Consider the following 72,089-nt stretch of genomic DNA (forward strand, 5'->3'; position numbering starts at 1 on the left):
CTTTCGAGGCTGTCCTGGAACTCACTTTATAGACCAGGCTGGTCTCAAACTCACAGAGATCCGCCTGCCTCTGCATCCCGAGTGCTGGGATTAAAGGCGTGCGCCACCAACGCCCGGCCTTCTCTTTGGGAACGAAACCATATTTTTATCTTTTATTCACTAACACTTAAAGGCTTGGTACTGAGTAATTTACTAGATGCTCAATGAGGGACATATGAAGAGAGAACAGGTTTCCCAAACAACCGGCTTAAGTCTGCGTTTGTGATCTATCTATCATCTGTCTGTCTGTCTGTCTATGTATCTATCCATCCACCTATACATCTATCTACCCACCACCCACCCACCCACCCACCCACCCATCTATCTATCTATCTATCTATCTATCTATCTATCTATCTATCTACCTACCTACCTATCTCCTACTGAAGTCATTTGTTCATTCCTGTGTACCACTTGACATGGTGGTTAAGAGTGACCATTCTAGGGTGGGAAAATGGCTCAGTGGGTAAGAAAACTTAATGTGTAAGCATGGAGACCTGATTTTCAATTCCTAGCGCCCGGGGGAAAGTTGTGCGTAGTTCCCCAGGACTGTATCCCCAGCAGTGGAGGGTAGGGACAGGCAGATCCTAGGAACTTGTTGGCTAGCCAGCCAAGCTGAAATGACTTGGTTCAGTGAGAGACCATGGCTCATAAAATAAGGTGGGAAGCCAGAGTGGAAGACTATCTGACACCCTTCTCGGCCTCCTGCGTGCACATTCACAGACACGCACACTACCCACCTCCCATAAACACAGTCTCCCCCACCCCAACAGGAATGAAGCTTCTAGAGTTGGATAGTCTAGTTGGCACAGCTGTCATTCCTCTTACTAGGATGAGACTGGGGACGACGTCTAACCTCTGAGTGCCTCCACTTTGTCACTTGGAAAGGGAGAAAGGATATAGGAAGTTAAACAGAGAATTACTGCGCACTCAAGCGTTAGCCATAAACACTGATCTTGTCACTAGTTAAGTGATTTAATGCGCACCTTTGGCATTCCAGGCATTGTTCTAGCCCGTGGACATGTGAGGAAGAATGTGGTCTCTGCTCTCGGGAAGCCTATAAACTAGTGACGAAGACAAGGCTGTGTGTAGGGAGAGCCTGGCAGAGGAAAGGACTCAATTTGTGGGTGGGAACAGTGAGAGGAAGAGGCGGGGAAGGAAGGTTTTCCAAGAAATGGAAAGCTTGAGCTGGGCATTTGTGCACTGACAGTTCTAGGATATTGATGTGTAGTAAATATCAAAATCCCCCTTGTGGTTCATCAAAAATGGGTTTTATATCAAATTTCTCCCATCAAATTTCTTTAACAAGACCAGTTAACTATAGTCCCCGTAGCACAAAAAGTAAAAGACCCAGAGACAGATATTGGGGTTCAAACTTCAAGCTGAAGATCAGAAAAGCAAAGCAGCCAAAAACTAGTTCTTACCTCTAGCTCAGGTCCAAAGGGCTGGTCCAGCTGCCTCTCCTCAGCATGGCTGGAGAATCCTGAGACTGAATGTCTTCCTGTCCTCAGTATGTCTGGAGAATGAATGCCAGCTCTGAGACTCTGTCCCTGTCTTAAATACCTCTCATGAGTTTTGGGACTAAAGGCATGTGATCCCAAGTGCTGAGACCATCTTTGTGTGAGCTGTTTCTCTTTAGGACTGGATCAATTTCATGTAACTTAGTGTGGCCTGGAACTAACGGAGATGCTTCTGCCTCTTAATCTTGAGTTCTGGGATTAAACGTGTGTGCCTGGCTTCTATGGCTTGTGGATGGCTTTCCTTTCTGAAATCTAGGGCAAGCTTTAATAAATCGTGAATAATATATCACCCAGCCTCCATTCTATATTTTGAAAGCCAGAATAGTTGCAGGCCAATATCTCACAGTTAGGTCCTCACAAGTGTAGTAAACATAATTTGAACATTTTTCCTTAGGAAATTCCACCTCCCCTTTGTGGTTAAGCCAAAGGACCCCCCAAAGGTATCTTACCTTGTTCTCTTCCTCCCTCCAAATACACATTTTCTGAAAAGCCTGGAACTTCCATTTTTCCTATGCAGCACCTGGGAAGTAGAGAGTGACATTATTTTCTCAGAAATGTCCATGGCTGGGGATTTAGTTCAGTGAAAGCTTGCCTAGCATGTACAAGGTCCTGTATTCAAACTCTAGTAACAAACACACACACACACACACACAGAGAGTGAGAGAGAGAGAGACAGACATACATACAGACAGACACACACACACACACACACACAGTCATACACAGACACACAAAACAACAACAATTAAGGCTGGACCTTTTTCCTAGCTCACTCAACTCTGTATTTAAATTCTTGAGATGAAGGGCAGGGTGTGGGTGAAGGGAAGCCTTTAGTCCTCTGGCTCTCAGAAAACCAGTGAAGCCATTGAAGCTTGTCTGCTTTCCCCCAAGTAGTTAAAAAGAACAATAGACTAGAGAGTTCCTGGTGTTCTCTGTAGCTGATTTTGGCAGATGATAAGCAGCTTGTAAAAGGGCTTATTATTTGAGTAGAGCTTTGGCTGCCTGACTTTTAAGGTTGATTATTTATTTTTCATGTTGTATAACAGGAGCATTGGGCAATGCTCAGAAGAGGCCTTCTGGGTCAGCGATGTAAGGGCTTCTGCCGTCTCCTCCCAGCAGAACTGGCTTCTAGCCACAGAGTAAGGGAACCAGGCTGTGGCCCTCGTCTAGCCTCTGTCCACCAGACAGCCTTTCTCACTGGTTTCCTTAGATGTTGAAAACATCAACATTTCCCTGTAGTCCCTATCCCAAGAAAAACATTTCTCTGTGTGGATAATTTCACAGACCTTCTCTGGTAGCGTGGCCTGCTTTGGAAAGAGCTTGGTCATTTGCAATAAGCAGCCATTATGGGGCCTCTGCATCTCCAGCTCAGTGACTAGAAGCTTTCAGACTGGGTAGAGCGAAAAACAGGCAAGAAGTCTTCTGTCTACTGAGGGGACAAAGCCAAAGTTGTCACTGGCCCTTTTGTTTGATGCAGTAAAGCATTGTACCTCCTCTCTGACTTGACTCTTTAGCTTACTAAGAGATTCAGAGCTAACTTTAGACATTTCAGTGAAAGAAAGGTCTTTTTTCCCCCACGCTAAACTTTTAAAATGAGTTGGGACTCAACCCACAAGCAGTTGAAATGGTTTCAATAGTGGGAAACTTACCTTTCTCCCTCTTTCTCCTTTTCTGTTTTTCTTTTGTCTGGTTTTTTACAGGAACCTGAATTTGGAGGCAGTTCTGTATATAGAGGCTGAAAATCAGCATTTCCATTAGGGCTGTCAGTGACATGGGAATGAGCAGTAGGAGGTGACAGGACCCACGAAGAGATTGTGTGAGTTACTCAATGAATTTTGCATGCTGTCTGATAATAGGAAGGCGTGTGTCTTTGAGAGAGGTGGCCTTCCCCTTGGAGTAGTAACTTCAATTTCAGTAACTCCAAATTCAGTAATTTCCATTTCGGGAAGGTCCTCCTCCTTTCAGAGACAGTATTTTATCGAAGGGAGTCTTGAAGATGTCAAAGGCAATCATTCAGGTAGAATTTACTTCTGTAAAAGAAACTGATCTTAAGCATATGATTAGCTTAATTTCTTACACTCAAGTTTCTCACATTTGAGTCTGATTACTATTTTGGCTCCTGTATTAGCCAAGAGAGGTTAGAGTCAGATACAGAAATGAACAACACAGGTTTATGTGTTCTGTACATAAATTTTGATGCAAACCAGTTGTCCCCCTTCTATCACATATCAATCCATCTGGGACACATGACCTCTGAGAACACCATTGTAAAGAAGACAGCTGTAAAGAAGTGCACATGATTTAATTGCTTACAGGTGACACACATGACTTCTGCATACATTTCATTGGACAGGAACTAGTCCCTTCCCTTCCGTCTAACATCAAAGGATGTGAGCTATGAAGAGGTATACCTGGTAGATTTGCTATTGGTCGCTTGCTGCATTCTCTGGGTACCGACTCACTGATTTCACACCCCACTTACAGAGAGTGCATGAGTGAGGCTGACTTTCTAGTTTGGAAGGAGACAGGACTGAGCACACCAAACCACCTGTTCAGTCCCACAGACAGTGCTGGCTTCACTTCCGGAGAGGAGACAGAAGAGGGGTCGCCCACCTATTTGTCGGAGTCCATTTCCTTTTTCCCCCCTCATTACTCCCCATCCCACTTGCTTGTCCCCTGCTCCTTCTCTTCCAAGAATCACACTAAGAATCTAAGAATTGCCCCAGGTCAAACGCTTTTGTCACGGTAGTGCCAAGCCCCTGGTCTGACTCCAGCAATGGGAGTGTTTGATAAGGTGTTTCTTTCTGAGGTCACTATCACATGGCTGGCACAGGCCATGCCCCATTATCTCTAGGGGCCCCAATGCCTCAGGCTTGTTTCACTGACAGTTTGTCCCTCTGACAAGTTAGGTGAGCAGAATTCTTCTTTGACTTTAAGCACAAAAGAGAGAGGGAGAGTTAATTAATTCTCCTAGGAGAGGAATATCCAGTGGAGAGTTTTCCACAGTTCTCTCTAGAAGTAAAGAAGATCACATCCTAGAAAGAACATAAAAGATAAAAGATGGTAGGATGTAAATATGTGCATACACATACACATTAGTATGTGCCTATGTGCACACACTAGTATGTATATATGTACAGACATTAGTATGTATATATGAACAAAAGGTATTTATATATGCACACATATTAGTATGTATGTATGTAATAAACACTAGTATGTATACAAGTACATACACTGTAGAATGTATATATACATACACTAGTATGTATATGTACACACACTAGTATATACATATATATGTACACATTAGTATGTATATATGTATACACACATACATTTGTATATATGAATACACATTAGTATGTACATAGGCACACATACACTAGTATGTATATATGCACATGCATTAGTATGTATATATGTACATACATATGTGTATATGAACACACATTAGTATGTATATATGTACACACATGCACACATGTGTATATATGAATCCACAGTCATATGTATACATAGGCACACACACTAGTATGTATATATGTACACACACGCATGCACACATGCAATCCTTGGGTACTTGTTGACTTTGGTTGCCTATGCTTGCAACAGTTTTTGTTCTTTTTGTTTTGATTCCCAGAGATGAACTAAGTAAAGTTTTTTTCCTGATGCCTTTAGTGCCTTCCACAGAAAGGGGTTGGCTGGTGCCTGCATAGATCAAACTCCAAAGAACCAACCTGCTGAAATTGCAGCTGGGTTCCTTATGCTCCTGGAGTATATACTTTTCTCAAGGGCAGTCTCTTAAACCAGGTGCTCCTAAGTTGTTTGCTCTGTGGATAAAAGGTCGGCTGATTAGCTGGGTGGTTTGAGGCCGGGGCAGAGGGGCAGAACTGTAAGGAGGTGGAGAGAAGAGCTGTGTCTTAAACAGGGCCACTGATTAGTTCACAGTTCCCTTCTTTGAGCTTCCATACTATGTTCTATATGGCACTTGATGTTGCAAATCTCTATGAGACAAATTCAATTAGTCAGTTCCTGAACATAAATCATATCCTCTTAGAGAATCAATGCCAGTCTTAATTTGTGTGTGCGTGCATGCCTGAATATGTGTGTGTGTGTGTGTGTGTGTGTCTATGTGTCGTGAGTACATGCATCATGCATGAGAGGCTAGAGGTCAACATTGGCTGTGATTCTTCTGGAGCCATTCACTTTGTTTTTCAAACCAGGATCTCTCATTGGCTCCGTATTAGGTGAGCTGGATGGTTATTCAGCCCCAGGGATCCCCCTATTTCTGCCTCTTCAATGCTGGGGTTATAAATGCACATTACCATGCCTGACTTTTTTATGTAGCTGCTGGGATTCGAACTTGGGTTCTCATATTTGTGTGGCAAGCTCTTTACTGACTCAGCTGTCTCCCCAGTCCCTGGTTAAAAGAATTTTAGGATCAAATGCATTATTCACTTTGGTTGTTGTTTACAACTTACATTTCTTTCATGTATGTATCATGCTATATATAATGCACTTTGATTGTTTCTCAGTTTTTCCAGATTGAACAGTTTTAAAGATTTCTTTATCAAATTGGGAAAATACCACATGACTATTATGTTTATATGTTTTCCCTTCTTTCCCAGTAGTCACGTCTCCATATCCCATGTTCGTGTCTGTCCTCTCCTCTTTTACAGTCCTGCTTGGGATTCTCAGTCACCTCGCTAAATGTCTTTAACAGCTTTGTCACCAAATCTTAAGTTTTCCATCTTTTTGTATCTTTGATTTTTAGTAAACCTATAAATATGTGAAGATATTTTCCATTGAGCCATTTGAAATTTCTCAGATCTACATGATATTTCTGAGAAATTACAAGTATACTTTCTTCACCTTGAACATGAAACTACTTTATTGTACTTCACTCATTCTCTCCAAATACCTGAAAACAAGAACAAAGTAGAGAGCATGCTTGCCTTTTGTGACTTGTTCATTTATGAATGACAAGGAATTCCTATGCAATCCTGGCTGGCCTCAAATGTGTGAACTTCCGCTTTCATCTCTACAATGCTACAGCTTCTACCATGTACCATTACCCCTAGCTAGTTCCTAATTTAAGAGACGCAACATATATAATAATGAAAGAAACAAGCTAAGCATCATTTGTACTTAACAATATTTTTTTCTGTCAAAAAATAAAATTTGGACCCAGAGAGCTGACTCAGTGCATAGGAGTGTGTACTGGTCTTCTAGAGGATCCAAACTCAGGTTCCAGCACCCAAAATAAGCCACTTATTGCATTCTGTAACTACAGTTTGGCAGGTCTGACACCCTTTTCTAGCCCCTGCATACATATAAATAAAAATAGAATAAATCCCCTTTAAAAAGAATTCAAACAAGTAGACAAATCGAGGTTCAGAAATGAAGACTGACATTTCCACCACCAGCTTTTGATGACCTGTGAATTCTGCATTATAACCACTTTCCTGGCTAAAAGTGATAGGTGACAGGCTGATGGCAACTGCTATGCATTGTATATAAGTAAATGACCTCACAGAGGCAGAACTCTGTTAGAGGTCTCTCAAGGGCAGGGATTCTGGTATGCAGGCAACTTCCTTTTATATCCTGTGATGGCTAGATTTGAGGTCTGGCCCAGCTCTCCCGGTGGAATCCTGCAGAGGATGTGGACCTGGTGGCCATTTAGCTAGCAAGATGGCACAGACACTAGGAATACAGTTTTCAAATGTTGCATCTTAATATAGTGATTGATGTCTGAGGATAGGAGGAAGGATGGTTTTCTGTATAGATTGTCAGATGGGTCAAGTAGTTTTGAAAGTACTTCTAACTTGTGACAGCATGGAAAATATGAAGGGTACTGCATTGGCATGGCAAATTGCATATGTTGCCTTCCCCTTCAAAGATCCCCTCCACGTCAGGATTTTAAGGATGACCTCTTGATAGCCGAAATACAGTTGTTGAAAATTCCCCTAACTTAGCTTACTTCTGATGAGTCTTTTTTTTGTCATTAGATTTTGCTCAGGGTCTGCATAAACTCAAACTGCCTTTCTAATCCCATCAGTATGTATAATTCTCCTGGGAGCAACCTTGAGAAGCTCTTTGTGGGCTATTGCTCTGACTTTGTCAGCACTTAAGCATTTTCTCAAAGAAAAATCTGGCCTGGTCTCAGGTTTATTCTCGATGGTTCTTTCCAGCTTTCCATCACTCAGAGATCTGAGCCAGGGAGCTGGGTGGAAAGGGTCTGAAGACACAACCTGATGTCAGGCAGACATTCGGTAGCAAAGAAAGCACTTAGCCCCAGGCCAGGCTTCTGGCACACTCTTGCTCTGAAAATGTGATCCCAACTTGGAAAGAAAAAGAAAAGACTTGCAGTCACCTTCCCCCCCCCCCCCACCCAATATCACTGAAGCTGCAAACTTTCTTCTCCGGATCTTTTCTTGATGACTTATTTATAACAGCTCCAAACAGAAGTTTGTGATTGCGTTTCCCAGCAGTGAGGATTAGAAGCAACAGGAAGAGACGCTGCGGGTGAGGGAAGGAGGGAAGGGACTCAGACCAACTAATGGCGGATGTTTCCATTGGAAGCCTGGTAACATGGGAAGAAACAGGGAAATAGCATAATATAACATAAAAGAGGGTGTGATTGTGGTTCCCTGGAGTCCAAAGGGGGAAAGAAATCCCTGCTTTGTAATCTTGAGAGGTGGAGGCAGGGGAATTGTGAGTTTGAGGAGAGTCTTGGTACACCACAAGACCCTGACTCAAAAAACTAAAACAAATGAACCTAAAAATTGAACAGAAAAGAACCATGGAAGGCAAGCAATATAAATATGCACATTTGTGTATTATCAAAATGCTGCTGAAATTTTCACGCTTTTAGTGTTTGGCTGGGATAGTGGCTCAGTGGTAGAGTGCATTCATGGAGACGTGGGTTTTACTATTAACGTGCCTGCCCCAAGAGTGTTCAAAACGTTCTCACTCAGCCAAAACCCAAGCATTTCTAAGTCTCGTACAGCTCATCTGTGCTTGAATTTTTAGAGTTTACTGTGGTGAGAATATGGTGCTTTTTATTGTAAGGATGGGAAGTCTGAGGGTGGTGAGAGTGATTAAGATACTGCATTAGACATGATCTGCACGCGAGATTCATTCACTCTCTGATTTGCCATCAATAGAGGGGCTACATTTTGGATTTTGTCATGGACCCCATCACCCACCCACAGGCTTTTCCTCATATCCCTCCATTGGCCCCAGGAGCTACCTTTGTGGAAGCCTGAGCTATGGGGAGGGGCAGTTCAGACTTGGCGGCCCCTGACAGGAAGTGACGGCAGTCTTCACACAGGTCCCTGCAGGGTTGTTGCAGTGTTTACCTGTCCTGATGAACTGGTCTAGCCCATTTGTCAGTGCATCTGAGTCAGGAACCTAGGCAGGGCACACACACTGCTGCTCAGAATCTGCTCTTGTATCCTGGTCTATTCACATGGCCACGAGCTCTGTTGCCAGTTTCCGTGAACTGGCTGGCCCTGGGTGCGAGACAAACGCTGCTTAGACGAGAACTTTGCTGCTGCTGCCACATGCATTTGCAATTCCCTTATTTCATTTGCTGCCCGATTAACAGTCTGGCCACGTTACGGCTGCCAGCAAGGTCTGCTTTCTTCACTGTGCTCACTGGCCTCCTACCTCTACCTCGTGACAAAGGGGATGACTGACTTGGCTCAAGGCGAAGAAGCATTGAGGCTGCAGAGCCCATAAAGCAGCCAGAACCATGTCTCACTCGGCCCATGCCATTGTCATTCCTTTGCTCAGCCTTCTGCTATGCCCCCCTTTTCTAGCTCTGACCACTCACCACCGTATCTGACATTGTTTAAGGATGCTGCTTAAAGAGGTAGAACTATTATGTACAGTAATAAAATACCATGGAGACCTGGGTTCTGCTCCTGGATCAGATGAGCACTGCCGTGTGATCTTGGACGATCTCTTACTCATCTGCCTCAGAGTGTCCTCTGAGGTCTAAGCATTAAGCCTTCCATTTCTGCTCATCTGTTTTCTAGAATCTACTCTTTTTTGTCTGTATCTCTTTTCATCTGAACCTCTGTCTTCCAGAAAAAGTTACTTACCTATTTTGTTTGTAAGCTGCTCTGGAATATAGTAAGATTTGGAATCTTAAGAGAGATCTGTGAGTTTTTATTTTGGAGTTGACATATGGAATTTGGGCTTAGTAAAGTTACTGTAGTCCCATCTGGAATTTTAAACACCAAGTCACAGGGAGTACGTCCAAGTTAACCATCGGCAGTGCAGTCAGACTGGCAACCAGACATTTCCATTTATTCTTTTGCAAGTGTCCTGGCGGGGAGCAGGGAATGTGCTGTCCCTCCATCAGCACTGTCCTGGAAAAGCAAGGGAGAGATAGAAAAGGATGGGCCATTGAACTTGGACAAACCTACTGGGTTGTGGCAGACCAACAAATGTCTACTGTGTGGCAAAAGGAGTCAGCCATTGTGGAGCAGGGAGACTCAGAGGACAGTGCTCTACAAGCAAACCCTGCCCGTTCCTGCATTTCAGCCTATATCGACTTGTTTGTTTTAGTTGGCAAGCCTTCTTTCTCCTCTGATTCACAATCCTCCCACTCTGGTTAGCTCCACCTCTTCTGCTAAGTTCAGAAAGCAAGCAAAACCACCACCATCTCCTCTATCTCCTCTTCGCCCTCCTTTTTTTTTTTTTTTGAGGACCACTCAGTTACCCAGCTCTCTTTTAGGTATGCAAAAGGAATGCTTATTCAGTGCCTGTATTATGTTGTCTCAGCTACTCCATTTTGCTTCTCTCCTTTCTTCAGCTATGGGTAAAGTTCTTAGACTGGAGGAGCTGTTTTCTGGGCCCTCCAATCACTACAAGTAGAATGATTCACTAAGACACATGATACTTGGAGCTGGAGAGATGGCCCAGCAGTTAGGAGCACTGACTGCTCTTCCAGAGGACCTGGGTTCAATTCTCAGCACCCACATGGTAGCTCACAACTGTCTGTGACTCCAGTTCCGGGAGAATCTGACAGCTTCACACTAACACACCTAAAATGAATTTAAATAAATTATTAAAAAGAAAAGAAAGAAATTGCAAGCTATTAAAAATAAAGACACATTGTTTAAGAACAGACTTTGCTCACACTAAAGTCTGTAAGAGCACAGGATTCAGGACAATGGCAGCAGGAAAATATACATGCTGGATAGGAACAGGATTCCAAGTCTTATCCAGGGCCACACAAGGACAAGTATGTTATTAGGACACTTCCTCAAAAAAGTCTGGCTGTTTGCCAGTTTCTGAGCCTTTTCCAGACCGAACCTCAGGACCCCAACCTGAAAGTCAGCAACTTATGAACCTTGCTAAACAACCCCAGGAAGCCCTGATAAGCTAGCATACTATGGTTGCTCTGTATCAAACATCAAGATGGCAACAATTACTGGAATGAAGGTTATTCAGTAGGCTTGATTCCCAAGGGTTAAGCTTACAGCACTCATAATTCTGCAGCTCTCGTTCACGAAGGACTGACCAACCAGAGTTGTATTAACCCTTCCAACAAAACCCTAAGAATACTTCACTTCCCAGAGTCCTTAGTGTGGGATAGCATAAGACCTTGACCTGTGCTCCAATGTTCAAGACACACTTATCTTACAGTTCGCTTTCCCTGTCCAGTCTTTGTGAACATTTTGACAACTTGGCATGTTCTAATCTAACGTTGTGTCATCACCCTCCACCTTACCTTCCTCTTCTGTCTCAGTCATGGCAAGCAGCACTCATTCTGCTGCTCAAGTTGAGACCTGGCTGTTGCCATTTGTCGTTCTTTTCTCCTTACATCTTACAGTCATCAGGCATTCCGATGGATTTGGATCCAGAGGCACGAATCAGGCATGCTCATCTCACACACACACACCCCACCTCCACCATCTTTCATCCTCTCTACTTGCTCCTCAGGGTTCTGTTTCTCTTCCACACTTGTCATCTGGAAGGATCCTTCACATGTATGAGATTCTGACACTTGTGGATGTTCCTCACCTGAGCATACTTGTTTAGTATTTCTTCTTCCAGGAAAGCATAAAGTGTGCAGATTATTTCCCTGCTCGTGAGCACTATTTCCTCTGCTGACTCCTCATAGATATGTTTGTTGTTGTTGTTTTTGATCACCCCACCTAAGCATATCCCTGCCCTTGTCTTTGCTTAAAGCCATGGTTATTGACTTACACTTTCTTTTGTCACTGTGATGACTAGAGTTTAAGTTCATAAAGACCATTGTCTGTCTTGATCACAGTGATGTCCCCAGTTCCTTCTTACTATGCCACATTTAAAGTAGCCATTCAATAAGTGTTTGCTAACAAACTCCTGTAGATAATCAATAATTCATTTGATTACTTAAAGGAAGTGGCCTGGTCTCTGCCCCCAAAGGTTTATTTACACTCCTTGCTGAAGAAGTTGAGAAAGACCAAAACAAGCAAGCAAACAAGCAAATGACCAGAAAATGATTTTGGCTTTCCAGTATGCAGCAAAGGACATGTCAACATGCTAGATAGCAACAACTACCAGGAAACAGAAGTGCCACCTGCAGCAGGAAGAATTTCGATAGCCGGTTTTTGCTTTGGCAATGGTTGCCAGGGATGATATGAGGGAGAATGTTAGAAGGGGCATCCTAGAAATTTGGAAACTCCAACTGGAAGGCAAGAATTATGGAAAGCTGATGTCTTCTCCAGAGGAATGACAGAACCCAGGGTTTACCCACAGAATATTTGTGCCTTTTCTGGCCTCTTTGGAGCCTGCAGGTTTAAAGGAGTTTTGCTGTTTTTCTTTTCTTCTTTCTCTTTTTGTTTTCTTTCTTTGTGTCAAGCTGACATAACTTGGAGTCATCTGAGAAGGAGCCTCAGCTGAGGAATTGTCTCCATCAGATTGACCTACAGGAAAGTATGCGGGAACATTTTCTTAATTAGTGATTGATATGGGAGGGACCAGCTTGTTGGAACTCAGACATTATGCTGACCCCACCCCCTGACAATAGGTGGGGCACGCACAGTGGCGTGGTCACGTCATCGCTATATCACTTGTTAGGGGGCTGCTTCAGGACTCAGTACACATGCCAATACCCATGCGCGAGCTTCCCCCTTTAAGTGAACACCTGCACGTGGTCTCCCTTCTTTCTTACTCTCTTCTTTCTTGACTCTTTCGTGTCTGTGCCCCCCCCCACCCGGCACCCTGCTCTCCTGCGCTGTAATAAACTACGGTTAATGTACTCTCTGGTCCCGGTTCCATCTCGGGGCCTTTCTCATTTTAAACTTAAACAAAAGAACAACACAGTCCATCCCTGGTGGTGTCACCCCGGGAAGGTGGTCCTGGGCTTATAACAAATCAGACTAAGCAAGCCAGTAAGCAGCATTCTTCCATGGTCTCTACTCCAGGTTCCTGTCCTAAGTTCCTGCTCTGAGTTCCATGGATGATGGACTATGTACTATAAAATGAAATAAACGCTTTCGTCCCTCAAGTCCTTTTTTTGTCGTGGTCTTTATTCCAGCAATAGAAAGCAAACTACAACAGGACTCTATAGATTACGGTGTGTCTAATACTGTCCCTCAATTGTTTCCTACTTAAACTAGTCAGAGTGGATTCTGTGGTTTACAATCAAACTCTGATCTATCCAGTAGACAGAAAAAAAGGGTTACAATTCAAAATTCAGACTTCTCCATTTGTTTGACTCTGGGCATGGCATTGAACTTTGGATGGCAAGGATCATTCTACTGAGCTTGGAGGCATTGTTTCACCATTATCTTTGGTGAATTGTTTTGTTGCTATTTTCTTGCAACAGAAATTTTCTGTGTATCTTAGCTGGCCTTGATTTTGCTGTGTAGTCCAGTATAGCCTTGAACTTACAGTGCTCTTACTTCAGCCTCCCAAGTGCTGGGATTCCAGGAAAGTGCCAATATGCCTGGCTGGAACAGTCTTTAAAAATGGAACGGATACATATAACAAGCCAAAGTAGCATGACAAGTTTTAGGTAGAGTTGCTTCCTCCAATACATGGGAAACACTGTGTGAATGTATTTTTTGTTCATATTTAAAAATGAGCGTTTGAAGGCATTTCCTTCTTTGGTTATGCTCTTGCAGCATAGGCATTCTTCTTATTGATCCTTTCCTTCCATCCCTCCCTTGTTCCTCTCCCCTTCCCTTTGCTTCCCCCTTCTTGCCCACAATAGTCCCTCTTCTGGTTTCATGTCCCATGTATTGTTACTGTCTCTACTCCTCTCCTCATCCCTACCTTAAAGTCTTCTCTTCTGCTGTGTATGGTGGTGTACAGCTTTAATCCCAACACTTGGGAAGCAGTCTGTGAGTTCAAGGACAGCCAGGACAACATACTGAGTTTGAAGCCAGCTAGGACTACACAGTGGGACAATAAAAGCAAAACAATCCCCTCTCCCTACAAAACTCAAAAGCAAACACCAACAGCACCTCTTCTTCTCTCGTGGTCCCCATTTCCCCCTTTTAACTTCATATCTTCACATATTATTTCTTGACTGAGATGTTAACTAAAAGTTATTTATAATTCTCAGTTAAGTTACATAGATTTTTATAGGTTATGTTCTATGGTCAAAATTGGCAAAAAGAACTATATTAGCTATTCAGATAGAAATTCTTATGGAAATGCCTCCTGTCTGTTTTCACTTCAGAATTCTTGAAGGCTTCATTTTGGATCTGGCCAAACATGGACTTCCTGATAAGTTTAGCTGTAGATGTTTAGCATCCTCTGCAAACAGGGTCATGCAAAGGTGATCGAGACACCATTTTTGTCCTTCACCTTGGCAGACACTTTTTAAAATTCCATTATGATTTTATTACGTGTGTGTGTGTGTGTGTGTGTGTGTGTGTGTGTAAGCTTGTATCCATGCTACAGTGGCCATGTGAAGGTCAAAGAAAAACTTATGAAAGCCAGTTATTTCTCTCTACCATGTGAGTCCTGGGGATAGAACTCAGGTCATCAGGCTTGCAGCACTTGCCTTTACCATGTGAGCCATGGCACCAGACCCTGAACAAAACATTTTAAAAGTATTATTATTCTCTTTCTGTGAAAGTCTGGAGGAATCAGTATTTAATGCCCTACGAGCAGAAATTTAAGGACATACAAGCTTTTTGTATGTGTGTATGCATGTGGATGCTCATATGTGTAAGGATGCACATGTATGCACATGCATGTGGAGGCCCACAGTCAACCTTTTATATCATTTCTAAGGAGCTATCCACTGTGAGTGTGTGTGTGTGTGTGTGTGTATGCATACATGGATGTGCAGGCACCCATGCAAAATGTAGAGCCTGATGATCTGCTCTATCTCGATCCACCTTATTCCCTTGAGACACTGGACCTTCAGCTGCATTGGCAGCCAGCCAGCCCCAGTGCTTCTCCTGTCTTCAGCCCCCTCCCCTGCACTGGGGTTACAGGTGGGTAGGCAACAATCTCTGGCTTTTTCTGAGAGTTCTTAGGATTTGGACTCAAGTCCTGTTACTAGAGGATCAAGTGCTCTTCCCAACTGAGACATCTCCCAGCCCTCATTCTTAAATCACATCATAAGGTAAATACTATGCTTTTTTGTTTTGCTTTAACTTTTGAAAATTCTTTGAGAGTTTCGTACAATGTGATTTGGCTATACTCACACTCCTTCCTCCAAGTCCTCCAAATCCATACTTTTCCCTTCCCATACGACTTTGTAACCTGTTTCCCTCATCAAGGCCAATTTGTGCTGCATAAATATTCGTGAATACGTGGCCTTCTACTGAAACATGGTTGATTTATCAGGACCTACTTCTTAGAGAAAGCAGATTCTTCCTCTCCCGACAGCTAAGAATTGCCCACCGCTCATCTCCGTGTTAGGATTTGCTGTGTTTCGGGATCACACAGGTCTTGGGCATGCTGCCACACTGCTATGTATGTGCAGCTGCCTCTCTGTGTCTTGAAAATGCTATTTCTTTGTAGTCATCCACATTCTTTCGGAGTTCTGCTCCTCACTGATCCCTGAGCCTTGAGAGGCGCAGGTGCAGTTATGAGTTCCATTTAGGGCTGAGCATTCTGCAGTCTCTTAGTCTCTGCACGATGGTCAGTTGAGAGTCTCAGTTGTTTTATATTTTCATGTAAGAAAACTAAAGCCCAGAAAGGTTGGCTTGACCAGTGTCACACTGGGAGTAAGTCACAGTGCCAGGCCGGAACACTATTCTGGCAATTGTAGTGATCTTTAGGTGATGGGGGCTATAGGGACTTATTGTTTACTTTATATTTTTCTTTATGCTCTTGATTTTATACAATAACCACATAATTTATACTCAGAACATAAAGCTAGTAGCTCCTCTCTTATTTTGGCCACAGCAAAATACCCTGACTTGTGGGAGAAATGTGCGGGGGTGAGAACAAGCTCAAAGATCTTGCAGCAAGAAAAGTAAAATACATTCCTTGGGCTTAGTCTCCCCTACAGAGAGGGTAGTTCATTTGTGTCCTAAGAGTACTGAGTCTTAACTGCAGACTTGAAAAGTGCCTACCTTGTTTTTGATCTTCACTTCTCAGAAAATAAAAGCTGGCAGAGTCAGGGACTAGTGGCCAAGGGCAAGAATCAGCTACTCTTTGAATCTCCCACTAAAATCCTGTATCCCCCACTGCCTGACACACAGCCATGTGTTATGAATCAGGAGTTCTGACTGATGGCCTGTCAGTGACCTCTCAGCCACCTCTGCCTGGACACTAGGGATCAGGGGGCCTCCTTTTTGCTTTGGCTAGGTAGCCACCCGACTAATCCAGGACGGCTCCTGGCCCTCAGTGGATCTTCAGTTTCAGACTGGTCTTTGAAAGTTAGCTACTCCAACCTCTGCCACTTGTAGACAGTCTTTCCTCAAACTTATATTTTTTGAGGAAAGATGAGACAAGGAAATGGAGCAGAGTCTATGGCGACCGTAAATAGGCTTGGAGAACCGTACTCGGTATTCTTGGTGCCTTTGTTACTACGAGTAAATTAGTATGGGGAGTAAAGACACCCAGCGAGTTTGTTAGAAGGTGAACTCAGGTACCCAGAAGAGAACTCAGGAAAGCAACCTAGCTCCCTAGCCTTCTACACCCCCCATCCCGTGCTGTCCATATTCAGTCACGCTGCCCCTCCTAGCCTTGTCCACTTCTTCTGAAAGCCTAATTAGGCAGTTTTCTCAGAAACAGTTCTGTTCTTGCTGGCTCATACAAACTAACTATTCAGATACTGATTTTGAAACATTGAGCCTCCCCTTGTACCCACTCCCTAGGGACTTCAGGAGATGTACACTGGGGAACCAGCAGCCTACATTTTCCCGAGGCTTCATGACCTTAGCCAACGGCCCTGAAATGAGAAGCGTATCTCTTCCTGTTTCATTTCTGCAGGGTTCAGTGAACGACTCCCTCTCAGAGGTAAGCTCCTAGTCACAGTTCTTTAAGAAAGTTGACCTACTTTATTTTCTCTTCTTAGAGGAAAAAAACCAGAAACGAATAACTTCTCCAAATACAAAATACAAATACAAAAAAACGCGTGTGTGTGTGCATGCGTGTGTGTGTGTGTGTGTGTGTGTGTGTGTGTGTGTAGATATGATGTGGAGTATATGCAGGCGAGTATGCATGTGCATGCCAGAAAAGAACAGCAGAGATCTTACTCTACCATTCTCCATTTTTTTGACAGGACCTTTCACACTAAATCCGTTTGGTATTTCAGTTAGGATGACTGGCTGAATAGCAAGCTTCTGAGATTTGCCTCTCTCTCTCTCTCTCTCTCTCTCTCTCTCTCTCTCTCTCTCTCTCTCTCTCTCTCTCTCTCTCTCTCTCTCTCTCTCTCTCTCTCTCATTCTCCAGTATTAGGGTTACAAGCGCTAGCTGCCATTGCTCATCTTTTCTGTGGGTGCTGGGAATTTAAACTCAGGTCTGAGTGCTTTCACAATAGGCGTGCTTACCCACTGATCCATCTTCCCAGCTCCCAAGTACTGTTCGTTTCTGAAGCATTGACACCCATCTTCTGGCCCATTAGTTCTGCATTACTCTGTTCTCACACTGCTAGGAACCCCTTCAAGTGTGACCAAACCAGAATGCTGCTGTTTACTGCCCCATCACAATGTGGTGTTTTGGGAGCTGTCATGGCTCAAATATCACAGAGATGGGGCAGAGCCCTTTCCAGATTTCCCTTTCCTGCTATATCTCACTGCCAAGTGATACACTGCACTCAACTTACTCCTGAAGAAGCCTGTTTCGGGAATAAACACAGTGTTTCTGATCTGGGTCACATAGTACCATATGGCTGACAGCATTAGGAACTAAGAGACAGCTGGAAACCCTTGAGTTGATATCATATACTTCTCCGATGTGAGTGTCCAAGAAGAGCAAGAAGATTTTTAGGCAGTTCCACTCTTAAGCGCCCTAACAGGAAGAATCCTTTGGAGAGCCTGTACAAATAACTCCAAGATGCCTAGGCTTGAGAGGCTCAGTGGGCTAGTAATTATGTTAGGTGCCATTAACCTTTCCAGTCTGAACACTATTGCTCACTTCCTTTTGATATATCTGGATGAAGCTTGGAAAATATTTTTCATTTAATATTAGTCTGAGACTAGATCATTAGAGGAATAAATCTGCCAGGATCAGAAGTCAGATGTGGGAGCATCTTCTGGAGTGCCTTTTGGATTATTTAGTGGCTCAATAATCTGCACATATCTTTGTGACCAGGATAAATGGGTATATATATCCTGTCTCTGTGCCTTGTATCCTTTCTGTCCTGCTTGCCCCTGTGTGTTGAGAATATTATGTGTCAATTTCTAGAGTCCTATGGAATTTCATCACTGTTGGAGGTACTTTTATGGAATGCAGGAAACCTTCCACGTCATTATTTTTTCCTACCTCTGAAGTTCTGTAGACGTTGGAGTTGCTACAAGATGCTACAACTCATCAGTTGTTTCTGCTCAACTAGTGGGCCAGGGTAAGAGTGGATTGCCTTTGTAGAGATAAGCAAGCATTTAGAGGTAAAATAGGGCGTGGCAGCAGGCAACAGCCAGGGATCTCTAATTCTAGGAGACCTTTTGTACTTGAGGCTGCACAGTGTTCTCTGAGTTGGCAGAAACATGCAAATGAGTGGCACCCCATCCCTGAATTCATAGAACTGAAGAGAGAGCATGGCGGATGAATTGCAACTGGAGCAAAAGTGAGGGATCAGAGTGGTGAGATAATGGGTTTCATTGTTGAGGGATTGATGGAGGAGCAAATATTAAACTTCTTATAGTTATGACTGCCTCAAAATTTCCCTGACACTCTAAAGTGAGAAGAGGCAGACTAGCAGAGGGGAAAGGAGTCTTTAGCACCCTGAAGAAGCTAACAGCCAAGCATGTCCTAGAGTGTGCACTCTAGTGCCATATTTTCCTAGAAGTCATCTGGTGAAGATGTAAATATTCTGTCTGCACTCCATAGTGTGGAAGACACCAACTTCTCCCCCCCCCCCATTTTTAGTTAGCGCTTTAAGAATTTTGCACAGCACATTTTTGATCATATTCACCTTTCCCCAACTCCTCTCACATCCACCCTATCAACCCTTCCCTACCCAATCAACTTTGTATAGTCTTTTAAAATATTATTTATTATTATTTTAGTTTTTAGAGACAGGGTTTCTCTGTGTAGCTTTGGAGCCTATCCTGGTACTTGCTCTGTAGACCAGGCTGGCCTAGAACTCACAGAGATCCTCCTGCCTCTGCCTCCCAAATTCTGGGATTAAAGGTGTGTGCCGCCAACTCCTGGCCTTTGTATTGTCTTTATAAGAAAATATTGAGTAAGTTTTTACTGTCTATGTACTCTTGGATGTGTGGTCTTTCAATGTAACATGGACCATCTGACAGGGGTCATATCTTTAAGAAGACTGTCCTGTCCTCTCCTAGTAGCTATCAGTTACCAATAGTTCCATAGCTAAGGGTGGGACTTTATGCTCATCTCTCCTTTCTATGCTGGGATTTTGTTTGGCTAGAGATTATGCAGGTCGCGTGAATACTGTCATGACTGTTGTGAATTCTTATGTGCTACTCCCCTACTGTGTCTGGAAGACAGTTTCTTTGTAAACATACTCCACCTCTGATTCTTACAATATTTCTGCCCCTTGTCCCAAAATGATCCCTGGGCCTTGGGAGGGGAGAGTGTGATATAGATGACTGATTTGGGGCAGTGGGTTCTGCAGTCACTCGTTCTCTGCACTTGGACATGTTGTGGGTCCCTGTGATAGTCACCATCTAATGCAAAAAGAAGTTTCCTTGATGAACTTTTAGGGATTTGCTAATCTATGTGTATAACAAGTCTTTAGGATTAAGTTTAAAACTATGCCTCTTTAACAAAGCAATAGAAGTGGTTTCTCTCCTAGGGACTATGGCCCTTTTAGTCATAGGTTCTTGGTCCTGATAACAGTGCCAGCTATGGGTTTCATCTTAAAGAATGGGCTTTAAATCTAATTAGAAAATGGTTGTTTACACCCATGAGATTCATGCCACTGTTATACCAGTGGGAATGTTTTGCCAGGCTGATTGTTACTGTAGCTTTCAAGGTTCACAGCTGGGCCAGACTGATGTTTACTTTTATCCTCTGGCCACATGCATAGCACCCTCCACCATTATGAAAACTAGCCATTAAGGATAAGGCTTCCAGATGAGTACCAGCTTGCTTTCTTTGTGTTACATGACTCACATATGTGGTTTCTTTGGCAATGAGATCTTTCAGTCAAGTTCTGGAGAGTAACCAAGAACTTAGGTAATGCCTTATGACGTTATGTTATCTATGGGATCTAACTAGCTAGCAACTCCAAAATGGATATCTATTCCTGGCATGTTTGTAAAATTTATTTGCATGAGGTATCCAGCAGGGACATTGTTGCTCCATTAGAGGATAACTCCATTTAACCTCTTTTTTTTTTTTTTTTTTGGTTTTTACGAGACAGGGTTTCTCTGTATTGTTTCGGAGGCTATCGGTCCAGCCCGGCCTCGAACTCACAGAGATCCGCCTGCCTCTGCCTCCCGAGTGCTGGGATTAAAGGCGTGCGCCACCACCGCCCGGCCCATTTTCCTCTTTTTATTGTGTGTATTTTATTGAACATATTTTAAGAAGCTTCTGTGGTAGAAGGTGCACATGTTTTGTAAATTATCTTTAGTGTGTTACTTACCCATCACTGTGTTCTCCTTTTTACCCCACCATTTCATCCCTCACCCCACCCCATGTGTTAGTTACTGTTGTATTGCTGTGAAGATACACCGTGGCCAAGGCAACTCTTAGATAAGAAGTCGTTCATCTGGGCGTTTGCTTATAGTTTTAGAGGTTAATACATGATCATCATGGTAGGAAGCAGACAGGCATGGTGCTGGAGCAGTAGTTAAGAGCTTTACATCCTAATCCACAGACAGCAGGCTGAAAGGGAGAGAGAGAGAGACACTGGGCCTGATGTGGGCTTTTGAAACTTCAAACCCTACTCTAAATGACACACCTCATTCAACAAGGCCACACCTCCTAATTTTCCTCAAACAGTTCCACTAACTGAGAACCAAACATTCAAACACGTGACCCTATGGGGACCAGTCTTATTCTAACCACCACACCCCATTTAACCATTCCTGTTCCACAAATCCTCTTTCTCTTTCAATACCACCATATTCTGTTTCCCTTGCCTTGAAGTGTCCCCATGGGTTTGATGAAGACATATCATTTATGACTGAGTTCTCTGAAGTCTCTCACTCTCTGCACATTGTTCAGTTCTCTCTGTTAATTACCATATACTGCAAGAAGCTGCTTCTCTGATAACAGTTGATCTATGGGTATAGTAATAAGTCATTAGGAGTCATTTGACTCCAATGCTTCTTTAAAAGAATAGTAGTAGTAGGTTTTCAAGGAAACTGTCGTTCAGATGCAACAGGGCTGATACGCATATGAACTTACAGAGACTGTAGCAGCACACACAGGACCTGTACAGGATCAAACCAGACAAAGGCACAGCACTGAGAAGGGGAAGTAGACACAAACTTACACCCCTACCCAAGAAGCTGATTGAAGTTGTTACCTACTGCCAATGGGAAGATCAGGCTTCTCCAAAAAAGTGTCACTGGGTATATCAACCACACTCCAGGACAGGCCCCATGCTGGGAGTAGTTGGCTAACACAAAACGAATTCTGTGGGGATATTTTTCTGTGGGTTTTTTTGTTGTTTGTTTAATTTGGGCGCTTTTGTCTTACTGGGTTTTTGTTTGTTTTGATTTTGAGATGGGGGAAGCAGAGGGAGGAAGAACATGAAACAGAGTGGGTCAGATCTGAAAAGTTGTAGGAGAAGAAAACATTATAAAATAATTTTGTAAGAAAAGACATTTTTTAAAAATCCCTTCATTAATGCCTTAATTTCCTGTCCTCTATGGATATTCCAAATGGAGCACATATATCTGAGGATTCATTATGAGCACTTGACACATAGTTAGTGTGAGTAAGGCATTAATATTTTTCTAATTTTATTATTTAAATTTACCTAGCCACATATTGCTAGTAGTTCTCCTTGGGGTAGTATAGCTTTAGAGTCTCAGGTGATAGTCATGGTGAAAACCAGTGTGCGAGAGTGTTTCAGAGAACAAATATCTGCAGTTAGGAAGTTCCCATCATAAATCCTACTTGGACTCTTACTAACTCTGGAACCTTGGACAAGCACCCAATCACTTCAAGAACATTTTCCCCTGCAAAAAAGATCATAAAATTGCCTATATCACAAGACTGTTGGAAAGATTAAATCTGATAATTCACGTAAAACTCTTATAAAAATGCCTGGCATTAATGCAGCTCTATGGAAATGGTTACTGTTATGAATTTTAATGTTAGAATTTTAATCCCATCTTATTTTCTGTACTTCTGTAGTCACTGAACATCAATAAATCAGCCTATCTTGTTGGTGACATGGGTATGAGGATAGAGACATTGGCTCTCACTGAGTTCCATTAACAAAGGATTTTGTTCTTTTATTTACAGTCTTATTGTGTTCAGAACTCTGAAACAAATGAGATTTTGAAATTAAAGAAAAGATGAAATTCCAAGGTCAGAATATTACCATGAAAAAATTGCATGCTTCACCTTCCCCATTTCCTATTTATTGAACAGGCTGTGTTTTTGAGACAAGGTCTCATGTAACCTAAGCTAGCTAAGAATTCACTAGCCAAAGATGACATTGAACTCCTGATTATCGCACATACACCTACTGAGTGCTACGATCACAGGCCAGTTAACACCAAACCTGGCTTAATTTAGTGTTTCTTTACTGAGAAACTGGTGATGGCTACATTGAGCTTTTAAACCCTATTTACTAGCTGTGTAACCTTGAACACATTGCCTTGCATAGCATCTCTTTTCTTTATTCATCAACTAGATGTAACAAAAGTATATACTTCATAGAGATATTGTAAAGAGTAAGTGGATAAATATTTGTAAAACACTTAGAGAAGGACTTGGAACTGGTACATAGTTGATACATGTTGGAGGTGTGAAGACTGTGTACTATATTAGGTGCCTGGAAACAATAAGTGCTCTCCTTGCCCTCATTAAGCTAATACTGGAAGAAAGAGGCATAAACATGAAAATACAGTAAAGTGTTACAGACAATAACGATGGAAGTAGGTGAGAACATCAAAGGGACATTGGTTGGAGGACAGTCTAGACATTTTTTGTAAGTGGAGGAAAATAAGATGTAGTGGAATGATGGGGGAAGTCCTTCTGTGTATATGTCTCTCTTATTGGTTAATGAATAAAACACTGTTGGCCAATAGGGAAGCAAGATATGCGGGACTAGGAGAGAAGGAGGATTCTGGGAATGTAGGAGGTTATTGCCTTGTGATACCAGAAGGAGAGGACTCATGAGTCTGGCATTCTCAGTAAGATAAGACCTTACAGAAATATATATATATATATATATATATATATATATATATATATATTAAGATGCCCAAGTCGCCAGCCAACAGCTTATAACTAATATGGTGTCTTGTGTGTTTATTTGGGGCCTCTGAGTTGGCTGTGGAACCGGGTGGGAATCTCGTAACAGTGGGCCTGCATGGGGGGGTAAATGTCTGCAATATGAATAATTGTTGAGTTCAAAGGACTAAAATACTAATTGATGAATTGGTTTGTCTACTATTCAAGGGGGAGGATATAGGCAGAAGCTGAGGTTGGGGAGTCAGCAGGAAGCAGTACTTGAAAGATCTCATCAATTACTGAAGAATTCATGCTTTACTTTGAATACTGTGAAATCACCAAAGCATTTGTTGTTCTTGTTTTTGGACAGGCTCTCATGCGGACCAAGCCAACTTCAAATCTGCTGGGTAGCTATGGATTATTTTGTACTCTTTATCCTCCTGCCTCAACTTCCTAAATCCTGGGATTACAAATATTTTTATCACTCACTATACCTAGCTCAATGAAGGATTTTAAGTAGGGTAGTACTATGACCTAGGCATTTTAAAAAGATGATTCTGAGGACAGCATAGGGCAATGCTGGAACTAAGAACATCAGCTGGGAAGCCATTGTTGTAGCTATGTGATTATTGTCATGAAGCAATGATGAGATGCTGGTGTTATGAACTAACTTTCATGGAGATGGAGCAATATAAAATAAACCTGAAAATATTATTGAGTTGGTAGTAGAAAATGAAGGAAAAGGAGAAGTTTTGGAGAGAAGGACATAAAGTCACTTTGGGGCATGTCAGGCCTATGCAAGGCACTTTGGCATGTGTTTCTAGAACTTGTATGAGAAATAGGATAAGAGTGAATGAAGGTAGAAATAGGAGAGATTTCAGAGTTCTGTGCGAGGTCTCTCTTTCAGGCTCCACTTTCATTGTAGGCCGTCCATTTGCAGAGTTTTAAAATGTTAAGTTCCTAAACTTCCATGTCCAGCCCTAACCTTCCACCTGAAGCTTAGATTTCTATAGCCAGCTATTTACTTAGAATCTCCAGCTGGATAACCAATATACACTCTGAACTTAATAGGTCCTAAATCCAGTCTCTCTTGACTTCCGCTCATCTCTTTCTTCCAGGGATTGGTCCAGAGCCTCACACACATGCCTGGCTATACCATCAAGCTGCATTTTAGGTCTCAAACTTACCTCTTAAAACTACTTTCACTTGTTCTTTTCATATGCTTCCAGTTATAGGGAATGACACCCTTCATCTAGCTATACAACTAAAGATTCCTCGGAGTCATCTTCAAGTGAGACCGAGCCTTGCTATGTAGTCCAGAGTGGCCTCAGACTCTTTCCTCTTGCTTCAGCCTTCTGAGTGCTGGCATTATAGGCATATTCCACCACATGCAGCCTCTTGGGAACCATATTTGATTCTTTCCCTCCTTCATCCTTTACATTCAATTTGTCAGCAATCCCGCTCTAACTCCAGTGAGCATATCCCATCTTTCTGTACTCCAGTCTATTCCTTTATCACCACTACCATGTCTTCTACTCATTGCAGGAGTCTCCTCCTTGACCTCTTTACTTCCAGTCTGCACACACCAACCAGAGCCAACTTTTAAGTATGTATATCTGCCCATATTATTCTTCCTGTGTCAGAAGCCTCAAAGAGATTCCAGTTATACTTTATGTGACAACTAAGCTCTTTACTTGAACCTAATAATATACAGTCCTTGCCGAAATCCCCGATCATATCCCATATGACGTTCCTTGATCACTATGCTCCTAGCTATAATTGTTTTCACTGTTTTGGCATTCTGCCTAAAATGTTTTCTCTGACTTTCTCTCTCCCTCCCTTCCTCCCTCCCTCCCTTCCTTCCTTCCTTCCTTCCTCCCTCCCTCCTTCCCTCCCTCCCTCCTTCCTTCCTTTTCTCCCTCCCTCCCTCCCTCTCTAGCTTTCTCTCTCTTGGTTTTTTGAGGCAGGGTTTCTCTGTGTGGCTTTGGAGGCTCTCCTGGCACTCACTCTGTAGACCAGGGTGGCCTTGAACTCACGGAGATCCACCTGCCTCTGCTTCCCAAGTGCTGGGATTAAAGACTTGTGTCACCACCACCTGGCTCTGACATTCTTTCTTATTGTCTCAGCTTTAATGTTGTTTCTACAGAGAGGCTTCCTCTGTTAGTCACAGTGAGATAACCCTACTTTGGTCAGTGTCTCACCCCATTTTATTATATTCCTATCATTGAATATTATGTGCAGTGTTGTAGCACCGATCAAGGTGTTCTTTGTTATATCTCCTGGTGGTCACCAGACTGTAACCTCCATGAGACTGCTAGAATTATTTTCTTTGCTCCTGTTACATATGCAATAGCTAGCACAGTACCTAGTAGGTTTTTAATGGATGTTTGCTGAATGAATGAGTCAGAATGTAGATGAGGTTTGCGGAGAGCCAGGAGAATCAAATATGGCTTCTAAAGGAGTGAATGGGGGAAGGAATGCCTGCAAAGAAACTTGGGTGAGCAAGCAGAGTAGGAGGAAGAGAAAGAAGATGCTGCAGAAGGCAATCCCACTTCCCTCTCCAGAAGTAACCAGTGTTAACAGATGGGTAACTTTCCTTCCAAATCATGTTCTATATATTTGCATACACCGACAAATGTTTACATTGCATGCGTATGTACTTGTGGCTTTTATATAAATAAGCTCCTACTATATGCATTATTCTGACACTCGCTTTCAAAAGCAGCTTTACTGAGGTGTAATTCACGTATTACAATTCACACATTTAAAGTGTATAGTTGGATTGTTTTAATATATTCATGAATATGTGCAAATATAGCCACAGTACAAACACTTTCATCAACTCAAAAAGAAACTTGTTCACGTTATCTATCACCCCTAAAGACTTCTTCCCAGCCTAACCCTAAGTGACTACTAATCTACTTTCTGTTGTTACTGATATTATTATTCTAGACTTTTATGGTTTACTTTTTTAAAACACAGGTCTTACCTTGCAGTTCAGGATGGTCCAAAACTATTTATGTAGCCCAGGTTGGTTTCAAATTCATGATCCTCCTGCCTCAATCTCCTAAGTACCAGAATTATAGTGTGCCATTGTGTGTTGTTTTCTGACTCTCTTATTTCACTTTGTACCATACTTTCAAGGTCCATTTTATGGTATGAACTAGAACTTCATTGTCTTTATTGCTGAATAACATTCTTTCTCTCCTTCTCCTGTTTCCCCTCACACATATACACTGTATTACCATGTTTGGCTTTTCATTCTTCAGTTGGTGGTCATTTTCACATGCACACTATTATGAAATAGCATTGCTATATGTGTGCTAAGCTTTTGTGAGCTACATGTTTTCATATTTCTTGAATATTTCCTTAGCAGTGGAATTGTTATGTTATGTAGTTCTATACTAAACAATATGAAGAACTGATAGACTGTTTTTCAAAATAGAGGAACCATTATGTACCAATTCATTAAAGTTCTAATTTCTTTACATTCTCATCAACATTTGTTACTATCTTTGGGTATGCATATGTATACTCAAGTGTTTAAATGTGTATGTGTGTGTACATGCAGGAGTGCATGTTTTGTGTGTGTATTTGTGTAGGCCAAAGGAGAACCTCAGATGTTGCTCCTTATGTGCTATTAACCTTGTTTTCTGAGACAGGGTCTCTTACTGGGTCCTGGGTCTCAGTGATTAGGCTAGGCCTGTTGGCCAGAGAGCCCTGGGAAATACTGTCTTTGCCTCCCCAGTGCTGTTATTATAAGTATGTGACATTATGCTTTGCTGCGGATCAAATTCAGGGCCTCATGCTTGTGTGGAAAGCACTTTAGAGACTGAGACACCTCCCATTACATGTTTACTGTAGTCATTCTAGGGAATGTGATCACTTGCTTTTTTGGTTTAATGCATCTCAAACTGTTTTCATAGAGCACATACAGGTTTCTTCGCTGTTAAACTACTGTGCAGTGTTCCTGACAGACTATGCTTTTCAAGATCCTCCTTTATTTATCATTGTTTAATTTCTTCCATCAGGACTCAGTAGGGTAGTGAATGCTTGAATTTCTCCAGATCTAGAAGTTGTGGGGAAGGTAAGACAGAGGAATAAAATGAGGTTATTGATGGTAATGGTAAGAAAGCATTTGGTTCAACTCATCAACCTGGTAACTGTGTTAGAATGTGATGGTGGCAAGGAGCTGGAGTGTACAGGTGGAACCCTAGAAGAAGAGGTTTTATATGAAAGTAGAAAGATAACTTTTAATTGTATTCACCTACCCATTTCTCCTCTTGAGTTTTTTAAATTATCACTGCTCTGCCTATAATCAATGATTCCATAATATTATATAATTTTGTTCTGTGACTCAAGGTACTAGTGTGATCATCTACGTTTACTCTGGACACTGAGATGTGTAGGAATATGTCTTTACTTATTAAGAAGATCTCAGATTTCTGGCAAAGCTCTGTCCTTCAACTTTTAGTTTGTTCTTTTTGGTGTCAAAGGCCTATATCATTGTGTTCTTGGTTCTTCTAACATACAGTTGGTTGTCCAGGATGAAGTCTATGCATCTCCTATGAAATATTACTCAGGATTTTATGATAGTTACTTTATAAGCTTCATATATATCTTTTCTCTACCATAGGTTTGTAGTAGAGGCCAAGAACCCTAATTTCCAGTGAAATATTGGTGCTCTTCTACTCTAATGATGGATAGGTTGTTTTGGACAAGTTAATTCTCTTATTTTGAAGAATTTGATGAGTACATTTGTGTTCAGTTCTTCCACATTTTTTTAACATTAGAAGTGTGTTATATCCAACATAGTAACTACAGGCTATATGCATGTTAAATTTTAAATATAAATTCAGAATAAATAAAATGAAAATTTACTTCCTTAGTTATTTTAGTCACATTCAAATGTCTATTAATCACACAAGGCTAGTGACTCCCATATTGGAGATTTAAAATGTAGAACATTTTCAATCTCACCACAGAAAGTTCTGTTGGACAACAATGATCTAGGCAGGCATGTCCAACATTTTGACACTGTGACAGAACATTGTCATCTACAGTGTTTATGCTTGAGAACTATGTAATAGGGTTACCAAAAATGGCAAAAAAATCCCTCTCAATTTTTAAGTGACTTTAAAAATTTTTAAATGAAAATAGATTGTTTTTCATACAATATATTCTGGTTATGGTTTCCCCTTCCCTGAACTCCTCCTAGATCCACATCCCCAAAATCCATACCCTTTCTTTCTGTCTCCCATTAGGAGACAAATAGGAATCTAAAAAGAAATAATGATGATGATAAAATAAAATAAGATAATATAAAAATAAACAAACCAGAATAGCATAATACAAACAGCAAAGAAGGGCCAAAGAAAAAGCACAGGAAATACATAGACAGACAGACAGACAGACAGACACACACACACACACACAGAGAGAGAGAGAGAGAGAGAGAGAGAGAGAGAGAGAGAGAGAGAGAGGAGAAATCCCATAAAAATCATAATATGTAAGCAAAAGACTTGTAATGAGAAAAGAAAACAACCTCCAAAAATACCATTGAATTTGTTTTGTGTTGACATCTATTGCTGGCATGAGACCTGCCATTAAGTGTGGTTTGTATACCCAATGAGACTCCAATGGAGAAAACTAAGTTTTTAAGGCATATTTATCTCTTGAAGATAGCTTCTGGGTTAGGGAATGGGCAATGCATTCACTTTCCCTCTTAGTACTGAGTCCCCATCTAGTACAGATCCATACAGGCCCTGTGCACAGTGTCTGTGAGTTCATATGATCACCAGCGCTGTTGTGTTTAGAAGGCCTTGTTTCCTTGGTGTCTTCCATCCCCTGCTGACTCTCATACTCTTTCCAGTTCTTTTTCTGCAGTGAGCTTTTTCTGAGCTCTGAAGGAGGGATTTGATGCAGAGATTCTGTTTAGGAATGAATATGCCATCGTCTCTCACTCTCTACACACTGCGTAGTCGTGAGCCTCTGTATTTTCTCCCATCTACTCCAGAAGGAAGCTTCTCTGTTGGGTTCCATTGGTAGCTCTCCTGGTACACACACAGTTCACAAGCCTCAAGTTAGACATGCCTGGCAGATACCGAGCCACTCTTAGACTTCATGTTTCCAGAATAGTCTCATATCTTACTGTCTTTGTGGAATGCACATGAATGTCCTTCTAAACTTCGACACCCTCTGACCTCCAACTTCCTCCAAATGACTACAAAGGTAGTTCCTTAAAACAGCACAAATATATTATCATAGAAATATGAAGGTCAGAAATCCTAAATCATCTATGTCCTTGCTCCTAGATTTGTCTCATGGATCTTCAAAGGCAGGAGAACAGCATCTTCACATCTCCCTTTCTGACTTTCAGATTCCTAAGTTGTATAGTTTTAGAATGACCCTCCTGCCTGGCTTTGATAGGGAATCTGTAATTAGATTAGGCTCCTTCGGTTTAAAGACACACAGATTCTTTGTTTCCCATGAGGCAATATAATCCCATGGATTAGGGCATGGCCAGGTTTTGGAGACCATTGTTCAGCCTGTTAAGGCACTCTTCTTTAATGACATCTCATTTTCTTTGACGAGTTTGACTTCACAGAGTATGCCATGTACTGATATTTCAAGACTTCATATAAAGGTAAGAGAATGTCTTAAAATCTTATTATCTGCTTCAAGTCTTTCCAGAAATACCAAGAGTTCGTTGTTCTGACTCTTAAAAATATGGTGATCATATATATATATATTCTGTGAACATGGTGCCAAAAGGATCTCATAGGCAAGACAAATTCAGCAGTTAATTCAATCAGTATTTTCCCATTGTAATAGATATTTCAAGGTCAAATTCCTCTAGGATTTCTTCTCAAAAGTGCATAGGCCCAGGAACGCATGCAGAGCCACCTACTCCTGGAAGATTGCTATATTAACCAAACAAAACATCCTGAGCTTATTCATGTCTAAGAAATGGTGACACTTCAAAGTATGAGTCATCCACTGGAGACTCAGCAGCAGAAACCAATATAAAATTAGCCTTCCATTTCCAGCCTAAATAAGATGGTGTAGACTCATTTTCCTCTGCTCCTTCCTGACGAGTACAACCATAAACTCAGGAAGTAATGCAAGAGATGGTGAAAAGAACATTTCGAAAACTGCAAAGAGGAAGGCAAAGTAGTTGGGTTCTCCAAGATCAGATGATCTCCATTGTAGCAGGAATCCTTATCATTCCCTAACCTAAAGATGAAGGGCACAAGCCAGCATTTCCCAGCATCCAGTCTAGCAACAGAACATGGATTAGACAGACTCTTTCTTCTGAATTATGTGGGATTCCTGACTACAATACTGGGCAAGTACTGCAGCTCCAACAAAGGAGGTCTAGCATGGATCTCCACTGACAATTAGCCAAGATAACTGGCTCCTTTCTTTTCATCACACTGGAGAAGATTCCTCCTATTTGTGCTAAAGAAACTGTGCAAACAAGGAAACCATTAACAAGAAATACCACCCTAAGTAGCCTGGCCCAGAAAGCCCTTTTGCCACCATGTTCTTGAGGGGCCAGTCTTCCCCTTGTACATATCAGAAATTCAGGTAGCGTAGGTGAGGGGAATCTCACCAATATGAGCAGAGACAACAGAACCTACAGACCTCTACAACCCCTGCTTCCTGACACACATAGAGGCCTGGAAAATTCTACTTCCTCAGACTGCACCATCAGGGAACAGTTGACTCAGCATCACATTAATCAAGCAGACCAAACATAGCAAGATGGAGCCTTTGAAAAATAAATTGTCACTGAATCACAGCCAATGAAAGCAAGCCTGGATCTGTGCAGTAAACTTAGGTGACAACTTGCCTGCTAAGCTGAAGGCTTAATTAGGAATCAGAATCTCCTAATAGTCATCATATTCAGAAGTTAATAAAAATCACTTAAGATAATCAGCTAATACTAAAACATGATTAATTGGATGGTAGAATTATTGGATGAGGGCTTTAAAGTAGCAATTACAAAACTACTTAAATAAAATTATGAAATCTATTAAAACAAATAGAAAATCTTAGCAAAGAAAAACAAGATAAAAAATATTTAGGGACACAGAGAAGGACATTTAAGTTAATGTCTATTACCCATATTTCTTTTAAAGATTTTTAAACATTTTATCTGTATGTCTGTATTTGAATTTATATGTATGTGCCACTGGAGGCCTGAAGAGGGTTTCAGATCCCCTGAAGCTGGAGGTACAGGTGGTTCTAGACGATTTGAGTTGGGTGTTGTACATGTGGACGTGCAGTTTGCCCAGCACCACTTGTTAGAGATGCTGTCTTTTCACCAATGTATGTTTTTGGAATCTTTGTCAAATATTAGATGGATATAATTACATGCACTCTTGTTTGGGTCTTCTATTTATTCCCTTGACCTACACATCTGTTGTTTTGTGCTAGTACCATGCTGTTTTTATTACCATAGTTCTGTAATATAGCCAAAAACAGGTATATTAACCTCTCCAGCATTGTTTTGTTTGGTTTGGTTTTGAATAGATTGCTTTGGCTATCCTGGGTCTTTTGTAATTACAATATGAATTTTAAGATTTTTTTCTGTTTCTGTTAAGAATATCTAAAAATTGGGATTTTGGTTGGTACTGCATTGAATGTGTAAATGACTTTTGGTAGTCTGTTCGTTTTCCCAACAGTAATTCTAAGCAGTCCAAGAGCATGGGGTGTACTTTCTAGTACCTTCTTCAGAAATGTAAAGTTTTAATTGTGAAAGTCTTTCACCTCCTTGGTTAGGCCTATTTCTGGATTTTTTTGAGACTATTGTGAATTGGAATGCTTCCCCAGTTTCTTTCTCAATATGCTGGTTATGGGTATATTGGAAGGCTACAGAGTTTTGTAAGCTGATTTGGTACCCTGTCATATTGCTGAGTTTATTGTTTCTAAAAGTTTTCTGGTAGAACTTTTGGGATCTCTACAGAATCGTGCCACCTGCAAATAGGGATGGTTCAACTTCTTTTCCTATTTGTATCCCTTTTAATTTCCTTCTCTTGGATTATTGCTTCAGCTAGTACTTTGAATACAATTGTACCAGGTTTTTTCTTTTTGGGGCAACAAGTAGCTCCCAAATCATGACATGGAGACTTATTACTAGTTATGAATGCACAGAATAGCTAAGGCTTGTTTCTTTTTAACTTAAATTAACCTGTTTCTCTTTAATCTAGCTTTTGCCTCAGGACTTTTTTCTTTCCTTCTGTATATCTTACTTTCACTGCTTCTCCTGTCTGGCTGGCTGGGGGCTGCCTGCCTTCTTATCTTGGGTGTGCCCTCCTCTTTCTCCTTGTTCTCTTGTCTTTGCTTCTTTCTCCTCCTATTTATTCTCTCTGCCTGCCAGCTCCACCTATCTTTCTTTTGCCTAGCTATTGGTCATTCAGCTCTTTATTAGATCAATCAGGTGCCTTAGGCAGGCAAGGTGAAACAGCAATACATCTTTACATAATTAAACAAATGCAGCATAAACAAACGTAACAGACCTTTACACAATATTCCATAGTAATATTTCACAGCATAAACAAATGTGACACATCTTCACATAGTTAAAATAATATTCTACAGCATATAATATTGAAAAAGAGTGGGGATAGTGGACAGCCTTGTCTTGTTCCTGACTCTTATTGGGGTGGCTTCCAGCTTTTCTCCATTTAGGATGTGATGTTGACTGTGGGGTTTTATACATAGCCTTTATTATGTTGATATATTTTCTCTCCAGTCATAATCTGTAGTAACTTCATCATGAAGGCATGTTGGATTTTGAAAAGAACTCTATTGAGATGATTATATGATTTTATTCTTTAAGTCTATTTATATGATGTTACACTTTTTGACTTACTATGTTGCACCATCCCTGTAACATTACTGTGGTGAATGATTCATGCAAATTTTGCTCAACTGATGTTTTTGACACAGGTTCTAAAGGCATTCAACAGAGAAAGGGGGTGTGTGAGGCTAATTTGGCTCTGACATCTGTCATACCATGAATAGTCAGGTTTGACTCAGATCATCTGGATGGCTAGGGAGGTGTCCACTTCCTCCCTTGTCTCTCCATCTGCATCCTTTCTGAAACCGCGTGCTTGGTTGAAAAGTACACCCTTCTCTGAATTGAGGAAGACTGCTCTTTGGTTATGTAGGTATACACGCAGCTGAGCTCCTGACCAGAACCTCCAAACAAGCACTACATAAAGAAAGGAAAGCCTTTAAAACAAATAGTACAGAAGCAGTTGCCACTCAGATGTAAAACCAGTCAACTTGAATCATTCAACTCATTCAAACTTAACTCAGAATGGATTGCAGACATGACTGGCCTTTCTTCAGTATAGGACATTAAACTGTAAATCCTTTTGAAAAAAAACCACAAGTGAAAAATTCATGTCCTAGGGCTTAGAAAAGAGTTCTTAGGTTTAACATTAACATCATGCTCCACAAATGAAAACAAAAATTGGACTCCGTCAAAAGTTTAAAAAGATTCACCATATCAAAGGCCCTGTTATGTGAGTGAATGTGGTAGAGGTCAGGAAACTAGAAAGGGAGCCATGAGACAGAACAGAGAAGCTTTAAGGAATGGGGCAGGGAGGGTAATAGGACATTCATTGTACGAAAGTGGTAAGGGAATACTGAGATCAGAAGGGTTTGAGAAGAGAGTAAGGAGATGTGGGAAAGGAGTGAATGGGGATGTCAGGTAAAACTAAGAAGGTATGAAAATACCACAGTGAAGTCTGTTCCTGTGTATGCTAATAAAACGTTAAGTGCATTTTTTTAAAGCAAGAGACAAACTGCAGGCAGGCAAAACCATTTCAAACCACACCTCTAGCAAAGGACTTAACTATCCAATTAGGAACAGATAAAATGTCTTTCTTCAAAGAAGATGTACAAACAATAAACAACACATGACAAGATTGTCAGTATCATTAGACATCAAAGAAATCTGAAGCAAAACCAAGGAGGTATCATTACATGCTTATCCAAATGATTAAAACTACGCTGGGTGTGGTGGCTCATGCCTCTAATTCCAGCCTTGGGAGGCTAAGGCAGGAGGATTGATATACGTTTTAGAGAAGCCTGGGCTGTGTAGGTAAAGAGTAAAACCTTATCTTAGCAAAAGAAAACAAAAATATTTAAAAAATAAAATAGTGGCAGTACCAAGTGTTGGCAAGGATACAAAGAAACTGGATAAATCATGCATTTTTGGCTTGCTTCAGCAGATTAATGATTAAACAAACTAATATATTCATGCCATGAAATACTCACAGCAATAAAAGGGAATAGAGTACGGGTTCCTAACGACTTTCATGAATCTCTTAGGAATTTTGCTGTGTAAAAAAGTCAATCTTAAAAGAGTATATATTTTGTATATGCATAAAATTCTTGAATGTTTTAGAGGTGGGGAGAAGATTAGCTGGCATTAACCAGGGAATGGGGTAGATAAGAAGTTGGATAAGACTACAAAGGATAGTAAGAGGGATGTGGGTGCATGCCATTGTGTTAGTGAATACAGGAAAGTACACATAGGCAAAAAAATTACATGGAGCTAAATATAGATACATAAACGGAAATGATTAAAAGAAGTAAAAAGATGAATGGGTTGTAGCAATGCTCTCGTTATTGCACTATAGTGTAGTTTCATAATCCGTTTTCACTGGGGGAAACTGAGGAAAGGACATATGGGTATGACCGTGTAACATTACTTTAACTGTTCATGATCTAAAGTTATTTCAAAGATTTTTAAAAAGCTTGAAATAAAGATAAAGACATAATTTATGTTTTAAAAAATTAATTTCTATTTAAATTAAAACAATCTTATTTTACATACCAATCCCAGTTCCCTCTCCCTCCTGCCCTCCCCTTCCCCCCACCATCCTCCCCCATCCCACCCCCTATCCACTCATCAGGGAGTGTGAGGCCTCCCATGGGGGATCATCAAAGTCTGTCACATCATTTAGAACAGGACAGAGGCCCTCCCATATGTATCTAGGCTGAGAGAGAGTCAGCTGTTAAAGGCTAGGATCACAACCAAAAATATAAAATTAGGGTTTTCATGTCTTACTTGATACTGACTAATGAATCTGGCTTATTGGACAGGTACAAAATTAAATTGGTCATCTTGCTACTCGATCGGATATTTACAAAAACAAGTGACTCCCCAAGCCTGGGTAGTCAACATCTTAGCAGGGCTCTGGTGATACAGAAATGAATTGTTCACATTTTGGAAATTCTTGGCAAATTTGACTGAAATTTGCTTTAGTGTAAAAAGCAAATAGTTGCTATATAACTTTCCATACTTAAGGGTAGATTTGGAGGTAAAAATAGGATATCGTAATCCTTGTTTTTCCCATCCCTTCTTTGCTTGTCCATTGGTCATGAGGTTAAGATAATAAGCCTTTGTGGTCTTGTTAACTGTAAATAGTGAAAATATGTCACCCAAACCCTGGTTACTCAGTCAGCTGACCCTTACCACTAAAGAAAAGTGGAGGGGAGCAGATTCTGTGGGTGATTGGCTACATGCTATTGCTGGGCCAAGGCCATAGAACACGTGTTCCACCCTCTTCAGCTAGTTCTTCACTTCTGAGGAGCTTAAAGAGTTTCTGTAAGATTTTCTTCGAACCCCTTTTCATGGCTGCTCTTTAGAGAGGATGCCTCCTAACTTGTCACTATATTTAGAAGGTAAAGTTTGATTTTTCACATCACTAAATGATAGGGTAAGTGCATTTCCCCAACTTGATTTAAAGCATAAAGAAAAATTGACTGTTGGCATATATTTCTATGAGTTTTAACACATAGATGCATGATTTTATCACCATGGTAAGGCTACAAACAATTTCCCTCATCTCCAAAACTTCCTCCCTCCACCTCCAAATTTTGATGCACTATTACTCATTATATACGCATTATATTCTTTCTGAGGAGGGCATACAAACACTTTCACATAGCAAGCGAGTTTGAAACAGTCTTTTCCTTCCTTCCTTCCTTCCTTCTTTCTTTCATTCATCTTCCTCTTTAAGACTCCTCTTCTTCTTTTGTTTTTTTTGAGACAGAGTTTCTTTGGGTAAGGCCTAGCTGTCCTGGGATTCAATCTGTATACCAGGATGGCTTTGAACTCATAGAGGTCTGCTTGCATCTGTCTCTGTGTGAGCCACCACCATCTGTCTGACAGGATTCTTTCGTTCAGCATAGTGTCAGTGAGAATCACAATACCATTCCATCCATGAAGGTTTGTTTTAGCACAGTAACTACTTAAAATTTGCCCCCCAGTTTTTCCTGTGATGAATTCTGTAAGCAGGGTTTTTGGTGGTGTAACAACAGTATAATTCATGTGCAAGGAAATTACATTTGCTCAAATTACTGTTACTTACATTTTTAAATCCTAATTTCATCTTCTACTAAAATATGACACACGAAGTAGGTAGTAATTTCTAAAAAAATGTTATTGCATTATAAAATCAAAAAGTCAGATCTCTGCCTACCTGAACTCTGAGACCTCTTCCTTGACTCACTAGGGAATCTAGCAGGACAGCCTCAGTCAGAGGTTTTCTGTACTCACATGAGGTTCCTGGCAAAGGAATCATCTATGGAATTAGAGAACCACTCCTACCTAGAGGTACAAGAGCGCTTCCACAGAAAGCAATGTTTTAAGGCATTCTTAAACTGCCATTGTGAGTACCTCACAAGGGCTCTTGCCAGATCTTCTCACCATTCTCATGCATGTGGGCTAAGGGATTCCAGATATCTTTGAACAATGCAGGTCTATCATTTATGAAGGATCACACTAGAAAGCTGGGCCTTAGAAGATTAGAAAGATACATTTTAATTTGTGTTGTAGGAAAAATCTTGGCATGGTGTTCACCAGTACGGAATAGGAACCTCAGCTGAAGTATTAAAAGTTGATTTGAAGAACAGGCTTCATACTGGCTCCTAGGAAAGTGGAATACAGTCAGAGAAAAGCAACAAAATTTGAGCATGTTAAGAACAAATTTTGTATATTTCATTAGTATGCATAAATTATATCATGGAAGGCCCGCATATGAAATTGGATAGCTATCTTCCACATTTGTTTTTGTCTTCTTTTATTATTATTATTTTTGATTTTCAAGACAGGGTTTCTCTGTATTGTTTTGGAGCCTGTCCTGGAACTTTCTCTGTGGACCAGGCTGGCCTCGAACTCACGGAGATCTGTCTGCCTCTGCCTGCCGAGTACTGGGATTAAAGGCATGCATCACCACTGCCCGACTGTCTTGTTTTAATAGTTAAACCTCAACTTTCAACTGGATGAGATTTGGAATTCCCAGAGAGGTGGGCCTTTGAGTATGCCTATGGGAAATCATCTTGATTTGGCTAGTTGACAGGGAAGAGTCACCCCCTAAGAGTGGTGGCATTCCTTTGGCTAGGATCTTGAACTATACAGAAAGGAGAAAGTGGTCACAAACATTCCCCACCCTCTGTTTCTTGATTGTGGATGCAGAGTGACCATCTGTTCGAAGCTCCTGCTCCTGTGATTTCTCAAAATGATGGACTCTCACCTCAAAATCTATGCCAAAACAAGCCTTTCCTAAGCTGCTTTGGGAGACTTTCTCTTTAAATCACAGAAATAGGAAGTAACTGTGACTCACTCATAGTTCTATCAATTACACAGTAAGTAAAAGCCTTGAGATCCACTTCAATAAAAAAGACTTTATGAATTCACTGCACTTAGCTAAAACTAGGGATAAGGGTCCTCTTCCATTGCAAGAGAGCTTTTCTTTATTTAGTTTCCTTTCCTTTTGTGTTAAAAGCCTTTTCCTTCTTTCCCTAGTAGCAAGCCATTCTTGAAATCCTGCTGGTAAAAGGAACTAGACTAGTATGTATCTAAGACTGCCCTTTTAAATAAGGGAGGGCATTTGCAACCAAATTTGATGACCTGAGTTTGATACCGAGAATCCACTTGGGGGAAGGAGAGAGCTGACATATAAGTTGCTCTTTGACCTCCATGTATGCATCATGGACACACACACACACACACACACACACACACACACACACACATGTTTTGAAGAGAGGGGATTTAGAATTTGTGGCAGGATTTATCCTGGAATGGAGTGTACTAGGGAATCCTTGCATGCTGTGTGCAGGAAGGGAGCACCCCTCTTGACAATCAGCATCTTAGCCGTTTGCACTTTACGACTTCACCCAACATAAGCACATGCGACTTGTGCCGTGTGTGGTATCAATGCTAGCATAGCTGCCTTTCTGCCAATTAGCCAGGGCCCAGCAATTGTTAGACTGTGCTTCAGTTGCTGCTTCTTCAATCAAATGGTTCAGGAAACAGATGGTTGCTTGTTTTTCTTCATATATAACTGACTCTCAGAGCATCAAAAGGATGATTAAAACACCGAAAGGATAATCAAAACCACAAATTCTTACCTTGGTTATCGCCCCAAGCTACATAACGACAGCAGTCTATGGTTAAATAAGAGCAGCAACAGATTGGCAGCAGCAGTACCGAGGTAGGCAGTCTCCTTCCCAAAGAGTTTGGGCCATGGCAGGTGTGTATCAGATGGGAGTGGGGGAGCTGAGAAACTAGAGTTCTAAGAATCTTCAAATTAATAGTCATAAAGGAAGAAATATTTGCTAAAGAATAGAAATAAAATACGTGTAGGAAGCTACTAAGGCATTTTGGAGACTCAAATGAGAGTGGGAAAGAAGTGTATATTTAGAGCTAGTACATTCACAGCCCTTTCCTGTTGAGGCACAAACACTTTCAAATGGTGCAGCAACTTCCCCTCCATTTTTGTTGGCCTCATTTTCCATTTCAGTTGGTGTCATTCTTATCCAACCTTCTGCGGGGCTACACACTAATTATTTCATGTTGGTGAGACCATCCACTGAAAAAGCTGATACCCAAGGAATCCCCAGATTCCAGAATTGTCACCTGAATCTATCTGCCCTGGTACAAGGACCAGAAAGCGACGTGACATCCCAGCTAAAGGGACGGAATCAGCTTCACAGACTGAAACAGAAACCTAGAACTTAATCAGTTACCCAGGGTGAAGCCTCTGGATGTGATGCTCAGTACTGGTTGTGAGATTCAGATCATGTCTGCACATTGTCTAGGTGGTAGACTAGATACTATAGTCTACTCAAAGTGGGTACTGAGAGTGCCAGGCATGCGGGGTCCCTGATTCTGCCTCTGATGTGAAGGAATTAGCTAAGAACTTAGCCCGCTGCATTTAGAGCAGTCACTCTCCACATGGACACTTACAAGAAAGAGCCCTTTATTCAAAAGAAGAGATTGTAGAGATGTTTCTAAATAATCTCACCCCTGGGAAAGAACAAGGGTTACTCATAGGTCTGATGTACCAGCTTTCCATCGAAAGGGCAATGTGCTTTTAGTCACAGTCCTTTCATTGAATTATTTCTAACCTTTAGAATGATGTTAGGATCATCAATGTTGAATTGTTTGTTAACAGCGTAGCAGGAAATGGACAGCCTAATATTCCCAGTGAAGCTCTGAATGTTTGGTAAAAAGAGTCAGTACATTGAGGCAGTAGTTGAACAGATTTTATTTTATATATACTAAAATATTCTTGGGGTTAGAGAGATGACTCAGCAGTTCATCACATTTGCTGTGCAACCATGAGGGCCAGAGTTCAGTTCCTTGCATCCACAAGAAATCTGGGCATGGTCCGCACACATGCCAGCACTGAGAATGACAGAAATAGGCAGATTTCTGGAGGACTACTGCGTGCCAGTCGAACAGGAAAAGATAATTCTAGGTTCAGGACACCCTTTGTTTAAAAAGAACAAGTTGGAGCGTGACAGAGGTAGACATCTGGTGCCTTCTTCTGGCCTCTATACATCCACACTATATACATATGTGTACAATTCTTAATGTCAACTGTGGGGAATGTTAGAACAAGAAGACTCTCATTATCTCCTCTAAAGTTAGCAGGGTTGAGGAGGAGGAGGAAAATAAGGCAGTCTGAGAGCTCCCCATTTGAGCTGCTGATTAGCTCTCAGGGCACGGCATCATTATTATGCAGCTAAGCACTGGCCTAAGGATCTAGAGATCCGTCATAGTTTCCCCTTTGACTCTCATTCCCTTATACTTACTGCATTTTGTAATTGTCTGGAATCTTTGGATTATTTCCTGTTTCCATGAGCTTATAAAAAGAATATGATCATCTTCAACTCATTTATACCAAGGAGGGCAACTGACATAGTTAGAAAAGTCTAGAAGAACCATAAAACAAAAAATCAGGCTGTTGCTATGGAAGAAGCTATAGAAACCCCAGAGGCTAGCTCCTTCATTTTCCCACAGAGCCAGACAGACCATGGAGAGAGGTTGCTCACATTACAGTTCCCATTCCTCTTATCGCCCCCTCCCCAGAACATGGTGCATGACCTTGTCACTACATTCTCTCCTTTCTAATTATGGACTGTAAGGTCACTCATCAGCATTCTGCAGCACGCAGCCTGTCAGGTGTTAAGGGGAATGGACCCAGAGCTATGCAAATGCTAGCAACAGCTCCACCCAGACTAAACTTTCATCCTGAATGCTCAGATCTGGACTGCATTGTATCTTGCTGGGAAGTGTTGACATTTTCCTGGGTTATGTCCTTTCCTTTCCTATCTCCGCTTAAGAGTAGCTCATGTTCACGGATGACTTATCTAGCAAAGAAAAGAATGATGAAGAATTAGAAAGTTTTCACTGCCGTTGTGATGCTTTTCTGCCTGTCACGAGAATTAATGCCTTTCCCCCAGTTAAGTGACAACGTCTCCACCTGTCCATTTTACATCATTGCGTTTCTGTTACACTGTCTGCCAGGTTTGTAACTTCAATAAAATCTGTGTGTCATTTAAATGAAAAACAAAAACTTTTAAAACCTGTTGTATACTTGTCAGCTAGTATCTCGAGAGGAGAACATCTATTGATGCCTCTCCAACATTGTTCTCCATTCTTTTTCTGTTTTAGTTTTAGTTTTTGTTATTGCTATTTAATCTTTTGAGACAAGGTTTCTCTGTGTAGCCCTAGCTGTCCTGGAACTCACTCTGTAGACCAAGCCCGCCTTGAACTCAGAGATCTGTGTGCCTCTGCCTCCTGAGTGCTGGGAATAAAGATGTGCACCACCACTACCAGGCTTGTTCTCTGCTCTTAAAATTCCTTTGGCTGCCTTGGAATCTCTTGTGGTTCCATATGAACTTTAGGAGTTTTCCCTATTTCCATAAGAAAGTGCCATTGGGTTTTCTTTTTTTTAGAAATTACATGGAATCTGTGGGGTTGTTTTGGCATAATATTGACATCTTAATAGCATTAAGTTGTCCCCCAATGAGTATAGAGTACATACTTAAATTTACTTCACCAGTATTTTGAGACTGCCTAGTGCCTTCCATGTCTTTAGTTAATTTTGAAATATTTTCTCTTTGTTGATAATGTAAATGGTATTATTTTCTTACTTTTCTTCTTGTTGTTAATATGTAAAAATGTACTTATTTTTATGTTGATTTTATTCCACATGACCATAAATTCTAGTAGGTTCTTTTTTGTGTGGAGAATTTAAAGTTCTGTACATAAAGATCATAGAACCTACAAACAGATAGCTATACTTTCTCCCCATTTTTGAATTATAGGACCTCACAAATGCTAGACAAATGTTCCATCTACCGTTGTGGCATTTACAGCCCTTTCCCTTCATTTGTCACAGTTTTCAATTTTACTTGTCACTTGGTATGGTTGGGACTTGGATTGCTGTACTCAACAGTCATGGCAAGAGTGAATGTTCCTCCTCTGCTCCATGTCTTAGGGGAAGGTTTGTCTGTTTGTCCTCATTAGCTGTGATGTTTTTGACAGGATTTCACATATGGCCTTTGTCCTGTGATTCTCCTTCTATACCTATTTTGGTGAGACATTTTCTTCCTGAAAGGATATTAACTTTTTCAAGTTCTTTTTCTCTACCTGTTGAGATACCTCTGTGGTTGCTCTCTTCCATTCTTATTAATGCAATATGTCATAGTGATTTATTTTCCTATGTTGAGTCATCCTTGAATCTCAGGGATAAACCCACTTTGCTGAGTTATTTGATCTTTTTAAAGTGCTGGTGAAGTTAGTTTGTTAGCACTTTACTGAGATTTTTTAAAAGATCCTTTAGCTCAACAGGAGTATTGTTCTGTAGCTTTTTTGTGTGGTTTCTGACCTTGAAAGTGCTCTGCTGCTGAACCTGTAAAATAACCTTTGAGTGTGTCCCCTCTTCTATGTTCTTTGAAAAAGGTTGAAGAAACATTTGTATTAGTTGTTTATCTGTTTTGCAACCCTCACCTGTGAAGCCATCTGCTTCTGGGCTCTTCATCATTGGAAGCATTTTGGTTAGTGATTCACTTTGTTACTGGTCTGTTGAAGGTCTCTGCTTCTTTCTTATTCAGTCTGAGTCAATTGTGTAGCCACCAGTTCATCTGTATCTTCAAGGTTACTCCACCTGTCAGTGTGTAGTTTTCCATAATGGTCCTTTTATAGTCTTTTTCATTTTGTCATCCAATATAATGTCTTCAATATCATTTCCAGTTTTTGTATTTTTCTCCTTAATTTTGCTAAGGGTTTGCTGATTTTTCTCCTTAGGAAAAAAATCCATCAGCTTCTTCCTATCATTTTTCTATTCTCTATTCTGTGGACAATGTATCCAGCTTCATTTATTTTGCCACTTTTTTATTCTCTTCCTTTAATAAATTTGTATTTACTTTATTCTTTTTTTGTTTTTTTTGAGACAGGATTTCTCTGTGGATTTGAAGGCTGTCCTAGAACTAGTTCTTGTATACCAGGCTGGTCTCGAACTCACAGAGATATGACTGCCTCTGTCTCACGAGTGTTGGGATTAAAGGTGTGTGCCACCACCACCCGGCGTTGTATTTACTTTATCCTTATTTTATTTTTTATTTTTGCACGTTGTGCTGTTAGCTTTCTTCTTTTATTGATGGAACTGTTTATCACGCTGCATCCCATGAGTTTTGCATGGAGTATATGTATGTTTGTATATTCATGTATGGGTGCAGGTGCATGTCCATGTATGTGCATATTTGTGTGTGTGTGTGTGTGTGTGTGTGTGTGTGTGTGCTCATTATCTTTTGAGATAGGGACTATCATTTGTCTCAGCACTCTCCAAACAGCTGCACTGGCTGGGAGCTGAGCCCTAGGGATGCACCTGTCTCCACTCGCTGGATACAAGGGTTACCAGTGCATACAACCACATCTGGCTTCCATGTGGGTTCTGGGGATCTGAATTAGAGTACTCATGCTTGTGAAGCAGGGAGCTTTACCAATTGAGACATTTCTCTGACCCCTTAAGGTACTTCCCATCATTAAGGAGACAGAGGCAGGCAGATATCTGTGTTTAAAAAAATTGGTACTCTATTTTGTACAATTCCCCTATTTTTCTGTTGGTGTTTAGTTTCTGTTGTGCTCTAAGAAGGCAATTTCATGACTTCAGTCTTCTTAGGTTTGTTAAGTCTTCTTTTATGACCTGGTATACAATCTGTACTGGAGAATTTTCCGTGGATTCTTGAGAAGGATGCACATCACATTGCCATTGGATGTGGAAAACTCAGCATGTGTCTGTTAATCTCATCTTATTTATACTCCTGCTTAAGTTAACTGCTTCCTTATTAATTTTCTGCATGGATGTTCTATGATTCATTGAACGAGATGTATTGAAGTCTACTACTATTACTTTATTGTTGTCTGTTTCCCATTGCATATGTTGCACACAAACACACACAGTGTTCTGATGCTGGGTAGACAGATATTTCTGATTGCTGTATTTTCTGTTAAATTTACCCTTTTGTCATTGTATATTGAATTTTGTCTCTACTTGCAGCTTATGACATCTCTCTCTCTCTCTCTCTCTCCCTCTCTCTCTCTGTGTGTGTGTGTGTGTGTGTGTGTGTGTGTGTGTGTGTGTGTGCGTGTGCGTGTGTGCATTTTCAGGCTTGTGGAGGTCTGAGGTTGCCTTTGAGAGTTTTCTTCCATATCTCTTCCACCATGTTCTTGAAGCAAGAACTCTCAATTGAACACAGTTAGTGTGATTAGGCAGCTTGCTCAAAGAATCTCCTGTATGTTTCTGAGCATTAGGATTATAGGCAGTCTGCCACAACCCACCTGATATTTATGTGGGTTCTGCAGATCCAAACACTGGTCCTCACAGTTGTGTGACAAGCGCTTTAACCACTGAGCCCTATAGTCTGATTTAAAGTCTGTTTTTCTCAATTAGTATAGCTATCAATGGGCTCTTACTTGAAATTTGAATGTAATATATTTTATTGCTTCCCTTTGAGCTCATGCATATGTATTAATGTGCTTGCTTAAGACATAATCTTGCTGTGAAGCCCACACTGACCTTGAATTCTGAATGATCCTTTTGTCTTATCCTCCTGAGTGCTGAGTTACTGGCATTCAACATGTGTATTGTTGCATTTAAATTGAGCCTTGTACACAGCATATTACTTCATGTTTGGTTTAGTCTTTTACTCTTTATGTATATTGTATTTGTAATCCACTCAGGTAGCTCCAAACCCTTGTTTTGGAACTTTAAGTATTTATACTTAATTATAAGTAAATAAGGATCTACTATTGGCATTTTGAGAATTTGTGCTTTGTATGTGTGTTGTTGTTGATGTTATTGTTGCTGTTGAGAGTTGAACTCAGGACAATGCTGAAGCAATATTGTACCACTAGGCTAAATCTCCAGCTTTTGCATTTGTTCCTCTCTTACCAACTTTTGGGTTTTTATTTTTAGTATTTTATAACTTAATGATTTAAATAAGTACCGCAGCCTCCTCCTGAGTTGTCTTCTTGCCTTTATGATTATCTTCCTTCCATAGTTTGGAAATTGATCAAAGCCTCTCACATTATAAAGTTAATATCAGGGTCCTTCTGTAACGGGGGCAGTTATGGAATTTAAGTTTTATTCCCTGTGGTCTCTCTATCAGATTTCATGTTCTAATGAAAACACAACTTCAAGTCAGTTCTATCAGTCATACTTTTTCAACAGGTAAACATAGTCCTACAGGGCTGGAGAGATCGCTCAACCGTGAAAGGCTAGGCTCACAACCAAAACTGCAAACATAGCCCTACAATTTCATTATTTATTTATTTGTTTGCTTGTTTGTTTATTTTAATTTCATTTTAAATTCCAACCACAGTTCTCCCTCCTATCCCTCCTTCCACCCCCGCTAACCTCTCCCCCAGGCCACCCCTTTTCAATTCTCCTAACTGGTAAGGATTCCCATGAGGAGTCAACAAAGCCTGGCACATTAAGTTGGGGCAGGACCAAGCCCCTCCCTGCATCAAGACTGAGCCAACAGCATTCCACCATTGGGAATGGGCTCCAACAAACTAGCTCATGTACCAGGGATAGATCCTGGTCCTACTCTCAGGGGTCCCACAGATAGTCCAAGCTTCACAACTGTCTCCCACATGCAGAGGGCCTAGTTCAGTTGCATGGAGGCTCCACAGCTGTCGGTGTAGAGTTAGTGAGTTTCCATGATGAAGTAAGTGTTATTACAGTATATTCCTTCTTGGGGTACGTTAGATAGTAGCTTCCTCTAGGATGTTAGCATGTTTGTTATGTAAATTGTAGATCATCTAACACATCTATCTTATCTTGCATATTTGTCTACATTGCTTTATGCATAAACATCCCTTCTCTCCCATAGGTCTCTATTGCCTACAAAATAAAATTTAAATGATTTAAAGTGATGTATGGGATTTGTAAGACCTGCCTCTTACCTCTCAGCTCTTTACATTGTAGTCAAGGATTACCAAACTACTTGTAGTTGGTTTTGACTAGTGACGTTATTGTACTGCTCTGTGTGGTGCTTATGCTCTGCCTCTGCCTGGGGCACCTTTCCCTCTTTCTTCACTTGGCTCAGTCTTACTCATCTTCTATGACTCAGCTCCAGCATCAACCTTTTCAGAAAGCCTTTCCTGTAATCTCTCAGAGTTAAGCTTATTTATTGGTCACTTGTACAATGTTGACTCTGTGCCAGAAACCATTCTAAGCACACTAAATCCTCATAATTCTACAAATTAGGTTCTGTCGCCATCACAGTTTCCAGATAAGGAAGCAGAGGCATTAGAGGTTTAAGCCACCCATGTTCAAATAACTTGCATGTAGCAAATGTTCACACAACATTTAAATGGCAAATCCACATCTCAAACATGGGCCACATGAGTTTTGAGTCTATACCCACATACTGTTTAGTTTGTTCTGGAGACAAGATTTTTTTTCACTGTTTCCCAGGCTGTTTGAGATCCTGTGGACACAAACAATCCTCCTGCCTTATTCTCTTGGTGTGTATCCTCTTAATTCATATGCTGTGTGTTTCACAATGTCCTTACTATGCTTTCTCAAACTACCTTAGGAATGCCTCTGCCTTAGCATTTAGTGCAATCGTTTGAAAATATATGTTTGCTCTATATAAGTCTCTCAAAGTCCATTAGCATATGAAACAATACATTACTGTGGTTCATAGTTGAGATTATAAAATTTAGAAGCAGATATTGCCTGGGGTTCAGTCCTGTCTCATGTACTAGCTATGTAATCTTATATGTGTTATTTAACCTTTTTTCACTTGTTTTGCTCATTTTCAAGTAGGACTGAGAATACTGAGTATTTGAAAAAATAGAATGGGAAGATGTATCCAAAATTCCTGTCAGAACATAATGCATAGCAAGAAACTCTTATTAATAGATGCCAATTGCAACTTGTTAACATCCCTGTGTCTCCAGCAAATAGTATGTTGTCTCAGAAATAGACACTTGGAAACTACTTGCTGAACCTGAATACAGATATATGTGAAGTGTACCTTAGTATATATGAGTTCACAAGTGATGACCTGTAGTTACATAGAACACTCACTTAGCTAGTACACCTGTAGGAGTTTTACCCCAAAGGTTAGCTAGCTTACAACTCTGTAGTCGTTTCTTATCTAAATTTAAACTGGAAAAAAAGAAAGTTATTTGAATGCATGTTAAACATTAATGTAATTTTTGAAAGGTTATATCTGATTTTTTTTACCAAAATAAATCTGGAGAAAAAAAAACATTCTGTTCTTTGTGGTAGTAAGTTTCAATGCAGTGGAGCCCAGATGGGATAGATAACACATCACTTAGAACTGAGTTTCATTCTCCAAAGTCATTTCATCATCTGCAATGAAAGAGAATGTTGTTGCTCTTATTGCCTTTTCTTGGAATGAGAACTTCAGAATACCAGAGTGCTGTCTGTTTTTTCTTTGCTCCCAAAATTCTGAGACATGATATCACACTGATGGAAATGAGGTTAACCTAGAGGAGCTACAAGATTCTCAAGGAGTAGAAAAATCAAGGGCTGTTAGAGCATCCTCACGAGTGGATTCAGTAGATTCAGAGAGCACAGACACATGTGTCAGCTGAGGGTTTTTTCTGCTCCGTGTTCATACCCAAATTCTGACTTAGGGGCTTCCAGTGCCCTAATATCCCAAGGAATTGTATATATTTTTCTCAGATATGACAAATATATCTATTTTGAGATTTTTCTCTTGATCTTTATTAACAATAGGTACATTTTTTAAGTTATACCTGGGTTATTTTCCTTATTGTTATAATTTCTTTATTCTTGATACTTTCACACAACAAAATTCTATGAAATATGATCAATTCTGCCTACTCATATCCCTCCACCTCCCCCGCAACTTCCCCCAATATCTCCCCCACTAACTTTATATTTTCTTGTTTGTTTGCTAACTAAGTATAATTACTACTGCTCATGTATGTGCATGGGTATGGGGACATACACTTGAGCACGAGAATCATACCAGTGGGAATACCCTCAAAACAGAATGATTCTTCCTCCCCTAGCAGCTATAAACTGCCAATAATAGCTCCTTTGTAAGGGGTAGGGCTTGGAAAGAACCTCCTCTGGCTGTTCCATACTTCCGACTGGCTTGATCTTGTGCAAGTCTTGCACAGGTAACTACAGCTATTATGAGTTCACTGGCTACATTATGTCTAGAAAACATTATTTTGAGGTACTCCTCCTTATACATTACTCCTTACATTCTTCCAGTCTCTTTTTCAATGATGTGTACCTGGGATATTTTCTCATTTCTACATTCTCCAAAGTGACTGGGGTATTTCTGAAAAGTACATTTTTCATCCATTTCCCAAATGAAATTTTTAATGGAAGTAATTGACCCAAGCATTGAGTAATCCCTGTACTCACTTAAAATCTGGCAATTTGGTTAAACCTCTCGTGGTTTATGTTGCCATTTCTTTTTTCCACATAGGTTAGTGTATAAAACTTTATTACCACAACCAAAAATAAGTCTAATGCAAGGCTCTGGCCCATATCTTATCAGATAATAAATGTTAACTGCTCACAGACCCCAAGAACTGTGTGTTACAGAGAAGGGAAAGGGTGTTTCCTATGGTTCTGAGGGTGGGATCCATGGCCAAGTGTATGCTAGGCAAGTACTCTACTCCTGATTTACAAACCAGATTAGGAAAGTATTGCATTTAAATGAAGAAATGGCATTTCAGAGGTCTTTAATCACTCATCAATTGTTGAACAGGAATGGTGCCAGTGCTCAATGTGAATTACTTCACTGTTTTGCACAAAGACCTTGGAAACTTATTTGTATCCTTTTGGAAAATGTGAGGGACTATTGGTAAGAGTTCCAAGGGTAGGAGAAAGCTGCTGATGGGAGTTTTTATGGCCTGGCAGATGGTTTTTGATCCTAATAGTTTAGTCTGTGTGTCTTAACCCATATTGACTTCTGAGTGACGTGACCACTTCTTAAACTTCTAGTAGGCAAATCTTTTCACTATCCTGAAAATGTTTCTACTTCTAATGAGACAGAATTCTAATAAAAACGATTCCATTTTATGCACTTTTGCAAAAGTTGTAAATTTTGGTTCCTTTCTATGTGAGCTATATGTAATTCTTTTAAAGGATGACCTGGAAGAGAGAGCTGGAGTTGGTTGGTGTCCTGATAGTGAGACTATGTCAGACAAATAGGTAGCAACTATTTGTGTAGTAGCATCTCAGGGGGGAGAGAGACAGAGACAGAGAGAATAGAGAGAACTATTGCAAAGAACTGCAATTGGTAAGACCAGTGTTCTGAGTTTAGATTTGTAGAAGAGGGTCATGAGTATGGGCCTGAGGTGGAGGAGGAGAATAGTGAGGTAGAAAATAAGAAAGAAGGATGGAGAGGGATGAATTGAGGGAGCACATTTGTGTAAGCCCACTGCTCCCGATTCCCACTAACTAGATTGGAAATTCCCTGATGCTCATATTGATATATGCTCACCAAAGTCATTCTAATCCTCTTCTTAGACTTTGTCAGTCACCACTGTCTTCAGCTCTTGGAGAAACTTGACCAAAAGGAAAGAGAAAGAAGCATTCAAACCCCTCTCTAAGGTGTCTTTACTGGTCTTTTAGACACCTGCCCCTGAGAAGGCGCATTCTAATATCGTGGGATTCCTTCCCACAACTCCACCAGCTTGTTGCTACTATTCTTCCCCACTTTGTCCTTGGCCTCATTAGCCGTCATCTGACATGATCTTTGCAACAGTTTTTTCAAAAAATGTATTTGACCCACGTTGTCACAAGTTTTCAAATATTAAAGGCTAAGCAAACTTGGATTTAAACATTCCAAACAGGAATTTAGCTCTTTTGTTTTCTTATATTGTTTTGGTTGGATGTGTGTCACAGTCTCATGTAATCTGGGGTAGTCATGAACTTGCTTTGTAGCTAAAGATGACCTTGCACTAGTACATGCCTTTTCATCTATCTCCTGAGTTCTGAGATAATGGACAGTCATACACTACCACTCCCATTACACGACTAAAAGGGAATTGAAATAAATCTCACAGCTTTGCTGCAGAGATTCCAGGCTTCCTTCCTCAAAGAATAAGATCTTTTACTATTTTATTTTATTTACTTATTTATTTCGTGTGTGTGTGTGTGTGTGTGTGTATGCCCATGTTATGTGTGAATGCAAACATGCGTGCTTGCTTTGGCACTTATGTGGAGTCGGTCTCTCCTTCCATCTTGGTTTCAAGACAGAGTCTCTTTTGTTTCTGCCACACTGAGTACTTCCGGCTAGTTGGCCAATGACCTTCAAGCTGATTCTCCTGACTCTGTCTCCCATATTCCTGTAGGAATGCTGTGATTGTGGATGCTTGCTACTGTATCCTGTGTTTTTATGTGGGCACTGAGGAGACAAACATAGATCTGTAAGCACACCATGATTGTGTGGCAGGCATTTTCATCTGCTAAGGCATCACCCTGGCCCAGGGCAAGATAATTTAGGTGACATTTTCTTTTTGACTAAACTAGAAAAATCCTGCTTCCTGTGCTTTCTTGACTATAACCCATATTTGGGAGAATTTTGAATACAATTTCCTGTAAAACTGCTGCTTGAGGCCATTCACTTAGCAAACTCTCACCTTTTATACCTTTGTCAAATAAAGGAACTGAATTCATCTGTTGAATTTCAAATTTATGTGTTATCATATAATTTTAATAAATGTCTCAAGATGGATCCTTTAGGTGAAGGGAGAAGCTTTAAAGTTCACCATGATCTTCTGCTCCCCACCCAGTGTATTTTACATAAAATGACACAGATTTTCTTAATAGCTTTAATGGTGTGCTATTATAATATGGCTGCAACATTAAACCAGGAGTATTATCAGTGCTAAGTACTCTCCAATTTAGAATACATGAATAAATTCTCTAAAACACTTAAGAACATCCATTTGCCTCAGCGAAATGATCTGAAAGTTCAAAAGGTAAAAGAACATTTCTTCTTATATGAAAATCAGCCTGTATTTCAGGACAGAAATTTATTAATGCGTGTGTGATAGTGTGTGTGAGTTAGTGTGTGTGTGAGTGTGTGTGTGTGTGTGTGTGTGTGTCTCACTGGAGACTGAAATCAGAACAACTCTGCTACTGAGCTACATATGCAGTAGTCTCCCCTACCTGTCCTCTTTATTTTGAGACAAAGTATCACTAACTGACTCAGGCTGGCTCTGAATTCACTCTGTAGGCCGGTGAGGCCTTGAAGTTATGGACGGGAGTAGCTGGAACACAGGTCTGGGTCAAAAGTTTGACTCAGATTAGAGTTCTCTCCTCTCTCTTCTGCCTTTCCTTCTCCTCCTCATTGCTTGATCTATTTCTTTTCTTTTCTGGGTTTCTGGAGACATAGTTTCACGTAGAATATCATTTGTTGTCATTCTTTCTTGTTGATAATCATGCTGACTGGGGTGAGATGGACTCTTAAAATATATTTTTAAAGACAGTCTCATGTATCTCAAGCTGACCTAAAAGTTGTTTATAGCCAAGGATGACCTTGAACCCCTGATCCTTGTCCCTTCATATCCTTAATAGTTAGGCTTACAGGTATGCACTATCATGTCTGGCTTCAGAATACAGTGTTGATAATCACTTGTGAGCTCCTTGCTGGCACATTTAATCTTCTTTGGTAGCAACTATGGATGCTGTGTCCCCTTTCACGTGGAGGTCAGTGTCTAGAGATTGACAGATCCGTTGAGGTACTGGTAGCTCTGTTACTTCCACTACTACTCCACGGGTAAGAACTTGCCATGGGGCCACACAATAAGCAAAAGGGACTGACAAATAATGTTAGGATGATAAAGGGTGGTTAGAAGATTTTGGGGATGGCTAAGTCCCTTTGCTCCAGCTAGGTTCTTCTGGGTATTAAGTTACTGTCTTGGTCCTAAACCTACTCTTTTCTTTCCTGCTTTGTGATACTAGCAATAGTCCACAGCAAAGTGAACTTCTGCTTTGTCTAGTGACTCTGTTGTAGGTTCTCCCACTGGGGATCACCAAAGAGGAGACTGAATAACTGAAGGACTTGTTCCTTCCTGTTTGCTGTCTGCGGGTTTCCGGTCTTTTCAGGCTTTCTGTGGGCACCACTTGAGCCTTGCTTCTTCACTCTGGAAACAGCACATCTTCTCTATAGCACTGGCTGAGCCACTTTGGAGCTTTTCAGTCCACTTGAAAAAAACTACCCTCATCCCACTTCACTCCTAGGGATCAACCGAGGTCTGTGCCCCTCCTGGACCTCTCTATTCTAGGACCACAGGATCTTCCCTCCTGGTTGAGGAACATAAGCTAACATAAGATACTAGCTAGCTTACATGGCTTATGCAGGTTTATCAGTTTCAGCACATGCATCCTTTTTGAATGGCCTCAGGATTATTATTTTTGTTTTTTTTATTTAAAAATTATTTTCATTTTACATACAAACCCCAGTTCTCCCTCTCTCTCCTTCTCCCACCTTCCTCCCCTCCCCCACCTCCCAACCTTCCTTGTGATTATATGGCGTTTTTCCAGAAGGTACTGATTTCTGTAACCACCACTGCCACCATAACCAAAAGGAAGCCTCTCCATGGCCTTTTGTTTTCACTTTCACTCTTCCCACCACCCCTTTCTTGAAAGCTACTTAGATGTTCTCCATCTCTCATTTTTGATTTAGAGAATGTTGTATGAATAAAAACATACAATGTGTAACCTTTTTGGAATTGGCTCTTTACTGAGCTCAGTGTTTTTACGAGTCATTCAAGTTGTGGGATGTTAAGGATTGGTTTCTTTTTGTTGTCAAGCAGCTTTCCTTGGTAATAAATGTAGAAGAATATACTTAACCATTCACAAGATGAGGAATATTTAGCTTGTTTTTTAATTTGGCGGCATTAAAAACGGCTGTGAACAATTTGAGTAAGCTTTGTTTCGGGACAGGATCTCTGTGTAGCTCAGCCTACCCTTGATCTTGTGATGTTTTATCCAACTTCAGATTCCTGGCTTCTAGGATCATAGGCACCCAGTTTGTGTACAGGTTTTTGGGTGAACATGAGATATATTTTCTCTAGAATAAATGCCTAGGAGTGTTATCACTAAACCACATGGTAACTGTATGGTTAACCTTTTGAGAAATTACTGAAGTTATTCCCAGAGTGGCTATATTATTTTGCATCAATGCTATCAGTGTGCATGAGGTTCCACTTCCTGTCATCATTGGCATTTGATTCCTTTTCTGTGTTAACTATTTGGATAGATGCATAGTACCATTTCCCTGTCATTTGAATTTGGATTTCCCCTTTGACTAGTGATGTAGAACATCTTTTGTGAATATGTTATGTGTATCATCACTGATGGTGTGTTCGTTCAAGTCTTTAGCCCATTTAAAAATTGGCCAGTTATCTAGTTTAAAGGATTTTTAAAAATACACTCTGGTTGTTTGTAAATATGTTCTGTCTGTCTGCAACTGGTTTGCAGGAGTTCAGTGCAGTGTTTAGCTGTGGGTGTCTGCCTCTGCTTCCATCAGCCACTGGATGAAGGCTCTAGGATGGCATACAAGATAGTCATCAGTCTCATTATTTGGCAAGGGCATTTAAGGTAGCCTCTCCACTATTGCTTAGATTGTTAGTTGGTGTCATCCTTGTAGATCTCTGGAAATCTCATTAGTGCCAGATCTCTCCTCAAACCTATAATGACTCTCTCTATTATGGGATCTCTTATCCTGCTCTCCTCTATTCTTCCCCTGACTCCACCTTCCTGATCCCCAATGTCCTCCTCTCTCCTTCATTTCTCCCCCTCACTTTTTCCCCAGTTCCCTCTCCCCTCCCTCTATGCGCCCAGTCCACTCAGAAGATCTTGTCCCATTCCCCTTCTCTGGGGTACCATGCATATCTCTCTTAGGGTTCTCCCTGTTTCCCAGACTCTCTGGTGGTGAGATTGTAGACTGGCACTCCCTGGCTTCATGCCTATAATCCATGTATGAGTGAGTACATACCATGTTTGTCTTTCTGTGACTAGGTTACCTCACTTGGGATGGTTTCTTCTAGTTCCTTCCATTTGTCTGCAAATTTCAAGATTCCACTGTTTTTTCCTTGCTGAGTAGTACTCCATTGTGAAAATATACCACATTTTCTCTATCTTCAGTTGAGGGGCATCTAGGTTGCTTCAGGTTCTGGCTATTACAAATAATGCTGCTATGAACACAGTGGAACAGACGTCCTTGTTGTAGAAATGTGCATCTTTTGGATATATGCCTAACAGTGGAATTGCTGAGTCTTGAGGTAGACTGATTCCCATTTTCCTGAGGAATCACCTTACTGATTTCCAAAGTGGCTGTATGATTCAGCACTCCCACCAGCAGTGGAGGAATGTTCCCCTTTTACCCCCAAATATGGGTGTCAGTGAGGAGGCCTTGGCAATCTTTGGGGCCTTGAGTACTAGATAAGTATTTATCCCTGGCATACAAATGAACTTTGGGTGCCTATTCCATATTGAGAGATGCTCTCTCAGCCTGGACACATGGGGAGGGCCTAGGCTCTGCACTGGATAATATGACAGACTTTGGAGATCTTGCATGAAGGGCCTCACCCTCCCTAGAGAGTGAAGTGGGGATTGGGTGGGAGGTTGGAGGGGTTGGTGGGGGGCGGGTGAGGAGGGGAGGGAGAGGGAGCTGGGATTGACATGTGAAGCAAGCTAGCTTCTAATTAAAATTAAAAATAAATAAAATAAAAATATGTTCTGTCTGTGGGTTATTTTTAATTCTTTTCACATAATCTTTCAGAGAACAAAAATTACATGAATTTTTCTTTCATATTATTCTTTTTCCTGTTTTTACATTATGCTTAGTGAAGGGCCTATGTACCCTTCACTAAACCTCAATTCATGACATTTTCTCGTGTGTTCGCTTCTGTTTTGTGTTCTCTTCTAAAATTTCTATAACCATATTTTAATCAGCAATTCAGTTGGAGTTAAATTTTACATAAGGGTGGAGATTTAGGTTTATGTTCATCACTGTTGACTTGCCCAAAGATCTCTAATTTTGTCAACACAATTGTTGGCAGAAAACAATTTCATGCTGTTACGTGGTCTCACAACTTCAGGGCCACTGATTTTCTGGAAGTTGCAAGACTCAGGAGTAAGTTCACTTAGTGCTAATGTTTAGTAGAGCAGAGGATGCAGAACAAACATATTTGGAAAGAGTCATACACCAGGTAGAATCCAGCAAGGTTAGGCACAGACTTCCCCATTATGAAATGGCATAGGATATACACAAGGGCAATCCTGACTTGGAAAGCTGGGAACTTATAGCACCTAGCTTATCTGAATCTTGACAGAACAACTTGTGATCCTGTCAATAAACGAGATAATGGGAAGTCCCTTTTGTTTTGTTGTCACAAGGATCACAAAGAGAGGGTACTTTTGGACATTTGTTCTCCATGTTAGTAACAAGCTATCCTAACCTTAGAAGGGCTCTTGTGTATTGCTGCCAAATATTTCTGGGCATTAGTCTTTTCCTCACATTCTACCAACTTCCTTTTGCAGTTTGGATAGAAACCATCACTTCAGTTAAGGTAATGACCCTAGAAGTTCCTAAGTTCACTAGGTAATCCCCTCTTTGCCCCTTCCCCAGCCTATTTCCAGGCAATCACTCCAGACAGTCACAGTTTTTGCCTCTTTGCATGAACTTGTGGGTTTTAGAATTTTCAATTTGAGGGGTCAGAGAGATGGCTCAGTAGTTAAGAGCACTATCTGCTCTTCCTGAGGATCTGGGTTCAATTCCAGACATTCATATGGCGACTCACAACTCTCTGTAACTCAAGTTTCAAGGGATCCAACACCCTCACGCAGACAAGCATGCAGGCAAAACAATAACGCACATATATGATTGGTTTGGGAGGGCTCAGCTTTCTGAGGGAGGGGTCACCCTTGGGTGAGTGGTCCCAGGTGATATAATAAAGTAGGATGAGCAAACCATAGATAGCAAACCAGCCTGCGATGTTGTGGGATATTTGATCACACTCTGACACCCCAAGACTGTGTTAGTATAATTAATCTTGAATCGGGGGCAAAGCCAGCAACAAGATGACTGAAATTAGCCATACAGAAGCCAGGAATATGGATAAAGAAGATGCACAGGAAGGAGTAGGGAGGGACTTGGAGATTTTGTGGTCTCTATGATCTGGGAAGTCTGGAGAGAAGGTTAGCTGGTAGCTCCTCTGCCTCTTCTTTGATCTATCAGGGTTTCACCCTAATATCTGACTCGTGAGTCTTTACTAGTAACAGAACACCTTAGATAAACACGATACTGTAGTGTTCATCCATGGTTTCTGCTTCAGTTCCTGCCTCCAGGTTCCTGCTTTGAGTTCTGCCATGACTTCCTTCAGAGATGGAGTGTGAACTGAGAACTGTAAACTGGAATAAACCCTTCCCTTCACAAGTTTCTTTTGGTCATGGTGTTTTACCACAGCAGTAGAAACCTTTAATCCCAGCACTCGGGAGGCAGAGGCAGGCGGATCTCTGTGAGTTCGAGGCCGGGCTGGACCGATAGCCTCCGAAACAATACAGAGAAACCCTGTCTCGTAAAAACCAAAAAAAAATCATGTCTTCTGACTCCTCCAATTTATGCTAACAAGTTTGCTAATATTTTCCTATTCTTTTTGGTAGTATTTGTAGAGTCCATAGTATTACCTTTCCTCTGATTCTTTTTGTTATATTTTGTTTTTGTTTTTTGCAAGACAGACTCTCACTCTGTAGCCTGGGCTTGGAACTTGCTATGTAACCAGGCTGGCCTTATACTTGTGGAAATCCTCTAGTCTTCGCTGGTAAAGTGCTGGGGATTACAGGTATGAGCCACCATACTGACAGCCCATATTCTTGATTTTGACGATTGTTATCTTCTGTCTTTCCTAATACGTGTAGTTGTAAGTTTAACATTTTTTCCTGATTATCTGAAAGGACTAGCTTTTTGTTTCATTTGATTTCTTTACTGATTTTCTATTCATTTTTTAATCTTAATATTATCTACCTTTCCAACTTGTAAAGTGACATCTGATCTCACCAATCTGAACTCTTCTTCTCTTGTTCCTTCTATGTGATGTATTGAATTTCCACTACGTACTACCTTCAGGGCCTTCTCATTTTGATATATTTGCTTTTTATTTTTACTAGCCTAAATTAGCTGTGCAAAGGAATTTAATTTCTACACATTCAAATACTGTGTCATGATTGCATGTGCCTCTATTGCTCTTCCTTCTCTCTCCTCCCCACTTCCTCCTTCCTCATCACTAGTAGTCTTTTTCAGTTTGTGTACTTATTTTCTCCCTAGCATTCATGGATAAGAGATAACATACGCGCCGGGCAATGGTGGCGCACGCCTTTAATCCCAGCACTCGGGAGGCAGAGGCAGGCGGATCTCTGTGAGTTCGAGGCCGGGCTGGACCGATAGCCTCCAAAACAATACAGAGAAACCCTGTCTCGTAAAAAAAAAAAAAGAGATAACATACGCTACTTGTCTTTGCGAGTCTGACGTATTTCCCTTAATGTTGGATATTGGAGGCTTAAGCAAGAGTAAAATTTCTTTATCACAGTTCTGGAGGCATGAAGTCTGAAGTCAAGGTATAGGCAAGACCACAGTTCTTTTCTGCTCCAGGGAAAAGTGTGCTCCTTGTGTTTTCCCACCTCTGCTATCCATCAGCATTTTTGGCACAGGCTTGCAATCTTTCTCTGATTCATATTCGTATTGCCTTCTGCTCTATGTGTCTGTATTTATAATCCCTTCCTATCTCTCCTGTAAGGATTCATGTGATTGCATTTAGGACCCTCTTGGCTAAGCACCACTCCAAACACCCACAAATTCCTATCAACTTTGCCGTGTAAGATAATATGCACATGCTCTTGAGATTTGATTATGGACACATGTTATACTTTCCCATTCTTTTAATTTAGCTAATCTATGTATTCATATCTAATGTGAATTTATTGAAGAAAGCATATACTTGGACCCTACTTGATTATATATACAAACATCCTTTCCTGGCCCCTGGCAGTTTCCTCTTCATATATATGCACCAAGGGTTTTCTCTGGAATACTCAAGTGACCCCTGCAGCTCTAAGGGGTTTTCCTCCTGGGTACTACTCTTCTCTATGCTATTTGGTCCTGCACAGTCTAGATGTTTTTAGCTTCCTGGACTCTCCACATTGTCCTCTCAAGTCAGGCAGTCTTTCAGGCCCCAACTCTTCTTCCCTGTGCCACAATCAAGAATCTCAGAGATTACTATTGTCTCTTTACTGTGCCTTGAAAATGTTTCATGCAATTTGTCCCATATTTGGTTATTTTAAGTAGAAGTGTAAATCTAGGCTCTTATTCTATATGGACTAAAATTAGGGGTGCTAAATATGAGCTTTAAAATATAAATGTATTAAGATGATATAAAATTTAAAGTCATGTTCATCATTTTCCCTGGATGTATATCACATATTCAAAAGCTAGCTGCAGCTAGTAAATATTGTGTTAGGTAGCACAGCTTTATCTGTACTAGTAAAAGTTGGCCTTTTACAAATGGATGGCACTAGAAGAAACCATCCTGAGTGAGGTAACCCAGTCACAAAAAAACAAACATGGTATGCTCTCATTCATAAATAGACTTTAGACATGGATCAGGGGGAGTGCCTCCTACAATCCCACTGCCAAACCTTCATCCAGCAACTTATGGAAGCAGAGGCAGATACCCACAGCTAAACACTGAACTGAACTCCTGGAACCCAGTGACAGAGAGGGAGGACTGATGAGCAAAGGGGTCAAGAACATGATGGTGAAATCCACAGAGACAGCTGACCTGACAAGGTGAAGCTCTTGGGCCCCAGATTGATGGCTGAGAGGCCAGCATGGGACTGCTCCAGACTCCATGAGTGTAGTGTCAGTGAGGAGGTTCCAGCAATATTTACCATGGCATACAAATGAACTTTGGGAGCCTATTCCAAATGGAGGGATGCTCTCTCAGCCTGAACTCTTGGGGGAGGGCCTAGGCCTTGCCCTGGATGAAATGAGAGACTCTGGAGATCCCCCATGGAGGGCCTCTTCCTCCTTCGGGAACAGTGTGGGGATTGGGTGGGGGGGCTGGGGAGCTGGTGGAGGGACAAGGGAGGAGGGGAGGAAGAGGGAGCTGGGATTGACATGTGAAGCAAGCTTGTTTCTAATTTAAATTAAAAATTACATTAAAAATTGGCCTTTTATTCTTTTTATTACTTGTGCATACTAGAAATTATTGGCATAAAATTTCTTTGATGAAATAGGTAATGTAATGTATTCCTTTTGATTAGCTCCTGGTTGATACATTCATTCCAATACTTTAATTATCAAGATATCAAAATGATAGGCCATAGACTCTGATGACATGAATACTGCTGTCACATGCTAGCTGAAGAAAGCAAATGACTAGATTGATATCTTTAAACCTCAGGGTATTTCCAGGTAAAATTGGGAGTGTAACATATAATAACTACTTCCCAGAGTTTGCTTTCAGGGTTTGTTTGAATACTTGACATAAAATAAATATTTTCCTTTCTAATAGATGTTCTCCAGATGTGATATATATGTTACATATTATATATATACATATTATATATAATATATCAAAACAAAACTGGACTGGCATTTCCTAACCAAATTTTTTGACAGATTTGTGATTAATACCATGTGATACCCCTGAACAGAAAATGGCATAGTGCAGACTGGACTGCCTGGAAATAAATTGTCACATGTGATTAATGATTTTTGGCAAGGGTATCAAGACCATTCAGTGGGGGAAAGGACAGTCTTTTAAACAAATGTTCTCAAGAAATTGCATATCCAATTGCAGAATGAAGTTCAATCCAGAATCAGAGATGCTCTGTCTGTTCATATGTACCTATTAACTGTGAAATTCACTTGAGAAAGAGTTAAGTGAATGAAGAAGAAAAATATATTTGAATGGAACTACTTAATGCAACATGCAAGTTATTGAAAATTTGAATTGAGATTTATTTCCCTGTACACTGGGAACATATAGAGAAATAGTTTGACAAAATATTCCTGTGTTCTTCATAACATTTTTATCTTAGATTTCCATGAGTTTGGGATAATGAAAAGTATGTGGAATGAATAGTCTTCCTGGTTCAATTATACCTATATTTGAGAGAGGCTGAGGGTGTAGCTGATTGGCACATAGCTTAACCAGCATGCGTGAGGTCCTAGATTTGATGCCCAGCACTGGAAAACTATACTCTCACTCCCACACTGAATCTTGGAAACTGATTCTGTGGTCTCTCAAAAATAGAGTTATAGGGACCAGTGAGATTGGAAGTCAGATAAAAGCACTTGCCACTTAAACCTGGTAATTTGCATTTGACCCTCAGAGCCAACATAAAGGTAGAGTGAGAGAACCAACTCTACAAAGTTGTCCTCTGAGCTCACCCATGCACTGCGGCCTGTGCACCTATGCAGAATCATCATGTACACATACGCAGTAACAATAAAAAAGCTAAATGAAGAGTTGTAGCTTCAAAAGGGGACTTTCTAAAGAAGACTGGTCTCCCTGCCATCTCTAGAGGTGACTATGACAACTTTGGGAGTGGATGTGATAGATCCAGAGCAGAACATTATACCATCTCTTTCCATGTTCTGGGTTTTATCACAGAGTGTGGTAGTTTAAATGTAATTGGCCACTATAATCCCATAGGGAGTGGCACTGTTAGGAGGTGTGGCATTGTTAGAGTAAGTGCGACCTAGTTGAAGGACGTGTGTCACCGTGGGGCCAGGCTTTGAGATCTCTTTTGCTTAAGCTTCCATCAGTGTCACTGTCAACTTCCTGTTGCCTTCTGAACAAGATGTAGCCAGCACCATGTCTCCTCTCACATCCTGCCATGATGATAATTGACAGAACCTCTGAGCTGTAAGTGAGCCACCTCAATTACATGTTTTCTTTGTAAGAGTTACCATGGTCATGGTGTCTCTTCACAGCAATATAGACCTACCTAAGACACCAAGACATAACTTTGCACAACAAATTCCCTACTGGTTACAAAATGCTGTAGGGTAGAAATTATATTAGCTTTGTTTCTTTGGCTTCTTTAACTTCCTAAAATACTTGTAAAATATTTCATATGCTAAATAGGTAAATAAATGGAAGGGAGGCAAGCAGGAAATGACTTTCTCTCATAAGATCTCTGGGCCCATGTTCTTTGAATTCATTGAATTCATTTCTAGACTGATTTGCAAAACAGATCATTTGTCTCTGCTGTCATTTGTTTATAAGATTTTCCTTTCTTTCAAATGTCCAATTTTCTCCTCCTATCCAAGGTCATAAATCTTAAATCCCCTAAACACATGTTCTTCCCAAATAGAATCTCATACCTGAGATACCTCCTGATCTGTGTTATCTTGTCACATGACCTCTTTCATGCGCTCTATAAGACTTTCTACTGCCAAGTAGTGGTGGCACACACTTTTAATCTCAGCATCTGGGAGGCAGAGGCGGGCAGAACTCTGAGTTTGAGGCCAGCCAGGTCTATAGAGTGAGTTCCAGTAGAGTCAGGGCTACACAGACTCTGTCTAAAAAACAACAACAGCAACAACAACAACAAAACCATTCTACAGCATTAGGCTTGATACTCAAGGCATAAGAGTTACAGAAATTAACATAATGAACTCTTAGTAGTGTAGAGCATGTCCCAGATTTCAGCCATTTCTCATCATATTCATGCATTTCCCTCCACCTATGCTGGATAGTACTTAACCACTTCTAGAGACCTTTTTTCTCTCCAGAGACAGTTTTATGTAAGCTCAGAGTTGTATGCCTTTACCAACTGTAAGCCACAGAAGCAGAAGACAACCCTTTCTTGGGTCACAGTATCTCTTGCTCACCATAGGTTGAGATTACTGCTCTTCAAATTGCTACCTTGAGGAAAGCACAAACCTCTGCTGGGGGAAGACTATAAGTTTTAAGAGCGAAGGTAAATGAACAAATATTTTTCTTGAAACTTATCGGATTACCATACAAGTACTGTAGGCAACAAAGTATCCCTTTTAGAGTTTAAGAATGTTGCTTATAAGCTGAAGTGCTTCGGCTCCCACACACATGCTCAGCTGGATTTTAGCTTGGATGTTACTTGGCCTATAAGCACTCACTTTCCTTATTTATAAATGTATATAAATAGTACATCTTTCACAGGATCATTATGAGAATTAAACTAAACATTTCAAAGTCTTAGAATGTAGAACCTGTTAGATAATAAGTACCCAGTAAGATTATTTTTATTACCACCATTTTTATAATTTTTACTATTCTCCATGTCCTGTGTTACATATAAAGATATGTTTCTCCTCTTAGAGAGTTCACAGTCTAGTGGAAAATATATACATGTAATTTGTATTATTGCTATTTGATAGGTGCCCTGAAATGTTAGCTGTCATTGAGGGAGAAACAGTATGAGTTTGACTCTTGTAATGGTAGCATCTTCGTACACTTGTAAAATATCAAGTATCCTTCATTCAATTAACATTACATACGAGACTATAGATGTTTGAAGGACCAGATGCATAATGTTTCCTGTAGTGTGAAGGGAAACAACTGGAACTACAGACTTCACACTTTCACTAAGATACTTCTGATGTTTCTAAACAGAGGAATTCTGTGGTTTGTATTGTAGCAGTATCTCAAGTAGCTGAGGTGAACCTTGAACTCCAGATTCTCGTATATCCTTATTGACTTTAGACATGTACCACTATGCCAGGCTTTTAGCTTTTGTTATTTAGTCCTTTGTTTTGATTTTTGAAGGATCTAGTGTTCCTTGCTTCACTTTGGATAGAAACCATTATGGACAGAGGAGTTATAAACTCCACCATTGATATGTTTCTCTCTCTATATATATTTTTTTTGGTTTTTCGAGACAGGGTTTCTCTGTGTTGTTTCAGAGGCTGTCTTGGAACTCGCTCTGTAAGCCAGGCTGGCCTCGAACTCACAAAAATCCACCTCCTTTACCTCTGGAGTGCTAGGATTAAAGGCGTGCACCACCAATGCCCTGATGTGTTTCTCCAGCCTAAAACAAATAATATTTTTATTAATTCTTGGAGAATTTCATGCAATGTATTTTGATTATATTCACCTCAGCATCCAACTTCTCACTAACTTTATCTCCATCTCCCTACCTACCAACTTTATGTTCTATTTTTTAAAAAAGACTCTAATTTGGGCTGACCAAATATTCTTGAGTGTTGGGGGAAATCCTTAAAGCATGTGTGGTCAGCCTTCCAGGGGCCACTGCAGTTTTGGATTCTACTTTCAATAATGAAGCTGTGATTCTGTTCTGATATTAAAATAACTAAATGAGCTTTTTGTGGATCAAAATTGAATTAAAGATTAAGGACATTACTATGTAATGATGCTATACTCTTCATTTTGGAAATATATTGCTTTTTCCAGTATCATATCACTCTTGGATTGAGTAGAATATATTCTTCAATTAAAATATTGATTTTCTTATTTAAACTCCAGTTTCCTTCTTCCAGAAGATGACAGTTTATTTGCAATTGGTTATTTTGTATGATTCATGAAGAAACACTTTAAAAATAACTTTGTAATAACGACAGAAAACTGTTTCTTTGCAATTGTGATTCATCATAATTATTTTTGAACATTTGGTAAATTCTATTTCTGTGAACTTTTAAGAACTTTAAAAGCCTTTTTGCTGTTGAAGGCTGTCCTTAATGGATTCTCCAAAGCCTTAATTTTGTGAAGAAAATGGGTTTGAGTTAAGAGGGAAAAATGAGGCATAAAATGTGCTCATAATGTGTGTGTGTCCCAACATCATCCTCATCATTTCATTTTCTCTTCTGATAAGTACAAATGAATCATTGAGTTAAATTGAAGAACTAAAGAATGTGAAAATAACTACTATGGACCCTTCCCAAATAGCCTGTTCTGTGCTTCTGGGCCCAAGAGGCAAGTGGGAAGTAGGCTGTGTATTGAAGTCTTTCTGCTTCACAAGAAAAGGTAAGGTTATCATACCAAGTTTTAAGAAGAGACCTGAAATGGAGTTAATCAATGAGTTTCTTGAAAAGGGGGAAAGAGACTAAGTCAGTAGCATCAGGGACCGTGTCCTATATTGATGTTTGCTTCAAGTTTATTTAGTTGAACTGAATTTTCTGGCTCAAATTTGTAATGACTATTTTGAGAATGTGGAAGATACTGCTCTGAATTCTACAGAACGAGCATACAGCTGTTACCTTCATTTCCCCCAAAGGCTATCAATAGCTTGTCTTAAAGTGATGGGTTTTATTGTACTGCGTGGATCATGAGCAACCATAAAGCATACCAATATTATGAGGTCATGTATGTAAGCACCATATTTTCTTCATGTGAACAATGATGCCTAGGGTCTCCAGATTCAACTGGAAGCCATGTATGCTGGCTCATGCCTGCAGTCCTAGAAGTCAGGAGGCTGAAGTCTATGATGTTTGAGGCTAGCCTTGGTTACATAGAGATTTCCAGGACACCCTGTGATAGAGTGAGACCCCCGCTAAACAAAACAAAACAACAACAAAAGAACTTAGCTGGAACATCATAAAGACTGTGCAAATAAAATTTCTCTGAACTATAGCTACTGCGATGCTTATTATTTGCTTAGTATCAAATTAAAAACTAAAAATCCAAGTACAGACCTTAATGGGAACTTAAATTATGTTGTTCTTTCATAAACTCCCAAGACATCCTAACCCCCATGAGCCTATTGCCTCCTTCTTCACTTCCCTTTGGGTCTCCTTAACACACACACTTAAATTTACCTTGCCACTTCTGAATCCTCGGGGACATTTATAGTTCAAATGCCCCACCCAGTCTCTTCTCTCCAGACAAGTGTATCCCTTTCCCAGAAAGCTCATTATTTGAATGCAGAAAAGCTACTGAATTTTATATTGATTTTGTAACATGCTATTTTGCTAAATGTGTTTTTAGGTCTAAGGGGTTTTTGGTGGAGTCTTTAGATTTTTTCTTCTCCTCCTAATACAATTAATTAATTAAGACATGTATGTATGTATGTATGTATGTATGTATGTATGTATGTTCTTCTCTCATACATTACATCGGGACCACAGTTTCCCCTCCCTTCATCCCTCCCAGTCTCTTCCTCACTTCTCTCCCTGAGATTCACTCTTTCTGAGTTTCCCTACAAAAAATGAATAAAACTAGATCTTCTAGGGATATCCACCAAACATAACTAAATAAGATACAATAAGACTGGACATAAACCCTCATATCCTGGCTGGACAAGGCAACCCAGTAGGAGGACTGAGAAAAACAAAAACAAGAACAAGTCAATGAAATGATTCCTAATGATATTCTGTTATACTCCTGGATCACTTCCTAACCCAATTATCACCAGAGGGGCATCTTCCAGCAACTGATGGAAGAAGATGCAGAGACCCACCGTCAAATACTAGGGAGACACAGGGGAACATTTCAAAAGAGGGACAGGAAAGATTATAGGAGCCAGAGGGGTCAGGACACCACGAGAACACCGCCCACAGAACCAACTAAGCAGGGCTCATAGTGGCTCAGAGAGACTGAAGTGACAACCACAGACCCTGCATGGGCCTGAGCTAGATCCTCTGAATATACATTATGCTTGTTAGTTTAGTGTTCTTGTGGGACTCCTAACAGGGGAAGTGGAGGATATGTGTGACTCTTTAGATTTTTTTAAATGTAGGACCATATCATCTGTAAGCAGGGATACTGTAACTTCTTTGTTTCCTATTTATACTCCTTTTATTTCTTCCTTTTGTCATATTACTCTTTCAAAGACTTCAAGCATTACATTAAGTAAAAGAAATGAGAGTGAACACATTTATCCCATTCTTTATTGGAGAGAAAAATGCATTCTGCTTGTCCGTTATTTAGTATAATGTCTATAGGTTTGTTATATGTTCCTTCTGTTCATAGTTTCTTTAGTACTTTTATTTATTTTATTAATTTTTTTCAGATGTTATATTTTTACCATACATCTTTCCCTGCCCAGATCCTACTTACCCTCAGACCCACACAACTTTATATTCTTTTTCTCAAAAAAGGCTAAAAAACAACAACAAAAAGAGCAAAGCAGAACAAACTGAAGAAAAATCAGTAAGACAAAAAAGATATCAATGTGCCACACACACATACACACAATCATGAAGTCCATTTTGTGTTAGCCAGCTGCTCCAGGGCTTGCTCACTGCCCTGGAATGTGGTTATGTGGTTGATATACAATTCAGGTATTTTATAATGGATTTTATAATGTGTAACTTTGTCAGTTCTTTTACTGCTTCTATTGATGTAATCTTGTGATTTCTGCCTTTAACTGTATTTTTGTGTCATTACATTAATTAGTTTGAACATGTTGAACTAAGCTTGCATCTTGGAGATAAAATCAGCTGTGTCCAGTTGCATTATCATCCTAATGGATCTCCTAAATTCAACTTGCAAGTATTTATTGAGTTCTTTTGCATGTGTGTTCATTTAGGAAATTGGTCCATAGTTTACTTTTTGTTGTGTCCTTCCCTGGTTTTGTATTCACAGTAATACTGGATTCATAGAATTATTTATTAGTGGACTTTCATTTTCTATTTTGTGGAACAGTTTTATGAGTTTCAATATTAATTCTTCCTTCAAAGTTTGGTAGAATTTATCAGTAAATTGATCTATCCTTGGACTTTTCTTTGTATGTAGATTTTTTTTGTTCAGTCTCATTGCTTGTTACAGATCTGCTTTGTTTATGTGTTTTTCATTTAATTTTTGTAGGTTATACTTATTTAGAAAATTATCATTTTTTCAATAGTTTTTAATTACTTTGAATACAAGTTTTCAAAGTATTTCCAAGTATTTTAAGTTTCATTCAAATGTGTTGTAGCATCCACTTTTCATTTTTTTATTTGGATTCTCTCTTTATTGGTTTGTTTGTCTATGGTGTTACTAGTATTATTAATCTTAAAACAAAACTTTTGTTGATTGAGTCTATGTAGTTTTCTTTTTAAAAAATTATTTAGCAAATTAATTTTAACAAAAATACTTTTTTGAACAATATACCCTTTTATTGGGCCAGAGCCCTAGAGCAGATAAAAGTCCACAATATCTCCTAGGTCAAGAAGTTAATTATTACATAGTATCTCAGTTACTAATCATTTCTTAACATACACACTGGGGAGTGGTAGTAAAATGAGTTCTCACTTGCATTCACTTTTGGCCATTTTCAAGTCCTAAGTAAAGATCTAAGTTTCACAAACAGATTTAGGTTACTGCAGGATTCTTCATCTGAATACTATTACTTCATAAAACACACACACACACACACACACACACACACACACACACACTGAGCACTTTCAAGAAAATCCCTGTGTCTCTGAGCTATCCCTATGTCTCTGAGCTTTCAAGATCAGTTATAATAAAAAAAACGTTAACATGATCTGTACAAGATCAAGCTGGTAGACACTCCAGCAAGAATGTAAGAGAGGATAAAGAATCACTACTCCTAATAGAGGAGCTATTGGCAGTTAATGGATGGGGGGAAAGAGAATGTCTTCTTTAAGTGTACAGCACTTATTAGGTGAACCAAGCTCCAGTGGATAGCTGCACAAATTAAACTTAATGAATAATGTTTTAAAAAGCAATATGAAGTTTAGAGGGATGGGAAAGTATGTATGTTGGGATGGAGTGTTGGCTGGATCTAGGAAGAGCTTTTCTTGCCTCAGCTGAGATGAGGCAACTCTGCTTTGTGTAATACTACATTAATTGATTTAGGTAAATTCAACCAACCATACATCCCTGAGATGAAAACAATCTTTTCCCTCTTTTTAGAATTTTATACCCAAGTCCCTATTTATGTCATTATTTCTACCTCTCCATCATGCAACTACTCCCATGTCCTCTCTCTACTGCCCTTTAAATTTGTAGCAAAAAGTCTCAGTGAAAGCTTTAATTGGTATGGTGGCATACATGTATACATGCATGCAAACATATATTCACACTACGCATGCATGTAATGACTATTGCTTTTATTTAGGAGAACTCATTTTTGCCAAGATAATTAAGAGGAAGAATAATAATTCATTTTTAGGAATTGTGCATACCTTTAAAATATAATCAGTATTTTTCATTTACAAGATGTTACAATAAGTGCTTTATAAAACTGTTAGTCAAAGCCTAAGATTTGTTTTCAGTACATTTTTATTGCTCAAAATAGTTTTAAAAAACATTGCTGTTCTTGGTATATTTGCTTGGACTAGAGTAGATACTTAAAAAATATGTTCTCCAGGAAGCGCTAAATGTAATGTATCCATTACTTGTTGCAGCCTAAGGAATATCAAAATACTGCGCATACAATAGTAGTATATTGCCAAAGTGGTGAATTTTTCTCCTCAGTGTAAGTGGACTTTTCACAATAGAATGCTATTTGTTTGTTGTATAGTTAAGACTTGAGTTTCCATTAAACATCAATACAATGTTTTTTTAATCTTAAAAAATACTGCAGTGAGATACATTTGTAAAATATCAAGCAAATCTTGAACACTGACAATCTTTTGCCTAATAGAAAGTAAAACTATTAGTAGAATATTTTCCTGCATCATAGCACAATAGTATAGAATGTCTAACTCCAGTTATTACTAGATGAATATTAACTAAATGAAATAAAAATATCACCTGGTTTCTGAGGTACATGATCAGCTTCTGGGATTGTTTGTTGAAGTGCAGTGAGGTTTCAGAACATTTGCTGCAATTTTAAAGAGCAAGTCTTTAGTCCAGAATGTGTATCAACCATAATATGTCAGTTTTCACATCTAAAATCACCCAGAAACTGCTAATGTAGTGTTTCTGCAGAGGTGTTTTAGGCTGACATAAAGTGTCCAGTCTTTAGAGGGGTTAGCAATCTCAGTTCTCTTTAGTTAGCAAAGTCTTGCCTCTAATACATGAAATCTGATCTCCAGTTCCATTCATTTTCCACTGCCTGCCTTTCTTCATGGTTACACGCACAGTAGTTAACCCATAAAAAGTCTCCAGATCACCCTGTTCAAATGTAACTGCTAGTTTCGCTGATGTTCCAGGAGCCTAGGAACTTTCCCCAATAATTCTCATGTTGATAAATTTCATTTTACAAGTACACTCTGCAAAAGGACAGTGGATAAATTAAAAAAAAGTTTCAGCCCAATCAAGCGTCTCTTCCATGGACAGTTGCTGCAGCTCAAACTGTAACTAATCTGTGAGGTGAAATTGTACACAGGAGTCTAGGTTAGGGGAAAAAATTCTACTAATGACAGCAAGTGAAAACTCACAATTTCTGCTTCATGGTAATTTTGAGGTGCTGCAATAAAGCCTAAGATTCACATCGTGCCAGAAGTGCTGTGGCTCCAATTCATCTTCAGCTGGTCGCAGATGCTGAAAATTGTCAAGTTCAAGGAGCCAGTGACAGAAATCTCCTATGTGACAAAAATCAACATTTTCATCTTTTACATTTTCTCTTGCCTGGTAGTGCTGAAAGAGCTGGATATCCTCTGTCTTCATAGCTGTATCTGACATTTCCTTCAGTTTCTGCCATGATTGCTTTTCCAGTAATCTTTCACATGCTGAGTAAGATGGTGTTTTTTAGTAGCAGGAGGCATAACAAGTCCCCGTGTTACTAAGTGCTTAAATATGACTTCTCGTTGGACATATTTTTAGACCTCAAAACTTCTCCACTTTGGCAATACACTAACATCACATGAGTAGGATTTTGACAGCCCTTAGGCTGCACCAAGTAATGGTTACATTACATAGGGCCTGATATCGTCATTGTCTAGTATGTCAAGCAGGTTATAACAAACCCCTAACATCTTACATCAGGGCCAGGAGGGATATAATGACAACTTACATTTTGCCCTTACAAAGCCCTCTGGGCTGGTACTCTTAAAAAACAGACACTTTAAGTACCATTTTGTCTCTATTCTATCAATTTATGTCTGAATCTTCCTCATTTCTTTCCACCTATTACTTTTAAGTTTGGCTTTTTGGTATATGCTTAGTTTATTTATCTGAGACTCCTATGGCATTTTGCATGTAGGCACTCATACATAGCTTAACTCTTAGAGCTCCCTTAGTTCCGACTCAGCAGTTCTGATACATTGTACTTTCATTTTCATTTTCATTTCTAGCAACATCTTAACTTCCTCCTTTATTCCTTCAGTGACTGTGGTAGTTTGTATGAGAATGGCCCCATAGGCTTATATGTTTTAATACACAGTCTGAAGTTAGTGGAGCTGTTTGGGAAGGATTAGAAGGTGTGGCCTTGTTGGAGGAGGTGTGTCACTGGGGGTGGGCTTGGAGGTTTCAAAAGCCCATGTCATTCCCAGTTAGTGCTTTCTCTCTCTCTCTCTCTCTCTCTCTCTCTCTCTCTCTCTCTCTCTCTCTCTTTCTCTCTCTCCTTCCCTCCCTCCCTCCCTCCCTCCCTCTCTCTTTCTTTTTTGTCTGTCTCTCTGCCCCATGCTTGTGGATCAGATGTAAGCTCTTAGCTATTGCCCCATTGCCATGTCTGCCTGCCACTTTGCTTGTCACTATGATGGGCATTGTCTCTACTAACCTCTGGAACTATGAGACACAAATTAAATGCATTCATTTATAGGTTGTCCTGGTCATGGTGTATAGTCACAGCAATAGAACAGAAACTAAGAATGTGATCAACTGATCATTTAAGAGTATATGATTCAGTGCTGGTGGAGGTGGTTCAGTGGATAAAACGCTTGCTGTGGGGAATCAGTCTACCACAAGACCCAGCAATTCCACTCTTAGGCATATACCCAAAAGATGCACATTCATACAACAAGGATGTCTGTTCCACTATGTTCATAGCAGCATTATTCATAATAGCCATAACCTGGAAGCAACCTAGATGCCCCTCAACCGACGAGTGGATAGAGAAAATGTGGTACATTTACACAATGGAGTACTATTCAGTAGAAAAAACAATGGAATCTTGAAACGTGCAGGCAAATGGAAGGCACTAGAAGAAACCATACTGAGTGAGGTAATCCAGTCACAAAAAGAGAAACATGGTATGTACCTTACCACTCATATACGGATTTTAGGCATGGATCAGGGGAGTGCCAGCATACAATCACACTGCCAGAGAGTTTGGGAAACAGAACCTTCATCCAGAGACTGACGAAAGAAGAGGCAAACACCCACAGCTAAACACTGAACTGAACTCCTGGAATCCAGAGACAGAAAGGGAGAACTGATGAGCAAAAGAGTTAATACTGGGCTGGTTTAACTCACAGAAACAGCTGACCTGAACAAGGGGGAGCTCTTGGACTCCAGATTGATGGCTGTGTGGAAAGCATGGGACTGATCCAGACCTCCTGAATGTGGGTGTCAGTTAGGAGGCTCAGGTAATCTATGGGACCTTGAGTAGTATTTGTCCCTGTCATACAAATAGACTTTGAGTGCCCATCCCACAATAAAGGATGCTCTCTCAGCCTGGACTCTTGGGGGAGGGCCTAGACCCTGCCCTGGATGAAATGACAGACTCTGGAGATCCATCATGGAGGGTCTCACCCTCCCTGGGGATCGGAGTGGAGATTGGGTGGGGGACTGGGAGGCCTTGTGGGGAGGGGGAGGAAGCGAGGGAAAGGGAGCTAGGTTTGACATGTGACACTAGCTTGTTTCTA

The sequence above is a fragment of the Mesocricetus auratus genome, unplaced genomic scaffold (assembly GCF_017639785.1).
Source record: "Mesocricetus auratus isolate SY011 unplaced genomic scaffold, BCM_Maur_2.0 Super-Scaffold_100003, whole genome shotgun sequence".
NCBI lineage: Eukaryota > Metazoa > Chordata > Mammalia > Rodentia > Cricetidae > Mesocricetus > Mesocricetus auratus.